This window comes from Lynx canadensis, chromosome D3, assembly GCF_007474595.2.
Source record: "Lynx canadensis isolate LIC74 chromosome D3, mLynCan4.pri.v2, whole genome shotgun sequence".
NCBI lineage: Eukaryota > Metazoa > Chordata > Mammalia > Carnivora > Felidae > Lynx > Lynx canadensis.
This window is the reverse complement of record NC_044314.2, coordinates 70,807,044-70,861,035: the sequence shown is the minus strand read 5'-3', so window position 1 is coordinate 70,861,035 and position 53,992 is coordinate 70,807,044. Positions and strand designations below refer to the sequence as shown.

Below are 53,992 nucleotides of genomic sequence, written 5' to 3'. Positions count from 1 at the left end.
ACCCAGGTACCCCAAGAGACTCTTAAATATGGAGAACAAACAGAGGGTTGCCAAAGGGGTTGTGAGATGGGGGATTGGGCTAAATGGGTAAGGGGCATTAAGGAATCTACTGAAATCATTGTTGCACTATGTGATAACTAATTTGAATATAAATTAAAAAAAAACAAAAACAAGAAACCCTAGTGCCATTGTTCCATGCTCCCATTTTACCGAGGTGGACACTGAGGCCCAGAGTGGGCAAAGGCCTTGGTCAAGGTCACAGAGCAAGTCAATACCAGAGCTGCAGGAGTTCTGAAAACAAGTCTGACTTCAGCTCTAACTATGTGGAGTTGGGGGACGCCCGGCGGAAACGCCCACCTGGGTGCTTGCAGAAGGAAGCGGTCTACGCGGTGGGGCGGGGCTTACTCACGCCCCGCCCCGTCGCCGGTTTCGGGGCGGGGGCTTCCTTCAATCTGCGCCGCTCCAACATGGCTCCGCGGCTGTGCAGCATCTCTGCGGCGACGCGACGGTTGATGGGGCGCCCGAAGCCCCGAGCAGGGGACCTTGCGGCTGCCGCGCGGTGAGAGCCGGGGCAGGGATGGGGGAGGGTTGCGCGCGCGCGGGGAGTGCTGGGGAGGGGACCAGGGTCTTGGTCAGAGGAATGGACAGACTCCGGCTTGGAATCTATATGGGTTAGAGGCGGGAGCAAGATCTAGGCCTAGGGAAGAGCTCTCAGCAAAGAATGGGGGAAATGGTAAAGGTAGGCGCAGGGTCTTTGTCCTAATGGATACCTGGCTCTGGGCACAGGATGAAAGATGGGGTGAATGAGAGGGACATGCCCTGGGCCCTGGAGAGTGGGAGCCGGGCAGAGGGCAGGAGTGGCTTCTTTTCTAGGCCTTTGAGATGATTGTGAAATAACACCTACTGGGGCCTTCTAGGAGAGGCAGCTCCTCCCTCGGAAGTTCTGGGGGGAAGAGATACGGATAGCAATAGGGGACCCCCAAGGGCCATGGCTGCACAGACCCTTTGCTCCCCAATCCTGAACAGTACAGGTGGGGCAAAGGAGGCCTGGGAAGGGATGGGAGTTGCCCAAGGTCACTCCCTCTGGTGTCCGGAGGTGGCATTGGGTCCGGACCTAGGTCTCCTGACAGTGCTCTTTGCACCACAACTGGTGGCCTCCTGAGAGAGGCAGTTCTCTCAGCCTGGGCTTTTGTTTGGGCCCTGCTCTGGACTGAGGCAGGGCTTGGCCTCCTTGAACAGCCCTGGGCGGCCCCTCCCTCCTGCGTCTCCAGCGGCCTGTACTTTCTCCATCCCCTCATCACCCTCTATACACACTTGCTTGTCTGCCCGACTAGCCTGTCATGTCATTTTTCTGTTAATCCAGCCCCTAGCACAGGGTTCAGGACAGTGTGTGCTCAAGAACATATTGCTACAGAAGTGAAGACACCTGTCTCCCCACCTGTGTGTGGAAAAGAAGCAGGGGGCCCTCCTCTCCAGCAGCCTAGGCTTGAAACTTCAGAGTTCTGTGAGACCTTGCCATGAGATCTTAGAGCACTGTGCACTGTGGCTCATGGGTCGTTGGGAAAGAGGAGCTGAGTGTGTTCCCCCCACCCTGTCCGCCCAATAATTGGGGAGAAAGCTAGTATCATGGAAAGAGCCTGGAGATTAGCGCCAGCATATCTAACTCAGCCTTTCTTAGTGGGGTGAGTCGTTTGGCCTCTTGAAGTCTCAGATTCCTCATCTGCAAAAGGGGTGATAAAATAGTCTGTATCTCATAGAGCTGTTGAGGGTGAAAAAGGCCGTGTATGTGAGGCTTCTAGCCCCTGGTAAACATGCAACAGATATTGCCCTTGTTCTAACAGTTTCTGCACGAACTCCTCATAATATCAGGGCTGAAATGGCCTTGGGGAGATCATCTTCTGTGAGCTCCTTGTTTTCCAGATGAGGAAATCGAGGCTGGGATTGGGACCTCACTTCCCCAGGGTACCAGAATCGGTAGGTGGTAGAGCCATTTGTGTGGCAAATATCCAGAGACCACAAAAGGAGCGTGGGACATAAGGCAGCCTGCTGCTCCTCACTTACTCACTTGACTTGGGCACTAGAACCTCTGTGAACCTCGGTTTCCTTCTCTGTAAAGTGGTGATGATGATCTGCTGGGCGTTTTTGCAGGCTTGCTGTGAAGGCTCTTGGCCTAATGCTTCCCACGTCGCTCAGGGACTGCTTTACAGTTACTTATGCATTTTAGATACCTGGGAACATCCCCTCCTGTTGACCTTTAGGCCACCCCATATCTCTCTGGAGTCACTAGAGGGACAGGTAGCAGCCTTTCTGACCTCCGAGATTTGGGGACTGCTGGGATGGAGATAAGAGTGTGGGCTTTAAAGTCAGATGGATGTGGGTTGGAATCCTCTCGGCCATTAACCATCCTTGAGCTTCATTTTTCTCAAATACGTGTCATGCAGATTAGCACATAGTAATTGCTCAATAAACAGCAGTTGTTACTACTGCTGTACCAGTAATCCTGTTAACAGAACTTTAGTTCTCTTATTTTTATTACTGTTATTATTATGCTTTATTTAAGTAAGCTCTACACTCAATATGGGGCACTTGAACTCACTATCCCAAGATCAAGAGTCACATGCTCTACTGACTGAGCCAGCCAGGTGCTCCAGAACTTCAGTTCTTTTATTTATTTATTTATTTATTTATTTATTTATTTATCTAATGTTTATTTTTGAGAGAGAGCATGTGCACGCAAGTGGGGGAGAGGCAGAGAGAGTGGGAGACAGAGGATCTGAATCAGGCTCTGCGCTGACAGCAGAGAGCCTTACATGAGGCTCGATCTCACAAACCGTGAGATCGTGACCTAAGCTGAAGTTGACCGCTTAACCGACTGAGTCACCCAGGCACCCCCAGAACTTCAGTTCTTTTAGCTCTTATGTATGTCTTCTAAACATACACTTCTGGAATAATCAAGCAGATACATGGTCCTTTCTAAAGTCAGCCAACTCAGGGGTGCCTGGGTGGCTCAGGCGGTTGAGTGTCCAACTTCGGCTCAGGTCATGATCTTGCGGTTCTGGAGTTCGAGCCATGCGTCAGGCTACGTGCTGACAGCTCAGAGCCTAGAGCCTGCCTCGGATTCTGTGTGTGTCTTTCTGTCCCTCCCCTGCTTGCATGTGTGCTCTCTCTCACTCTCTCTCTCTCAAAAATAAATAAACATTAATAAATTAAATAAATAAATAAATAAATAAATAAATAAAATCAGCCAACTCAAAACACAAGAGTGTTTCAGAGTGTGCATAGAGCTGAGAACATTCTGGAGCAATTTCATTTTGCAGGGTGTCGGATTGTTGATCACTATTGAGAGTGCAAATGTGATATCTACCGAAAAGTTCTCATCTGAGACAAATATTTGTTGAGCAACTCCCAAGCCAAAAGCACTGTGCTTTGTACCCTGGGGGGGATGGGAAGACATTAGTGGCTTCCAGTGTGGCTGGGGAGATAAGACATACTTCTATGAAAAGGATGAAAGGGCCCATGGAGAAATAAGAGGTGTTTTTATGGAAGGGGCTAAAACTGGTCCATCCGGACAGATCTTTCCTACAGAGTATACAAAGCTGCGTTGTGTTTTTCTAGGCCTAAGAGGCATTCTTAATATAGTTTAGATACCAAAATCTTTGGCATTTCTGAGATTACATTGGCGGGAGGGGAGGGGCCGGGGGGAAGGAAAGAAATTAGGACTGTTCTAGAGCACTGATCCTTAAAGTTGAGCAGTCCCCTGGTGGGCTTGTTAAAACCCAGATTGCTAGGCCCACCCCCAGAGTTTTTGCTGCTGTATGTCTAGGATGGGCCCTGAGAATTTCTCAGATGACATTATTAGTGGTGGGTTTCAGAACCACTGGGATAGGGAATCTTGGATCTGTGGAAAGCTTGGCAAAGTACATGAGAGCTAGAATTCCAAGTGGAGACATCCAGCCTTTGTTTTGTACACAGTGGGGAGCCACAGAAGACTTTAGAGCAGAACAATAGCATCATCCAAATGGTGCTTTACAAAGATGGATGGGCAAATTAGGAAAAGTGGGGAAAGAGTGGGAGCTGGGAGATGAGTTAGGAAGTTTGGTAGGAACAGTGATGTTAGTTGCACTATCTTGTCAGGCCCTTTCTCTAAAAGATCCATCCTGGGGCGCCTGGGTGGCGCAGTCGGTTGGGCGTCCGACTTCAGCCAGGTCGCGATCTCGCGGTCCGTGAGTTCGAGCCCCGCGTCGGGCTCTGGGCTGATGGCTCGGAGCCTGGAGCATGTTTCCGATTCTGTGTCTCCCTCTCTCTCTGCCCCTCCCCCGTTCATGCTCTGTCTCTCTCTGTCCCAAAAAATAAATAAATGTTGAAAAAAAAATAAAAGATCCATCCTAACGCCCCTATTTTACAGATGAGGAATATAAAGCTCAAAGAGATGAAGCTGAGCTGAGATTAGAACCTGGATTCATCCAGAACCTGTGCTCTTAAGCACTAATTCTGCTGGTGGTGGTGGGGAGGGAAAGGGACCCTGAGCCCTGCGTCCACACTCTGAACCACCCTTCCTTTAATTTATTTCCTTCCAACTTTCATCATCTTCAAGCGGCTCTGTCTTAGTGTCCCCTCACTCCTTCATTTGTTTCCCAGACACAGACTGAGCACGTGTCAGGTGCCCAGCACCATTCCAGGCAGTGGGAATACAAGGGACAGATAAGATCCCTGTCCATCTGGGGCTGCTTCTACTGGAGCAGACAACAAACAAGGCATATAATAAGGGGGAAAAAAGTATAATGTGATAGAAGGAGCTACAGAAACAGAGAGCAGGGTGAGAGGGGTCGGGGAGTTCAGGGGCAGGAGAATGTTATGATTTCACTGAGAAAATGAAATTTGAATTCTTGAAAATGTGAACCTATGGACACTGGCTTGGAGTTCAGACCCTGTCCTGGGATCTTGGACAGGTTCCATCTTGGGTTTTGCCTGAGAAAAGATCTTTAGAGATAGGTTGCTTTAGCCTGCTCATTTGACACATGGGAAAACTGAGGTCCATAGGCATAAAAGATGAGAGAGTTGTGGGAAGAGATGGGAGCCCATCAGAGCTCCTGGATTCCCCTGCCATTCCCCTGGAGTGAAGAGCATTCTAGCCCCCAGGCTCTGTCTCCAAGGGCTGACCTCCTGGCTGTTTATCTTGGTCAGTACTGATGTTAATAAATTACTCAAAGCCCAGTCCTGGAGCAAAGGTCTTGGTTGACAGTGAGTAGGAGCCATTGTTTTCCCTGCCACCACCCCTTCCAAGGGAAGCATCCCCTCTATATTCAAATCAAAGGTCGGATCTCTCTGCCAGTGGCTTTGTTGAAACACCTGGTTCTTCACAGTATCTGCCTGATGCTCCCCAAGTCAGTGCTCAAACTGGAGGTGGGAGCCAACTTTGGAGGAAAGAGTTCTGGGTTTCTTCTTGCCTCAGCTCTGCCCCTGATTTACCATATGACCTTGGGCAAGTTCCTTAACCCCTTGACTATTTTCACATCTCAAAAATGGGAACCCTGATAGTATCGACCCTATGTCAACATTACGTAGATGCAGCAGGATCGTGCTTCTGACAAGTTGATCACAGATCCCTGACACAGACGATGTCCTCAGCTAAAGTATCTATAGCGAAGCTATATTCTGGTCCCCAAATTTCATAGAACCACACTGCCCATCTGATGATAATTGTATTTTTTTTAATGTTTATTTATTTTGAGAGTGCACGCACAAGCGGGGGGGTGGGGCGCAGAGAGAGGGAGAGAGATCTGAATCGGGCTCCACTCTCAGCGCAGAACTGAACATGGGGCTCCATCTCACAACCATGAGATGAGATCATGACCTGAGCTGAAATCAAGAGTTGGGCACTCAACCAACTGAGCTACCCAGGCACCCTGATGATAATCATCTTTTTTGTTCTTTGTTAATGAAACAAATACATGCACAATGACAGAAAGCCTGTGAATTCAGAAACACTTTAAACAATTTTATTTTTTTAGCTTTCCAAAAAGCTTTAGTGAGTAAAGAAAAATGTAAGCATCTTCTCCCCTCTCCCAGGTAAGCAGTATTTGGTTTGGGACAAATCCTCATTCATCTTTCTCTGTGTTCATATAAATGGTTTACTACTTTAAGATGCTTTTTTAATTTCATCAGTCTCAGTGGCTGCTCCATATTTTGGAAAAAAATAATACTTTGATTTGCCAAGACATTTATTCTAGCCACAGAAAAAGATCGAAAAAGTACACTTGCTGGCACTTAAGGGCCAGGCTCTCTGGCTAGAAATCATCCAACATGAGAATTGCTTTTCAGGCCTGACTACAAGTTGTACCACTGCTATTAAGCAAAAAGATTTATAGCCTCTGGCCACCTAAAAAAAAAAAAAAAAAAAAAAAAAAGCCCGCCCTGCTGGGACCTTGTGTGGGAAGTATAGTTAGGGTATGGCAGGACCAGGTGGCAGGTCCCCTGCTCTGAACAGAGTACTACATTCCTTTGTTCATTTTTCAAGGCACCTTAGCCAAGCACACTGGGTGGATAATGTCAATTAAATGTTGCCTGGATGAATGAATGAGTCTTGCCTTGCAATGCCTTTTTTACCCTATCTGCTGTTATCTGCCAAATCAGCCCTGGAGATTCAGAGATTGGTCAGATCCCCTCCTCTGGAGGGTTTGCCCAGACTGCCAGAGGCTTGCTCACCTAGGCTCTCCCAGATACCTCTGGCTATAATTATGTTCCAAAGCCTGTTTTTTCCAGTGGACTGTGACTTCTTCAAGGACAAAGCTTATTTTTCTTTGGCTCTCCATTTATGGGGACTGGGAAGAGGCACAGGCCAAGTGTAGTGTGGGCACTGGGGAGCACAATGAGTGTAACCTTCTGTCAGAGGGGACAGAAATTGCCAAGAAAGCACTGAGTAAAAGAGCCTGGTATGTTCAGGGAGGAGCACATCTGGAGAGTGGAGTACACAGGTTGGAGGGAGGGGACAGCAAGGAAGGATGGTAAGATACATTGCACTGTCAGGTTTTGGACATCAGGCAAGGTGGTTTTAGGGTTGATCTTCTTGGCAAGAGGCTGCAGATGTGTGCCCCAAGGAACCTCTTGGAAAGGGAAAAGTGGAGGGAGGGAGGAGAGAGGTGGGAGGTGGGGCTCTTCCCCTGGCCTCCTGAGGCCTTGCAAAACTTTAAGAAGCAAAGTGGGTAGCCATGACCTCTGTAAAAGGGACCAGGTCTGCTCAGCTGACTCCAGTGACATTTTAAACTCTGGGTCTGTCACTGGATTCTTTGGCTCCATTCCTAGAAATATGGGTTCCTCAGGACATCTGAGGGATGGGGGAACAGGATATTGGAGCCGATGGAAAAGCCAGGGCTCCCCCCCCACCCCCCGCTTGTCCCCCTGAACTCCTCTGTCCTGCAGCTTCTATTCCAAGGACAATGAAGGTAGCTGGTTCCGCTCCCTCTTTGTGCACAAGGTGGATCCCCGGAAGGATGCCCACTCCACCCTGCTGTCCAAGAAGGAAACAAGCAACCTCTACAAGATCCAGTGTGAGTGGCTGCTGAGCCAGCCCGCCAGCCCTCCTGGGGCCTCTGGGGGCCCGAAAGGCTTCAGCTGGGACAGGAGAGGGGCTGGGACATCCTGAGCTATCCTGGGAGCCCTGGCCCTGTGGGATGTCCCCCCACCCCAGTTCCCCACAGACACACACACACCCTGCTTCACCTTCCATTTTCTGTCCTCTGTTGCAGTTCACAATGTGAAGCCTGAGTGTCTGGATGCCTACAACAGCCTGACGTGAGCATCCTCCTCCATCTGCTCATCCCTCCCTGCTTGGGTTGGAGACTCCATCCCAGCCCCGTTCTCCCTGCAGAGATCTAGGAGATGTAGATGTCAGAGCCAGAAGTCCTAAAGATGTATTGTCCAGCCTCTGCATCTTAGAGATGGGGACACTCAGGCTCAGCCCTGAGGGCCTGAGTTGGAACCCTTATCTCAGGGACCCTGGTGGCTGATGTGAGCCCTCCTCCCTCTCTCTGTCCCCCTCCCCTCCACCCCAGGGAAGCTGTGCTGCCCAAGCTGCACCTGGATGAGGACTACCCCTGCTCACTCGTGGGCAACTGGAACACATGGTACGGGGAGCAGGACCAGGCAGGTGAGGTGCCCACCTCCCCAGTGCTACTGCCGCCCAGCCTGGATCTCTGACACCTGTCATGCCTAGCCACCTTCCACACCCTCCACAGTGGCACCCAGAGGGATCTTTCATAATGCAGTCCTCCTCAGCTCACTCTACTGCTTAGACACCTGTTGTGGCTCCTGTCTGCCCTCAGGGTGGCCCACGCGGCTCTGTGAGCCCTTCTCTGCCACATCCTCTTTGCTTTGCTTCCTGTGCTCTCCCACTCAGGACTTCTTGCAGTTCTCCAGATTGACCATTTCACCCTCCACTTCCAGACTCTTGTTCCTGCTGTTTCTTCTGCTGGAAACATCCTTTTTCCCTTGCCCGCTTTACCTGGCTCACCCCTCTGCTCAACCTTTGTTTTGGTGTAGACCTCACGTCCTCCTAGAAGCCTTCCCTGATCCTCTCCACCTAAGCGGGGTCAGGCACCTCCCCTGACTTCCCTCTTCACAGCCCCAATCGTGTACCCCATATTGTGCTTGCATTTTCCCCATATAGGTGGTGAGTTCTGGGATGGAGGGGTCCCTGTCTGTCTTTACTACCGAATCCCCTTATGTAGCACATACTTATGGAATTCACAGAGGCTCTTGTCTGAACTGGTTCCTTATAGCCTCCCGGAGGTCCCCATAGCATGCACTATCCCTCCCCCAGAGACCCACCCTGCCCTTGGCACCAGCTGCTAGGCTGGCACACATAAATTTGACTCACAGCATCTCATTCACTCAAAGGGTCCCTGGTATTTAGACTGCACTGTCAGGGCAGTAGCCACTAACCACATGTAGCTATTTAAATTTAAATTAGTTAAAATTAGGGGCACCTGGGTGGCTCAGTTGGTTAAGTATCTGACTTCAGCTCGGGTCATGATCTCGCAGTTTGTGGGTTCAAGCCCCATGTCAGACTCTGTGCTGACAGCTCAGAGCCTGGAGCCTGCTTTAGATTCTGTGTCTGTGTCTCCGTCTCTCTCTGTCCCTCCCCCACTTGTGCCCCTTCCTTGGCTTGTGGATGCATCACCCCAGTCTCTGCCTCCGTTACCACATAGCATTCTCCCTGTGTACCTCCGTCTTCACATGGTGCCCTTTTTGTGTCTCTTTGTCTCTCAAAAATGAATAAACATTAAATTTTTTTTAATTAGTTAAAATTAAAGAAAAGGAAAAATTCAGTTCCTCAGTCACACTAGCCACCTTTCAAGTGTCCACTGATAGACCCATGTGGCTCGTGGCTACTGTGTTAGCACACCCATAAGACATTTCTATTGTAGCAAAAAGTCCTTTGGACATGCTGATTTAGACTCTGTATAGCACAGGGAGCTCTTCTGCAACAGTCCTGATAAAGGGTCTTCTAAGTGTCCCTTGAACACTCCTAGTAATGGGGAACTCACTCCGTAATAAGCAAACCTATCTCATCCTTCCACAGCCCTGATAATTGTATGTGTCTAAAAAAAAAAAAAAAATCAGTGTCTTACAGACAGATTCTCTTGATCATGTATTCTGTTTCTGTAACAGACATTGACACATTGCTAGGTGGATAAGAGAAGAACAAACTGTCTTGAGCTTTAGCCCCTACCATTTTCCCATATTAGGTACAACTTAATCAGCTCTAGCTATAGTCCTTGGATTCTCTTAATTATTTGATAGTTGGGAAATTAACTTTGAGGGATGGGTTCCTGAACTTTTAAAGCATGTCCTAAATTTTGTGTATCTTGAGGTGTCGTCCCTTGTGTAGAATCAGCTAGGGAGCAGAGACCCCCACCCCACCCCAAGCCATCCCCTAGAAGTAGGGCTCAAGAATCTACATTTTAATGGACGTAGAAGAACCGTTGATCTATCTCCTAGAGGGAGCACTGCAATTGTTAGAAAACTGACATTTCGTGGGCCTAGGATTCCTTTCCTGTAACTTTTCCCTATTGGTCCCCAGTATGATGTTTATCCCTCTTCTACTGGCAGCATTCCTGAGCTTGGTAGACTTCCATCCATATAGTATTTTTGCTGTTTCCCTTGGGAAAGAGGTCTTTAAACTCTCAGGTCAGACCATTTTGCAGATAGGAGAATCAAGGTATACAGATGGGGTCAGAAGGCAGGTAAGGGATAGGCTGGGGATGGGAAGGAACAAAAGTCTGTGTTTCCAAACCACTGGTCAGCCAACTGGCCTCAGCTCTAGTCTCCCTTTGGAGACCTTCCTCTCTCGACCTCAGCCATGCTCCCAAGGGTGACAAGACTGTTTCCTTTTTTCTCTTCCACCTTTATTATTGGAAGGTGTAGTAGTTTCCTACGGCTGCCATAACAAAGTGCCAACTACTAGGTGGCTTAAGACAACAAATTTATTCTCTCAAGTTCTGGAGCCCCGAGGTCTGAAATCTAGGTGTTGGCAGGGCCGCGCTCTCTTTAAAGGCTTTTCTTGCCTTTTCCACCTTCTGGTTTTTGCTGGAAATCCTTGGCTTTCCTTGGCTTGTAGATGCATCACCCCAGTCTCTGCCTCCGTTACCACATAGCATTCTCCCTGTGTACCTCTGTCTTCACATGGTGCCCTTTTTGTGTCTGTGTCCAAGTCTCCCTCTTCGTATGAGGACACCAGTCTTTGAATTTAGGTCCCACCAATATGACAGCATCTTAGCTTGATTAGATCTACAAAGACCCTATTTCCAAATAAGGTCCTATTCTGAGGTTCTGGGTAGGCATAAACATAAGGGGCAGGGGAATACTATTTGACCCAGCAGAGGGGCTATGATAGAAAATTCAAACAGTACACAAGTGTTTTCAATAAAAAGCAAGCCTCCCTCCTGCCCACAATACCTGGGCCTCAATTCTCTGCCTCAGGGGCATCTTCTGTCACAATCTCTTGGGTCTCCAATGAGAGATGGTATAAAGACCAGCATCTCTGGATATGTCTCCCCACCCCTAAACACATGTGCTAGCATACTGTGCATGCTGTTCTGTTCCTTGGTTTCTTTCTTTCTTTTTTTTTTTAATTCACTAAGAATGTTCCATCTCAGCCCATTAGGCCTACTCTCCCTTTTTGTCCATCCTGTCCCTCACAGGCCTGGTGTGCTGTTGCACCTTGGGTACAAGGACACACCTGATCCTCTTGTGCTATTTAAGGAAGATTGGGTGGAAACATTATTCCCATTTTCAAGATGAGGATGTCAAGGGCTGGAGGGGGGCGGTCAAAGGCCACCTGGCAGACCTGGAGTTCAAACCTAGGTCTCCTGGGCTTGTGTCTGGGGAAATCCCCTGTCTAGCACTGTCTCTTACCAGGGCAAAGGGAACTCAGCTGGAGACTGCCCCATCTCATACACACTTAGCCAGCCTTAGGGTAAGCAGGGCAGGGTCCCAGCAGCCCCCTGACCTGTACCTCCTATTTTCCTCACCCCCCAACAGTACACCTGTGGCGATTCTCAGGTGGCTACCCAGCCCTCATGGACTGCATGAACAAACTCAAAAACAACAAGGTATGTCGGCATCTGTTCCACAAACCTCTCTGGAATATTGGCTCTGGCTCAGCCCTGTGCTGGGGGCTGCTACCACTACCCCATGAGATACACCGCCAGGGTGGGGGGCTCTTCGTGGCTGCCATGCCCAGACTGCCACACCCACAGGAGTACCTGGAGTTCCGAAAGGAGCGGAGCCAGATGCTGCTGTCCAGGAGAAACCAGATGCTCCTTGAATTCAGCTTCTGGAATGAGCCACAGCCCAGAGCAGGCCCCAACATCTATGAGCTGAGGACATACAAACTCAAGGTGCCTCCTCCCAACCAGATCCCTGCCTGCCTCCCACCTTCCCTGCTGTGGTGGTGCTTTATAGATACACCAACGTGGGTGGGTCCTGTGCCCCAGCACCCAGACTGGGGCTTCTGGCCTCTCCCTCCCTATGGGTTCAGAATAGAGGTATGTATACACGTGTGCACACATGCACACCCAGGTGCAAGTCAGGACCCTTGAATGAGGCCAAGTGGCCCCTGGGGTTGGGGAGACATAACAGTTTCCCCCCTCTACCCAGCCATGACATTTGGAATCTGAGATGGGGCTCATTTCCACTCTTTCCCCTGGTTCTCTTTCAGCCAGGAACCATGATTGAGTGGGGGAACAACTGGTGAGTGGCAGTGCCTGGGGTTGGGGGGACCTTGCCTTCCTATCCTGCTTAGTTCCCTGGCATCCCACCTTTCCCAGGGCCATATGTCAGGGAACCCGGCATCCTCTGCTCCTTGTGGATCCAGGAGAAGGGTCCAACCAGGATGTGAACCCTCTTCTAGCAGAATACCCAGCCCACGGCTGTACCTCTGTCACCCCCTTCCCTGATCATCTCTGAGAACTGGGGGGGTCCTACCTCAGGCTCCTCCCTTGAGGTGTGGCTAAGAAATCAGCCTGGTGACACCTCATAGGGCCCTTTGCACTCGCCCTGGCCCCTGCTCCACACTCTTCTGCTGTCCCTAGGGCGCGGGCCATCAAGTACCGGCAAGAGAACCAGGAGGCAGTGGGCGGCTTCTTCTCGCAGATAGGCGAGCTCTACGTTGTGCACCATCTCTGGGGTAGGCTGGGAACCCTCCAAGGGCCCTCTGCTTGTCCCGTTTCTCCATTGTCACTCTATATAGACAACGCAAATATATTAGTGCCCTTTTGAGCTTATGTTCCAGCAGAGGGGGACACCCTCTGACATAAACTAACACAAAAACATCATTTTGGGTTATTACAAATAATGAAGACGCAGGGGAAAATGATGAAACAAACGGGAATGACTTGGATAGACAAAGAAGGCCTCTCTGAGGAGGTAAAATGTTAGCTCTGCTAAAGGATGAGAAGGAGCCAGCTTGTGAATTGCCAGGGAAAGGCATTCTAAGTAGAGGGAACAACATGTGCAAAGGCCCTGTGGTGGAGAAAACGCCTTCAGGGTTTTGAAGAGTGCAGAGGAGGCCAGTGTGGAGATAGGGATGGGTGTGAGGAGATGGGGACAGACCAGATCAGGCTGGGCCTTGCAGGTTGTGGAGACAAGTGGGATTTATTCTAAATGCAGTGGGAGGCTGCTGCAGCATTTTAAGCACATGACCTGATTTGTATTCCACTATGATTGCTCTGGTTGCCATGTGCTTTGCTGGAGAGAGTTTGTAGGGGAACAAGAAAGGCAGTGGGGCATCAGGAGATGGTTATACTCGTTCAGGCGGATGGGTTCAGGAGGATGGTGGCCTGGCCTAATGTGGTGGCAGCGAGGATGCTGAAAAGGCCACAGATTCATTAGTCTGGAAGTGAGGCCAGTGGGCTTTGTGGATGAATTGTCTGTGTGGGGTGAGGCAGGGAGAGAACTCCAGATTCCTGCTTCAGCAGCTAGCTATGTGTCTCTTACTGAGACCCTGGGAAGGCAGGTTGAGGGAGTCAAGAGTGTAATCTTGGCCCTTGGAAATGTTGCCTTTAAGGTGCTGTCACATCCAAGTGGAGACACAAGTGGGCACCAGATATATGGCTCTGGAGCCTGAGGGAGAGTTCTGGGCTGGAAATAGAAAGGTGGATGTTGTCAACAAATGTACAATTGGATGAGATCGTCAGAGCAGACAGTGTGTGGTAACAGTCTGAGGCACTGGGGAGAGACAGCAGGACAGGGTTTGGGGCAATGGGAAGAGGGCTCTGTGCTAGGTATAGAATCAGATCCTCTATGCCTACGGAATGAGCCAATGCCTTTCCTACAGCCTATAAAGACCTACAGTCTCGGGAGGAGACTCGAAATGCTGCCTGGAGGAAGAGGGGCTGGGACCAAAATGTCTACTACACAGGTGAGTGCTTCTGCTGGGGCATCAGCCTAGCCCTTGGAGGTCATCTGCCAAGAGTCCAATCTGAGGATAGAATCCCCTCTGCAAGGAAATTGAGCCTCACTTGATTACCTCTAGTGCTAGGAAGCTTTTAAGACAGTGAGTAGGTTTCGATCTTGGTGGCACACTCCATGTGATTTAGGCAGTGGGTCTAGGTGAGTGCCTCAGGGGACGAAAACACAGGTGGTCCCAATGCACTGTGGCCTCAGACATGGTTCTTCACACTGAGGGCTCATCTGTAAGATGGTGATGGTGCCTCCCTTGGAGGGCTGGATGGAAGATTCTAGGAGCTAATTTCTGGAAAGTGCTTCCAGACTGGCACAGAGGAAGTGCAAATTTTTTGAGCAAATTTTTTATTCTCCATGTTTGCTACCTTGCGGGGACCCCAGAGAACCACGTGAAGTCAGCAAGTGTTGATTGTGTGCCAGGGACTGCAGTGGGTGGCTGGCTGGGGGACACAGAATGAACAGAAGAAGCCTGTCCCTCCCCTTGAGCTTACAGTTAAGGATCCACAATTACCAGCTGGTGTGGGGGAGAATGCATCTCCTGAAGTAATTAGCAGGAGCCTCAGTCTTGAAAGTGTGGTGCTGAATGACAGTATCAGTATCTCCTGGAAGCTTGTTAAAAATGCCAAATCTCTGGGGCGCCTGGGTGGCGCAGTCGGTTAAGCGTCCGACTTCAGCCAGGTCATGATCTCGCGGTGCGTGAGTTCGAGCCCCGCGTCAGGCTCTGGGCTGATGGCTCAGAGCCTGGAGCCTGTTTCCGATTCTGTGTCTCCCTCTCTCTCTGCCCCTCCCCCGTTCATGCTCTGTCTCTCTCTGTCCCAAAAATAAATAAACGTTGAAAAAAAAAAAAAAATGCCAAATCTCAACCCCCACCCCCAGCTGCTGAATCAGAATCTGCACTTTAACAAGAACTGGAGGTAATTGGTAAAGTTTGAACAACTCTGAGCAAGAGGAGTCTAACCTCCTGGGTGACCTTGTGCTGACCTATGGACTGCAGCCTCCCCATCTATAAAATGAATCTGTTGAACCAAATCAGTGTTTTGCAAACGTTAGCCACTTGAGGACACCCTCATAGCTTTTATCCTCCTTGTATACTATGGCAATAATTATTTTCTTGATAATGAAAAAAAAATTTTTTTTAATGTTTATTTATTTCTGAGAGAGAGAAACACAGAGCATGAGCAGGGAAGGGGCAGAGAGAGAGAGGGAGATACAGGCTCCAGGCTCTGAGCTGTCAGCACAGCACAGAGCCTGACGTGGGACTCGAACCCACAAACCATGAGATCAAGACCTGAGCTGAAGTCAGACGCTTAACTGACTGAGCCACCCAGGTGCCCTTGATATTTTTCTTTAAATCCCCCTACTTCTACACCTCGCTTTTGTTCTAAGCAATATCTGCAAAATCACTTTTTGCTTATTCTCTCACCTATACAGGAACATAAATATATAATTATGAAACTTTAAGAATGTTGCATCTCACCACCACCCAAGTCCCCTCTTATCCCACAATTGGGTGCTCTCTGTTCTAGGAAGGCAGTGGGGCTTTCCCTGTCTCAGCATCCTAGGCCGCCTCCTCCTTTTTTTTTAATTTAATTTATTTTTTAATTTTTTTTATGTTTTTATTTATTTGAGAGACAGAGAGAGACAGAGCATGAGCAGGGGAGGAGCAGAGAGAGAGGGAGACACAGAATCCGAAGCAGGCTCCAGGCTCTGAGCTGTCAGCACAGAGCCCGACAAGGGGCTCAAACCCTCGGACTGTGAGATCGTGACCTGAGCTGAAGTCGGACGCCTAACTGACTGAACCACCCAGGCGCCCCCTCCTCCTCCTTCAAAGTCCAGTTTTGGGGGTTGGTTTGCCTCTGCCCCCTCTGTGACCTCTGTTTCTCTCTCCGCAGTCCCACTGGTGCGACACATGGAGTCTCGGATCATGATCCCTTTGAAGATCTCGCCTCTCCAGTGATGCTGCCGCTGCCTCTGCCTCCTTCCCCTTCTCCCTCAGGGCAGCCAATGGACAGAGGAGATCACAGTCCTGCTGTCTTGGTTTTCTTTTGGATGTGGGATGACTCTGGGGGTTTGTGCTCAGCTCAGACAAAGGGGAAGCTGAAGGATGACAGGGTTCTGAGGACTTGCAGCTCTGCCCAGGCCCTTCCCACCTTCCCTGCCCACCCCTTCCCCTGTGCTGGAAGCAGTTTTTAGTTTCTCTGATGAAAAACAGCAACCTTTTATGTATTCTCACATTGCCCCCTAACATTCCTCATCTCAAGGCCACCAGTCCCTAGTTATCACCATGGAAGCCCTCAGTTTAGCTTTACTTACACAAAAGGTAGTGTGTCCAGTGGTTAGAGTGGGGTGGGGAGGAAGGAAGTCAGACCAGGCCTCGTTGTCTGAAATTCCCTGGTCTCCACTGGGCCACCCACTTGCTGGATAGTCTGAGCCAAGTCCCTCTTGTCAGGGAAAAGCCTAAAACTGCCTCAAGAAGTAAAGGGGAAAACCCTAAAGTTAGCAAATTCAGCGTGAGATCCTACATATTCCATTGAGAAAGGCTGGGAAAAGGGATGGAGCTGGGACAGATCTGGGTCACAGAATGGAACATGAACTTAGAAGGTAGAACATAGAATTCAGACCTTGGATTTGAACTGCAGAATTTGGAATACAGAATCAGGAAGATAGAACAGAGGTTACAGAAGACCACCTGGGAAGGGGTTCCCAGTACAAGACAGAAAGAGGCTCATCTCTTTCTCCCTACATAATGAGATGGAGAACTTGACTGTGTAGCTCCAGCACTGCTGTGTAGGGAGAGTCTCCTCCCCTTTTTCACTCCTGCAGGCTAAGGAGAGGGCCAGGGCCTGTATTTCCCTCACCCTGCAATTCCTTTTCTCTCTTCATAGTCTATTAGCCCAACCCTCATTCTACTGGGCCACTGGGTATGTGGAGTGGGGTCAGGGACTTCAGTGATCCCCACACCTCATCAACCTCTAGGTAGCTTGATTCTGTATCCCTTTCAGGAAAACTTATGCTGGAGTCACTGATGGAACCAATTAAAAATTTACTATAAACCGTGGTGTGTGTGTGTGTGTGTGTGTGTGTGTGTGTGTGTGTGTGTGTGTTTCATCTGCAAGGAACTTTGGCAGGTGCTAGGGGCAGGGCCAGTTTCCTAGTTCCATCTGGCTGATTTATGCGCCCCCCCCCCCCAACTCTGTTACCTGAGCTATACTCAGGAAGGGCCTCTGCACACTCCCAAACCCCCATGGCAGAAGGGACAGCCCTTCATAACCAGGCACTCAGGACATTAGTGTTTCTACCTCTGGATGAGTAGGATTTACACCAAAAGCCCTTAACCCTGTCCTTAGAATTCATACCAGGGGCAGAAAACACTTGATACTGTCAAATGCTGCATGAGAGTTGTGACTGCCCTAGACAAACCAGGCCTAAAATGAGGAAACTGCTGATGCACCCTTGGGGAAAAAAGTGTCAGAGAATGAATGCCGTCCCTGGTTTGTAGCCCTCACTAGTATGGGATGTTTGGGTGAATGTGACAGTGGTTAAGAATCCAGGTCATGAAGGCATATCCGCAGTTTCAAATCTTGGCACTACCACGCTTTCGCGTTATCTTGGACCTACGACGAACTCATTCACTCAACTAGTCGGAAGCAGAGCGCGCACTAGTTGGGGGCCGTTGCTTTAGGCTCTGGGCAAAGAGTAAACAGGGCACCTAAGACTCTGCCCTTGCAGCATCAGTTTCCCGGTTTTGGAGGACAGCGTGAGGGTGTTGGTGACCCTTCCTAACAAACACCGGTCTCAAGGCCGCTTGCTTGCGCGGAGCCCAGGAGCTACTTCCGCCGGGAGCCGGCGGCCGGCCGGGGCCTCAGCGCTTCGCTTCCGGCCTCCGCGCCTCGCTTCCGGCAGACCGCTCTTTCCTTCCGTTTCTCTATGGTGCCTGGGAAGCCCCCTCTCCGCCGCCGGAAGTGGCTCACTGGCCGCGACAGGTTCGGGGCTGCACGCGGTGAGGACTGGAGCGGGACAGAGGGGCGGGGCGCTCCGGGACCGAGGTGCGGACTTCCCGGAGGGCGTCCCCAGGCTGGAGTCCGACCCGAGTTCTCCGTGTTCACTCTTCGGGGTCCCCCGCCGCTCGGCGCCGCGCGCTCAGTCTCTTCAGGTGAAAATGTTGGCAGCAGCAGCTTCGGGCCCCACTATGCAGCTCTAGGTGACGACGACGTTGTCGATGTCTATGGTGGTGGTGATAACAACTCACATTTATTGGGTGCTTACGTGTGCCTGGGTCTCTTTACTGTGTAGCCAAGTCAGGATTTCTCACATTTCAGCCTTTCGCGTCCCACCTTTTTGGGTTTTGCCCAATTTACCTTTAAGACTGTTTGCTAAGGTTTTTAATCGAGTCACTTTTTTTTTAATTTTTTTTTTTCAACGTTTATTTATTTTTGGGACAGAGAGAGACAGAGCATGAACGGGGGAGGGGCAGAGAGAGAGGGAGACACAGAATCGGAAACAGGCTCCAGGCTCTGAGCCATCAGCCCAGAGCCCGACGCGGGGCTCGAACTCACGGACCGCGAGATCGTGACCTGGCTGAAGTCGGACGCTTAACCGACTGCGCCACCCAGGCGCCCCAATCGAGTCACTTTTTACTTCGCAAAAGTAAATTGGTTTTAGGAGAAAATTTCGATGGTCTCCCATAAACGGAGACTTGGCAGTATGCAGAAAGTAATGATAAAAATTAATATAATTAACATGAAAACAGACTAATTCTGGCTAGATTGCATTGTCTAAAGCTCTGAGACAGAATCCTTTTGCTAAGAAAGGAACATTGATGTTCACAGATGCTAAAGACAAATTAGGAAAATGAGATGTTCTCCTTGAAGCAATCGGAAGTTTCTAAAAAGAATTGAAAGGGGATTGACCTCCTTAGATGTTCAACATTATTTCAGATCATCCATGTGCCATTTACAGTCCCACTGCTAGGTCATCTTCATCACCTTCCCCAGAGGAATGCCTCCTGTGTCAATGTCCACAACAACCCCTGAGGTAGGGACTGTTATTCTCATTTCCTCTGAGGAAACAGGCCCAGAGAACAGTGAAGTGACTTGTCTCAGGACTCCTAGCCGTTAAATAGAGTGGAGACTCCAACTCAGAGCTTCTCTGACTCACTACCATCAGCCATTGGCTCCTTCAGTAAATGCTGGTGGCAGATTTTTGGGGCCAAGGGAGATGGTGCTGCCCACCTCAAGGGGCTGTGGTGACAACCAGGAGAGGTAGCAGAGGGGGAGGATGCTTTGTGACCCTAGAGCCCCACAAAATGTAGATTCTATTCTTTTAAATTTTAGGGTCAACCAAAGAGTTGATGGCATTGCCAGCTGAGATGGTAGCGAGACACATTGGTGTTACAAGAATGTAGTTAAGAGCACTGATGTGGCGTCAGATGGAACCAACTTTAGCAAACTAGCCGTGTAACCTTGGGCAGCTCATTCGGCTTTCCGAGCCTCGGTGTTCTCATCTATAAAATGGTACTTGTTCTTACCTGAAAAGTTTGTTATAAGGATCAAATGAGTATTTATCTGTAAAGTGCTTAGATCAGGTCCAGCACACGGTGATCAATCGATAGTATTGGGAACAGGTATATATGCTAAGCTTCGGAGTTTAGTCAGTGATGTGGTTATGGCGCCTTTAATTTTTTTTTTTTAACGTTTATTTATTTTTGAGACACAGAGAGACAGAGCATGAATGGGGGAGGGTCAGAGAGAGAGGGAGACACAGAATGTGAAACAGGCTCCAGGCTCCGAGCTGTCAGCACAGAGCCCGACGTGGGGCTCGAACTCACAGACCGTAGATCGTGACCTGAGCCGAAGTCGGACGTTCAACCGACTGAGCCACCCAGGCACCCCAGTTACGGCGCCTTTAAAGGAGGTGAAGATGAATTCATTTTGGATAGGCTGAGGACCGATTCCCCTTTTTACACAGGATTAAACTGAAGCTTTGGAGGGTTGAGTGACCCTTTTTTTGAGTTACCAAGGTTGTTAGTGGCCAGCACTACTAGTTAGACTTAAGTATTCTGACTCCAGGAAAATCTCCAATTCCAACTCTGGAAAATTGCAAAAGTTTTCTCCTTTTAACAGGTCTCTATCTCCTCTTGACCTTATCAAACAACCATGTCATCAGAATCAAGCAAGAAACGGAAGCCCAAAGTGATCCGAAGTGATGGAGCTCCATCTGAAGGCAAGCGTAACCGTTCTGACACAGAACAGGTGAGATCAGCCAGTGCTGCCATGCTGCTGAGAAATTACAGCTTGTGGCGAATCACCTGGCTGTGGGTTTGCAGCAGCTGAGGGTCACAGTGATGGCCTCCCAGGTGGCCTCTGCTTGACCAGGTGCCTGGAATTCCCCTGGTTCTGCAAAACCTGAGTATTCACATTTGGTTTAGCTGCAGCATTCCAAGAACCAACCAGCCTATATCAGACATGAATAGTGCCTGAACAGACAATGCATTCTAGTATGGTGTGTGTCTCCCAAGTTTCCAGAGTCAGAAGAAGCCAGTATCTGCAGCATACCACCAGAAACTGGAGATGTGGCATTCCTGGTCAGCTACTGAGAAAGTACCAGAACAACATCTCCGCAGAATCTCTTCTGTGGCCTAAGAGCTCATGCTGTCAGCAGGTTCTTCCTTTTATTATTTCCCTGTCTTTAAATCTCTCAAGCTAATTTTTCTTAAAGATTATTTATTTATCTTGAGAGAGGGAGAGCACATGCCCACGTGTGTGAGTGGGGGAGAGGCAGAGAGAGAGGGGTAGGAGAGAAAATCCCAAGCAGGCTTTGCACTGTTAGCTCGGGGCTCAATCCCATGAACCAAGAGATCACGACCTGAGCCGAAATCAAGAGTTGGACGCTTAACTGACTGAGCCACCCGGGTGCTCCTGTCAAGCTAATTTGTGACCTAATTGTTTTGATTGGTTGGTTACTTTTTTTTTTTTAACTGGATTAGAGAAGCATAGGAGCTTGAATTTAAGTAGAAAACGATCTTTTTCTCAGATTTAGGAAATCTAGAGTAAGAAAAAACCTTATCCATTGTGTAGGCATTAATTCTTCTTTATTGAGATGCAATTGACATATAACATTAATTTAAAGTGTATAATGATTTGAAATCTGTGTATGTTGTAAAATGATCACTACAAAAGTCTACTTAACCGTATGTAGTTACAGGTTTTTTTTTCTTGTGGTAACTTTTAAGACCTATTATCTTAGCAACTTTCAAATATGCAATATAGTATCATTAGCTAACTCTCTTCAAGAGATGTGTTCCATTTACTCCAAAGGCTGGGTGACCAATTACGATATTTTAGTCTCTGCTAAAGCTTGATTTGACCATCTAAACACCCATCAGTAGGAATTTGGTTAAATGCATTCTGGTTCATCTATACAGTGGATTCTCACACAGCCATTTTGATGGATATTTAATTTATTGGGATGAGAAACTGCACTAAATAGCATGGACAGTGTGATTCCATTTTGTTTCAAAATAAAATTTGTGTTTATCCACAGTATTAAAAATAGTTGTTTCAGTTTGGAGGTGAGATTACAGGCAACTTTTCATTTTGTTTTTGATACTGCTCACTATATTCTGAGTCTCTGACACCAAGGATGCATTACTTTATAATTAGAAAAAAAGAGGGATTCTTTTCCATTTTGAGAAGAAGGAAAACATTTGATTTGAGGACCACATTTTTTTTTCTTAAGATTTTATTTTTAAGTAATCTCCACACCCAACATGGGGGCTCGAACTCACAGCTCTGATATCAAGAGTCTCATGCTCTACCAACTGAGCCAGCCAGGCGCACCTTGAGGACCAGATTTTTTTAGAGACATGATTTGGGGTTTCATTGTTACTGATTTCAGCCAAGTGTCCCTGGTCCCAACAGGGAGACTTTTATTCCCCACCCAAGGCATGTATCCGTGCTTCCACAGGAAGGTAAATACTACAGCGAGGAGGCTGAGGTGGACCTGCGGGACCCTGGCAGAGACTATGAGCTGTACAAGTACACGTGCCAGGAGTTGCAGAGGCTCATGGCTGAGATCCAGGACCTGAAGAGCCGAGGAGGCAAGGATGTGGTAAGGAGTAGCAGTGGTTTGGGGCAGACATGAACATGGTGGGTTTGCACGGATGGACTTGTTTTGCACCCACCAGAGCCCTTCCTGATCTTGGTCTTCTGGCCTAACCATGATCAGGTAGTTGGAGTCTGCGGGCTCCAGAGATGGTGCTTATTAATTTATTGAAACATTTCATCGCTCCCCAATCATCAATTAGAGTAACAAAAGTACAGGATAATTAATTTTTCTCCTAAGTGTAATTTGACAGTTCATCCAATTAATACTTATTACATGTCAGGCATTTTGTAGGTGTTGGGAAATGATGATATGTGTAAATTCCTTTGCTGTTGTAAGGATGGATAGGTACAGGTATGTTATAGAGACCAAAAATGAAATTGTTAGTATTAAATGAATGAACCAGACTTTGAGGCAAAGAAACTAAACAGTGTAACTAAAAACAAAACCCATGTATTGCCAAGAATCTCACTTATTTGTGCTTATCCTGGCCCAATATTGTTATGATTATTACATCATATTTTACTGTTGCCAAGCTTTATAGCTATAATTCTGGTATGTTCATTTAAGTTATTCTGTAAGGTTATTCATAGAGATCAAATTGTATGGCGGGATGCTGCTATTGTTAGGATCTCTGTAGACAATATGTAGGAACAGATATTAATTGGTTTTATTTTTTAATGTTTATTAAAGTTTATTTATTTTGAGAGAGAGAGTGGGGGAGGGCAAAGAGTGACAGGGAGAGAGAGAATCCCAAGCAGGCTGTACTCTGTCAGCAAAGAGCCCAACATGGGGCGTGAGATCATGATCTGAGCCAAGATCAAGAGACACTTAACTGACTAAGCCACCCAGGTGCCCTGGGACAGATATTAATTGTGCATTGGCTATACTTGCTCCATTTTCCATCGACAGTTCTCATCATTCTGAGCTCCTTCCAGTATCTGTTTTTGGCCCTGGGTGGGGATAGGTCAGCAGTGAGGGGCTGAAGGAAACTGAGCCATCACCTGTTGTCAAGGTCTTCACCAGTTTTCTTTGCCTGCAGGCAGTTGAGATAGAAGATCGGAGGATCCAGAGCTGTGTGCATTTCATGACTCTAAAGAAGCTTAATCGATTAGCCCATATCAGGTTGAAGAAAGGAAGAGATCAGACCCATGAGGTAGGAATTGAGAGGTTTAATCCTCCTCCTCCCTCTTCCCCATCCGCTTCTTAATCCCCTTTACCTCTTCCCTGAGTTTGCTGCTGCTCTGTTTGACCTGACTTGCCCCACTTACCTCTGACCTTGTCCTCCTTTCAGGCCAAGCAGAAAGTAGATGCCTATCACCTGCAGCTCCAGAACCTGTTGTATGAGGTGATGCACCTGCAGAAAGAGATCACCAAATGTCTGGAGTTTAAGTGAGTTTTGGAGAACAAACTTTGTCAAAATTGCCTACTGGTAACTACTTTCTCCTGCATAGCTCAGGGTTAGCTAGTCTCCTTAAAAAGAAATCAGATGAACTTAGAGACTGCAGGATCTGGGACAAAAGTGAATAGATCACTTTGGGAGAATTGGAAAGCAGTGTTTTCAAGCTGCACAAAGAACCTTAGAAGCTTGTCTGACTTTTTCAAGTTTTGAGCTCTGTACCTGGCCAAAACCAGTTGTCCATCTCCAGCAGCGGCCTTTATGTTACCAGTTTGATTCCTGGGCACCTTGCATGGGAGCAACTCCCTTCCAGTCAAATTCTTTTAACCTTTTGGCCCACTTTTCCTCTCTAAAGTTCCAGCCATTCATTTTTGCAACTGGATTTTATTCTTTGGAACCTGAACTTCTTGCCACTTAGTTGCTCTCAGGTGAACAAACTATAGTTTGTCAGTGTCCATTTTAAAATGTAATGCCTCTTGGCAAATCCAAGTTGAGAGATGAGAAGGAGGAAAGAGTAGACAGAGGAAGAAAAGAGAACGTATTCTTGTTTGGTCAGACCTATTTGTGCAAACTGAAAAGAGGCAGGTTTTATTGTAATAAACTTGTGATGAGAGGGGCACATCAGTCATTGGGTCTGGTGTATTTCTGATAGTTATGCTAATTTTTTAAAGTTATTTTTAAGGAGAGAGAGCTCACAAGCGAGCAGGGGAGAGGCAGAGAGAGGGAGAGACAGAATCCCAAGCAGGCTCTGTGCTGTCAGTGCAGAGCCCAACATGGAGCTCGAACTCACAAACCATGAGATCATGACCTGAGCTGAGACCAAGAGTTGGACACTTAACCTGCTAAGCCACCCAGGCACCCCAATAATTACACTGATTTTTGAGAGACATATTTATTTGCTTTATACATTCATCATGTAATGATAGTTAAATACTAATAGAGGCAAAATTCACATCAGGTTTTTCTCTGAGTTAATAGTATTGAGTCATTGTCAGTTTTGACTATGTACTATGCATAGATCAGATATTATTGGGGGAACCAGGGGAAGGTAAACTCTCAGTACTGTTTTTGAAACTTCTTATGTATCTTAAACTGCTTACAAATAAAAGATACTAAAAACAGAAGAATGGGATGCCCCAAGCTGTAACTGTCACTCAGATGAAAGCTGACAAATTCAGAATACAATAGAACTCTAGTCTCTGGAGAAGCAGGTGACCACCATTGGCCCTGGTCAGATAAGCCTGGGTTCAAATCCCAGCTCTGCCATTCACTAGCTATGTGACTTTAGGCAAGCTGCTCATCTGTAGGAGTCTCCATCTCATTTGAAACATGGAGATAGAAATCCCCATTTGATGGAGATGTCCTGAGAATTAGGTGAGGCTGTCATACAGTGGGTGTTTAATACCTGGTAGCTGCCATTATTACCATCATCTGTCCATGACCTGTGCACTATGTTAATGCAGGAAAGAGTATGAGATTTCTTTAGTATATGTGAATCACTAAACATAACAATTGAAGCCTCTAGATCGTTTTCACACCTGGTTATGCCATCCTGAATCTTCCCCATCCCTTGTTTATGTGATTAATGTTTTAAACTTAAGTGCAGACCCTTAGGGTTTTTTCTGTTAAACGTAATTTATTGGTTTCAACCTGTCAATGTAGGCCTAGACTGTAGTGTTTTTATTGACTTTTTCAGCTCTTAGCTGTCTTGCTAAGCTTGGAGATAATCTGTAAATTTGATAAGCATCCCTTCCAAGTCTTTAATTCATGGATAAAAAGGTTGAGCACCATGGATAAGGATCCTGTGGTATGTAATCATCTACTTCTCTTCAAAGTGAGATATTTACTAACGAGCATTTGCTGAGAAGACTTGATGGATTCCAGGTTCCTGGGTAGTTGTAGACCAGGGCTAAATGGGCATCTATGGAGGGAACTGTGGGCTTGCTTATTCCATGGTTTGGAGTCTTGAGAACAGCAACTTAACGTCTAGTATTTGCCTGCAGGTCGAAGCATGAAGAAATTGATCTGGTCAGTTTAGAGGAGTTTTATAAGGAGGCTCCTCCAGATATTAGCAAGGCTGAAGTCACCATGGGAGACCCTCACCAGCAAACCCTGGCACGTCTGGACTGGGAGCTGGAGCAGCGAAAAAGGTTGTGTTTCTCCCTTCCTGACCTTGTTAACCTGTGCAACACAGACCTTTACCCATGGGGACAATGCTTTGTCATGACCTACAGTCAGACAGTGCAGTTTTGTGGAACCAGCAGAATGATTTCTTAAGACCAAATCTCATTTTGTGATTCATTCACATCTGATAATTCAGACTTGACCAACTGCATCATAGGTGGGGTTGGAATTAATTAAGGCTGTTAATAGAAAATTGGAGTACCATTTTCTTTAAAATTTTAATACCTGAGACCTAAATATCTTTTGTACTGTTAAGTCCAGTTTTGTTTTTTGCTTGTTCCTCCTGCCTCTAAGACTACCCCTATGGTACTTTAAAATTGTGCAAGCATTATTTTAGAAGGTTATACAATATCTTGTATGTAGACAAATTATAATTTATATAGTTTTTTCTTTATTGGGTTAGACTTTTATCATTTTTTGCTATCATAAATTATGCTTTCAGGAACCCCTTTCTTTACACATAAAAATTTCCCAAACTAATAAAGGTCTTTTACTTATTAAAAAGAACATTTCTACTGTGTAACTTAATCTAGGTATTTTTAAGAATATAGCATTTTTTTTTTCATACTGGATTTTTCATGGCTGCATCCTTTTCATTATGGTGACTTTCTTCCTCTGTATTTGTACAAGAATTCTAGGGCGTTTGGTTGACACAGCTCTGTTTTCCATTGGAGGAATAGGTGTTTTATTTCCTTTTTTTTTTTTTCTTTTCTGTTATAGAATGTATTCAGTTTATGTTAATGAATTTAGTAAGCACTAAGTTTGACTCTTATGGAATCGGTGCCAGATTTTAGCAGATCGGGCTGGCCCATCACTCCTCTGTCCAGTACACTGCTTGCCTTGGGCATAGGTTAAACCATGAGTGTTGTATTCCTGTGGTCCATAATCCATCCCTACCCTGCCCCATTCAGTCCAGTCTGTGGACCTCATTTGGGTCCTATAGTTGCTAGATCCACATGTTTGTGAAAGTTTGGGGTCTAGACCCTAGAGGCAAGAAATGGAGCAGGAAATGACATAGGGATATCCCCTAGTGGTTAATGGGCAGAGCCTCTGGAGCCAGACAGGCATGGATTCAAAGCCCAGCTTTGTACTTACTCTTAGGTGAGTGACTTTGGGTAAATTCCCTACCTCCTTGAGCCTTTGTTTCCTTCTTTGGGGAAAAGAAGAGTCCCTATCTTCCAGGATTTTTATAAGATTAAATGCAATAATGCTTATAGTTCTCCAAGTGCCTGGCACATAGCAAGTACTAGGTAAACATTAGTTAATCATGACTGCTGTCATTAGGTGGCTTGTGACAGTGAGTAGATGTATCGGAAGATCTCTGAGCAGCTTCAAGTGACAGTGGTCTGTCCTCTCCCCATAGGCTGGCAGAGAAGTACCGAGAGTGCCTGTCCAACAAGGAGAAGATCCTCAAGGAGATTGAGGTGAAGAAGGAATACCTGAGCAGCCTCCAGCCTCGTCTCAATAGCATTATGCAGGTGAGGCTCTCCCCCACATACTCCCCTACCTTGGCCTTTTGCTTTGCCTTCAGCACCCAGCAAGACCTTGCTGACCTGAGGCCTCCAGCAGCCACATCTCCCTTTGGGTTTTGCCAGGTCTGTTACCCTAACAGATGTCAGAGCCCATTGCAAGGATGGTCTTGTCTCTAGTTTCTACCCAACCAGTGCAGTAAGGTTGTGTCCTGGGTGGAAGAGATGCTGCCAGGTGAGCTCAGGAACATGTACACACATTTATGTGAGATGTTTTCTTTTCACCCAGAGCTTCCTCCAGGTAAAATACTTTTGCAAACTCTAGGTTTAATTTACCCCAGAATAGTTTCCATCAGCCTCACAGTTTCCAGGCATGCTTAGATGTGGATGTCTGTTAGACTCCCTGACTGCACCTTGGGGGTAGATGTTTAGCAGAGGTACTCTCTCTGAAAAGAACTTTACTCCTATTTGAAAGCCATCAGGTACCTTAGGAGGATAAGTCCCCACTTTAGATTGTAACGTAAAATGTAATGTCTTTCTTTTTTTTTTTTTTTTTTTTATTAAAGTTTTTATTTTTATTTTTGAGACAGAGAGAGAGACAGAGTATGAACAGGGGAGGGTCAGAGAGAGGGAGACACAGAATCTGAAACAGGCTCCAGGCTCCGAGCTGTCAGCACAGAGCCCGACGCGGGGCTCGAACTCACGGACCGCGAGATCATGACCTGAGCCGAAGTCGGCCGCTTAACCGACTGAGCCACCCAGGCGCCCCTTTTTTTTTTTTTTTTTTTTTAATGTTACTTATTTTTGAGAGAGAGCACAGTGGGAGAGGAGCAGAGAGAGAGGGAGACACAGTATCAAAAGCAGGCTCCAGGCTCTGAGCTGTCAGCACAGAGCCCAACGCGGGGCTCGAACTCATGAGCCATGAGATCATGACCTGAGCCGAAGTTGGATGCTTAACTGACTGAGCTGCCCAGACGCCCCTGTTATGTCTTTCTATATAGGTGACCTGATTTTTGTTTGATCTGTGAAGCAGATTGCTCTAAATCCTTATAGTTTTTTTTAACTCTTTTTTTCTTAACTCTTTTTTTAAGTAAACTCTGCCCAACGTGGGGCTTGAATTCACAACCCCAAGATTAAGAGTTGCATGCTCTACAACTGAGTCAGTCAGGTGCCCCTGGGAGTTTTTGCTTTATAAACTAAAACACGACTGTTTAAAAAAAAAATTTTTTTTAATGTTTATTTTTTGAGAGAGCACAAGTAGGGAAGGAGCAGAAAGAGAGGGAGACACAGAATCCAAAGCAGGCTCCAGGCTCTGAGCTGTCAGCACAGAGTCCAGTGTGGGGCTCAGACCCACTAACTGTGAGATCGTGACCTCAGCTGAAGTCAGATGCTTAACCAACTGAGCCACCCCAGCGCCCCTAAAACACAACTGTTTAAAACAGTGTACATATATTACATTTAAAAACATAATTTTTACGGGGCGCCTGGGTGGCTCAGTCAGTTAAGCGTCCGACTTCGGCTCAGGTCATGATCTCACAGTTTGTGAGTTTGAGTCCTGCATCGGGCTCTGTGCTGACAGCTCAGAGCCCGGAGCCTGCTTCTGATTTTGTGTCTCCCTCTCTCTCTGCCCCTCCCCTGCTCATGCTCTGTCTCTGTCTCTCAAAAATAAATAAATGTAAAAAAAAAAAATTGTTTTTTAAACACAATTTTTACAAAAGAAAAGCATACAGTTCCTAAGTGTATAGCTCAGTGAATATTCTCTAGTGAACACATCTATGTAACCTGCACGCAAATCAAGAAAAAGAACATTACCAATTTTCCAAAAGATATTTTATTCCCCCTCTCAGTTACTATCTCCTCTCACCCTTCAGTAACTATTATCTTGATACCTAATGTCATAGGTTAGTTTGGCCTGTTTTTGAGTTTATACAAACAGAATTGTATATATACTCTTGTGTCTGACTTCTTTTGCTTAACATTATGTTTGTGAGATTCATCTGTACTGTTGTGAGCACCAGGAGTTCATTTATTTTCATTAATACTTAGTATTTGATTGTGGGTACTTCCAGTTTGGGGCTATTATGAATAATAATGTTATAAGCATTCTTTGTCGTTTGGTGTCTTACGTACATATTTCTGTTGAATATATACCCAGGAATGACATTGCTGGGTCGTAGAGTATGCTAGGCATATATTTAGCTTGGCAGACACTGAAACAGTTTTCTAATGTGATTGCACTGATGTACAAAATTCCCCCCAGCACCATGTGAAAGTTCTAACTGCTCCACATCCTCACCAGTGCTTGGTATTGTCAGCCTTCTTGATTTTAGCCATTCTGAAGGGTATTGCCTTTCTCTGGGGACCAGTGATGTTGAGCACAACCCCTTTTTATACTTCTTTGCTTTTGGATTACCTCATTTGCAAAAGGCTTATTCTAGTCTCCTGTTCATTTTTCTATTGGATTGCTTGGACTTCTTTATATATTCTGGAGATGAGTCTTTTGCATATATTTTTCCCATTTTATGACTCTTTTTCACTTTCATAATGGTATCTTTTAATGAGCAGATGTTCTTAAATTTTATATGATCTAATCAGTGTTTTCCTCTGTGGTTAGGATGTCCTGTTTAAAAATCTCTCTCTCTGTCCCAGGGTCATGGAGATATTCTCGCATTTTCTTATAGAAGCTCTATTGTTTATCTTTCACACTTAGAATCTAGGATACCTGGAAGGGAACATTGTACATAGTGTGATATAGGGTCAGTTTCATTTTTTTTTTCATGTGAGTATTCAGCTGGGTCATTTATTTTTTTTTTTTTTTTTTTTTTTTTTTTTTTTTTTTAAAAATTTTTTTTTTCAACGTTTTTATTTATTTTTGGGACAGAGAGAGACAGAGCATGAACGGGGGAGGGGCAGAGAGAGAGGGAGACACAGAATCGGAAACAGGCTCCAGGCTCTGAGCCATCAGCCCAGAGCCCGACGCGGGGCTCGAACCCACGGACCGTGAGATCGTGACCTGGCTGAAGTCGGACGCTTAACCGACTGCGCCACCCAGGCGCCCCAGCTGGGTCATTTATTGAAAAGGCCATGCTTTCCCCACTGTTCTCCAGTGCCACTTTTGTCATAAATCAAATGTCCATGTAGGTTTGTGTGTCCTCTATTTGTCTTTCCATGCACCAGTATCACACTGGCTTATTTACGGTAGCTTTGTCAGAAGCCTTGATGCCCAGGGGCGCCTGGGTGGCTCAGTCAGTTAAGCAGCCGACTTTGGCTCAGGTCATGATCTCACAATTTGTGGGTTCAAGTCCCTCATCGGGCTTTGTGCTGACAGCTCAGAGCCTGGAGCCTGCTTTGCATTCTGTGTCTCCCTCTCTTTCTCTGCCCCTCCCCCACTCATGCTCTGTCTCTGTCCTTCAAAAATAAATGTTAAAAGAACTTATTAAGAAAAAAAATAGTTTAAGAGAAGTCTGATGCCCAGTAGTGTGTGCTCTAGCTTAATTTTTCAGGATTGTCTTGGTTGTTCTTGGCCCTTTGCATTTAACATGTAAATTTTAGAATCAGCTAGTCTATTTTCACCTGCTGGGATATAGACTGGGGTTGCATTGAATCTGTAGATCAGTTTGGAGTGAACTGATTTCAGGGCAGTGTTGAGTCTTCCAGGCCATTAACGTGGCCTTTCATTTCTCAAGCCTTTGTGTAGAGGCTTACACACCTTTTACTTACTTATTCTTAGGTAATTTAAGTCTTCTTGATGCTCTTGGAAATGCTTCTTTTTTTTTCATTTTCATACTGTTTGTTGCTTGTGTAAATTGATTTTTTTGTATTGACCTCTTATCTACCTATTCTGTTAACTTATCATGTATTTTTAATAGGTAAAAAAAACTACTATAGTAACTCAGCAGCCACCTCTTCACATGTGGACTGCCTACAAAGGGAAAATAAAAATCCTTCTTTTGTTGCATGCAGGCTTCCCTCCCAGTGCAAGAGTACCTATTCATGCCGTTCGACCAGGCTCACAAGCAGTATGAGACAGCTAGACATCTGCCACCGCCTCTCTATGTCCTCTTTGTCCAGGCCACTGCGTATGGGCAGGCCTGTGGTGAGTATGGGGGCTGGGTGAGGAGGAGGGGCTGTGGGAGCAACAGCCGTGGCCGATTGAGTCATTTGGAAGCCCTGCCTGCTGAGGAAAGCTCCCTGGTCCTGCTCAGAAGTTCCCAGGTGACAGACGCTGCCTCCCCTCTGCACCGCCCAGCATGGCTGCTCTGACCAGCTGGCCTGAGGCTAGACTAACCTGGTGGGCATTTCAGAATGGATGGCTTTGAATCTTCAATGAGCCTGGCTGGTCGGCTAGTGGGTGTAGTGCCCTGGCAGCCTGCCTGCCTGGGCTCCCAGACACTCACCCCATCAAGGCATGCTTGGCAGGTGGATCAGCACTTCTTCTTCCGCTTCAGAGAGAGGACTTGGTGAACACAGGTCCCAGGCAGCTTTCCCAGACTTTCATGACACCCAAACAGGCTGCATGTCGTTAAAGTGAATTACCAAGTGGGAAGATGTGTCTGCTTTAAGCTTATGGGCGACCCTTTCCTCCATAGAGTTTTGAAAAGGTTTTGGAGACCTTACCTTTTGCCCTACTGCAGCTTTCACCCAGCACCTAAACTTTACTTCTTCACCCCACCGCATCAAACAGACCTGTACAGCATCAGTGCATGCCTATCCTCCCAGCCATGGGCACCGACACATTACTGTCTCTCTTCTTGTGTCTTCCTGGTCCTCCTGGTCCTCTCCTTCCCTTTTGTTCTCCTTCTTGTTTCCATCATCAGCTCATATGAAATCCTCCCAGCCCCCTAGACAGGGTGAGTAATTTTCTTTTCTTTTGTGTTTAAACCCAACCTGTTTCCTTTCCCATTTTACTATAGAATTTCAGAATTAAGCTACCCAAAAGAACAGTTTGGCATTTGCCAATGGTTGATGGGGGCATCTAGCTTGTTTGGGTGAGGTATGTTGGTTCATGCAGGGCTGTCAGAGAGCAGTGGCCGATCACCTGGAAGTATTATCTCAGCGGCCTTGCCAGGTAGAGGAAGTTTGTCATTCCTCTTTGGTGCAGTTGGGCAAGCCATTTCAGTCTCCTATGACTGTCTGTGACCCGTATACCGTTTTGGTTTTTTTTTTTAATGTTTGTTTATTTTTGACAGAGCGCCCATGCGCATGAGTTGGGGAGGGACAGAGAGAGAGGGAGACACAGAATCTGAAACAGGCTCCAGGCTCTGAGCTGTCAGCACAGAGCCCAATGCGGGGCTCGAACTCACAGACAGTGAGATCATGACCTGAGCCAAAGTTGGACACTCAACCAACTGAGCCACCCAGGTGTCCCCCTTATACCGTTTTGAATGGAGCAAGAGAGGTGGTGGCCTGTCTGACCTCCCAGTAGACCTACAAAGTTCCACAAAGGCAGGCCAGGTGTCACCTGGGGAAAGTGTCAGTCCTGGTGCATGGAACAGCCCTCTTATCTTCCTGTTTAAGACACCAAGCTCAAGTTGAATAGACCTAGTCTTGAATCCTAGCTTAGCTACTTCCTGGCTAATGTGTCTAACTTCTCCGAGCCTTGATTTTCTCATCTCGTGGCTATAGTAATAGTATGGTTCTCATAGAGTTGTTGTGAAGGTTAAACATTAATTTGAAAAACATAATGTTATGAGTACAATTGCAAGCATCAGCTCATTTGGTCTTTGCCACCCAGCCAGGCAGTTACCATTTGTCAAGACAGGATTTCTTTCATAGATGCAGAAAGTGGGGCTCAGAGCAGTGAAATAACTTTCTAGGTGTTTAGGAATTAGTGGGGCAGGGACTCAGATCTGGGACTAAACTGCAGGGTCCAAGCTCCTGTGCACTGTCCTGCCTCCCAGTTAAATGTGACAGTACCAGCCAGCTGCTTGGTGTAGTACAGAATAGAGAGTAAGCAAGCACTGAGATGAGAACCGTTGTTTCTGAGATGTGAACAGTTAGGGCGTCTGGATGAGAACCTTTAAGACAGTCGGCAGAGGAGTATCCCGTGGCTTTAGGCGCTAGGGTGAGATTACGCGTTGGGTGTAAGCCTGAAAAGGGAAGCGTTCACCATAGTGTCAGGTGGTGCTTGTCTAAAATTTGCACTTTGGATTCTTTGTTTTCAGTAAATGATGGGAAAAAGCTTTAAGTTTCCCACCTTGTTCCTCCTCATGTGGAGAAAGGGCTTTTGCCTTTCCACCCCCAGTCAGTTAGGAGTTGTGACAAAGGCAGAAGAAATGCAGCCCCAGAGTTAGCCTGTTGTGTAGCTTAGCTCCTTCCCTCAGCAGCTGTCCTACAAAGTTTTTTCTTGCTCACAGATAAGACGTTGTCTGTGGCGATCGAAGGCAGTGTGGATGAAGCCAAGGCTCTATTTAAGCCTCCTGAAGACTCCCAAGGTAATGTGGTCGGGATCCTTCCCCACGTCTTCCATAGCTGGGTCCAGGGGCACCAGGTCAACACCTCAGGACAGTGCTGGTCCTTTGGAAATTATCTGTACTCGTTCTGAGTAGCAGGGAGCTTGACTTTAATGTCTTAATGCTCAAGGGTAGACGGGGTAAAGCATTGGTTGTGGATTTTGGTCCTGCCACTCACTAGCTCACTGATCCTGGGAGAGTTCTTTAACATTTCTTTCTTTTTTTTTTTTAATGTTTATTTATTTTTGAGACAGAGACAGAGCACGAGCAGGGGAGGGGCAGAGAGAGGGAGACACACAATCTGAAGCAGGCTCCAGGCTCTGAGCTATCAGCACAGAGCCCGACATGGGGCCCGAACCCATGAACTGTGAGATCATGACCTGAGCCGAAGTCAGACACTTAACCAACTGAGCCACCCAGGAGCCCCCTCTTTAGCCTTTCTGAGCCTCAGTTTACTTACTTGTCAAAACAGGATAGTAATACCTCATGTAAAATTATTGTGTCGATTAAATGAGGTCATACATGCAAAGTTCTTAGCATCATTCTTGGCACATAGCAACCCCTCAAGTTGTATGAACTGCTACTGCTGTTGCTATTTATATTACTGTTACTACCACCACTACCAACAACGGGGGTGGGGCTTGTGGTCCATAGGATTGCATTAAAAAGCACCTTCAAAAATAGAGGCAGTTGGATTATGAGGCATTCCTCCTTTTTTTCTCGCATCACCATGTTTTCTATACTGAATCAGCAGCAGCAAATTAGTTTATCGTGTATTCTAAAGAAACCCATTTACAAATGACAGAGTCTCAGCCCCTTTAAGCCCCATGGGTTGAGGCACTTTAGGAGCATCGGGAAGCTCCTTACCTCCAGATGCTTTCTCTCTGTGGTTGCAGATGATGAGAGCGACTCCGATGCTGAAGAGGAGCAGACCACGGTGAGAGCCATTTGCCCTCCTGAGTGTGTCAAACAGCTGCACTGGGGCCTGCTAGTTGGCAGGTGCCATCTTCCCTAGAAGCAGAAGAAAGAGGTGGGAAAGAAAGAGCTGCTGGGGTCTGGCAGCTGGATAGCTGAAGCAGCAGGTTCCAGCCAGCGGGGCTGAGGCCCTGGCCAGTAGGGAGAAGGAAGGGGCAAATTCGTATGACCAGTGCTCATCTGATTTGATCTTTCCTTTGTCCAGAAACGCCGGCGACCCACACTGGGAGTTCAGTTGGATGACAAGCGCAAGGAGATGCTGAAGAGGCACCCGCTATCTGTCATGCTGGACCTGAAGTGCAAAGGTCTGGTTCCCTTTGTTCTGGAGGATCCATAGCATTTGAGGCTTTTGCTAGCTGCACAAGGTTCAGCAAGGCAAAGTCCTGTTTGACCAAGAAAAGATTCTGGTTTCATATTTCTTTGTTTTTCATCATTGTTTTGCATGGAGTTTGATTTTTTTTCTCTAAGTCATAAGCATAACAACAGAGACGAAACTAGACACATAAGGGATGCTTGATAAAATTATACCAATTTCTGAATTGACTAAGTCAGATACACAGAACAAGTCACAAGAGTGTGCAGGATTCGAGTACTATGACCAGTGTGCTTAATCTCATACACATAAGTAGAAGTTTGTGTCCTGCAGAGAATGATTTGAAACTGGTTTTGTATGGATAAAGCAATATACACAGTATAAGAGCTAACTGTCACATGTAAGTTTCCCTCTCACCTGAGACTCCAGTCCTCGGTCTTACCTCCAAGGTCTTACCTCTTGGTGACAGATTTCTTACGTATTTTCTAGAACTGTTCTATGTATTTAGAAGCTTTTATGCAAGTGTATTTTTATCCCCTTCTCCTTTTAGTTTTTACACAAATGGAAACATACTCTACACACTTCACCTTTTTTTTAAAACTTGTTATTTTGAGATAATTTTAGACTCAGAAGAGTTGCCGTAATAATAGACTTCTCATGCTCTTCACTCAACTTCCCATAATGTCAGCGTCTTAAGCATAGTACAGTGATCAAAACCAATGTTAATTTTATTGGTACAATTAACTAAACCACAGAATTTATGCAGATTTCCTTGTTTTTTCCACTAATGTCCTTTGTCTATTTTAGGATCCAGTCCAGGATCTCACATGACATTTAGTTGCCATGCCTCTTAGTCTCCTGCAGCCAGGACAGTCTTCTCCTCCTCAGTCTTCACTTATCTTTCGTGATCTTGACATCTTTGAAGACCAGGTTTATTTACTATGTGGAAAAACTCAATTTGGCTTTGTCTGTGTTTTCTCCTTATCAGACTGAGCTTATGGGTTTGAGGGAGGAATACCATAGACATGGGTTCATCATCCCATCATATCAGGGGTACATGGTGTCACTGGTACTAACCTGGATCCACTTGGTGATCACTTGATTGCTCCCTTTCGATATTTTACTTTTTAGAAACAGCTAAGTCCAGCCCACACTCAAGGGGAGGGAAATGAATCTCCCCCTCTTGGAGAGAGGAGTTGCAAAGAATTTGTAGACATTTTTTATTCAATATAAAATTGCCATTGAGTTTCTGTTTTTACAGTAAAAGCTCTTAAAAGCCTCGCTTTTACAGTTCCATAATACTGTAGACTCTGCTCTCATGTTCAACTTGTACATGGTCTTCTTTTCATCCTCCCCCTCCAGATGACAGTGTGCTTCACCTGACCTTCTACTACCTCATGAACCTCAACATCATGACGGTAAAGGCCAAAGTGACAACCGCCACGGAGCTGATCACCCCCATCAGTGCAGGGTACTGGGCAGGCGCTGTGGAGAGTGGGGCATGGGGGTGGGTGTGAGGAGAGCCTCTCTGCGGGCTGCTTTTGGTTCCTCGCGCACACTGGCTCTGAGGAGGTGCACTGCTCCGTTGACTTCTGTTGTCATGTCCACGTCTGGAAGTCCTGGCACCTCACTGGTATTTAGAAAGCACTTGCTGACTTAAGTTGGTCCTCTTACTACACAGCAGATGATAAAATGACTACAATGTATGGAAAATTGAGTAGGCAGGGCAGAGCAGCAGCTTGTTCTGACAAGTGGAAAGGTGTGAATGTAGAAATGGAATTTGGCAGACATGATGAGGTTGACAAATTTAGGCCTTCATTTACTCTTTCCCAAGGTGCTGGGACTTTTGCTTCATAGCCCAGCTCAATCCCAGGTTGTCCTTACCTGGCAGCAGGAAGAGGTTTTGAGGAGGGTGAGTGGAGGCACGGTAATGATGGCCACAGGTTCGGCATCCCCAGGAAGCGCCTGGCTGTGGCAGTCTTGTTCCACAGCTAGGAGTGGGAAGAAAGGAAAAGGGCCAAGAGGGCCTGAAATAGCCTCACAGGAGCACTACCCTGGCCTGGTACTCCTGCACACTTGAGTCTTTGGGTTGGCTATACAGAGACCACTGAGGGAGACACACAAGTCTGGTGCCTGGTGGGGTGGGGCTCTTCCCATGGCTGTCTGGTGTCCCTGTGTTCTCTACCCTACACTTACAGTCCATGCCCCCTTCAGGCCACAGCCTTGGTCCCTGGACTCAAGAGTTATTTGATCACGCTAGGGCACTCTGGATGAAATTGACCCTATTCTCACCTGACCCCAGCAGAGGGAGCCCAGGGCTTGCTTCTTCAGAGTGCCCGGTTACACTGCCTGGCCAGAGCTCTCAGTCTAGCAGCTTGCGGGCCCTGGCCATGGTGGAGTTCCTTGTCACCAGCATTCTGCCAGCTCACCTCTCAGATGCCAAACCTACTAAGAAGAGGGCTGCCAGCTGGCCTCAGTGCATACTTAACTCCAGCTTCTCCCTAAGCTTTGCACATGCAAGTACTGGGGACAGTACTGCTGAGTGGATACCAGCTGGGCTCAGAGCTCCAGTGTTTCCCGGGTCTGCCACTTATACCTGTGTGTGCACCTTTAGCCAAGTTGCCTGGCTTCTGAGGCTGGTTCCTCACTCTGGTCATGAATTGTAATATACACTTCCAGGGTGTTTATGAAGGATCAGGTCTAGTGCTTAGCATAGGTGAAGCACTTGGTAATGACAGCTGGTAATGTCACACTTGGTAATGTGTTTATCATCATGAATTTGCTTAACTCTTCACAATAACTTTACAAGGGGAGGAAACTACGACTATCATCGATAGATGGTCCGTGGCCCCAAAAGAGGGAGGGGATGCAAAAGGAAGCACCACCCTGAAACCAGGATTGTATCTTTATGGGCCTTCAGGTGTTGTCTAGCTCATCCCCCTATTTTTCAGATGGAGAAACAGGTCCAGGAGGCATCTGACCAGTTGTGGAAGCTCTGGGCCTAGAGTTCCAAACTGCCAGCTCAGAGGCCTTTGCTTAAGTACAGGCTGCTTTGGCCCCTGGAGATACCAGGCTGGTGTATGGTTCTATTTATTCATCTACTATAACACAAGGATACTTTTTTTTCTCCCTGATGTAATCACAGTCTCACACTAATTCCTTAATATCATTCAATATCCATTCAGAGTTCAAATTTCACTGATTTTCTCTTAGTGTTTTTTGTTAGTTGTTTTTATAGTTTGGGTTTTGAATCTGGATCTTTATAAGGTCCACATGTTGCAATTGGGTGAAGCTTCTCTCAAGCATCTTTTCATCTGAATGTCCCTGCCATCTGTTTGTCAAAGAGAATGGGTTGTTTGTAGGTTTCCCCAGTCTGGATTTTGATGATTGCATCCTTGCATTAGAATTTAGTGAGTTACTACCTTCCTGGGTATTTCATGTTAATTATAGTTAGGTTTAGAGGCTTGGTGAGATTCCACTTTGATTTTTTTGCAGGAGGGATGAGGGAGCAGGATGGTATAAATGTTGAGTGCTTCCATCAGGAGGCACAGGCTGTCTCTATTTTTGTGGCGTTAGCAGCACTGATGACTGTTGCCAGGATCTATTAATTCGTTAGGAAATTGATGTTCTTCATACAAACATTTTAACATTTAACCAGCCGTGCTGAATTTTCTTCAAGAAATTATTTTACAGAATTATCTCCATTAGGACATTTTGACTCACTACTAATCAGTTTTTCATTAAGTCATTAAACTATTTTTAATGATTTTCCACTTTTACTTACCAAATTCTTAATCCCTTTTTACCTATTATTATTTTACAACAAAGATTTGACTGAGTAGTTTTTTGTTTTGGTGTTGTGTTTTTATGACTGTATATAATCTCTCCTTTTATGTCCATTATCTTCACCAAATTCGGTTGTCCTGAACCACATATTACCGATGCACATTTTCAAGATTTGATTCTTTCATTAGGTTTTGTTAATTAGAAACCGTTATTGTGGAGTTTTAGCTGTTCTGTTTATTTTTGTTGACTCCTGATTCATTCTATTTATTAGTAATAGTCACTAAATAATATTGGCCAAACGACTGACAATTCTTATTTCTAGCCAGTTCTCCATGAAAGGCAGTGAGGTGGGGCAGAGAGACTCTGGGAGAGACAGGAAACCAGGAAGAGTCAAAGCTGCCACCGCCCCACTGCTAAATTCTTAAAGTCATGCCTGGGCTCTGAGCAGTAAGATTAGCCCATTCTGCCTGAGTTGCTCCTGATGCCAGACCTGGAAAGATGAAGGAGAACCCCTGCTGGTTGAGAGAAAGACAGCCTTGTCCTTTGTGATCAGATTACTCCATTATCCTCTTCCTCTCCCCTCTCCATCCCTTCTCCACTTGTCAGCGTTTAATTACAGGCTGTGCCCTAACCATTCCAGATGGGTGGCGGTGATGCTGTCTCTCTGCTTCTAGCCCTGGGTCACCTTGTGTCCAGCGCATGTGATAATGTCTTTTCCTCGGAACATAAAGGGGACCTTTTCTGTGAGTGGCATGAGATTTGGTCAAAGTGAGATAGACACACCATTAAAGCTGTTTACTTGCTCTTTGGGGGTAGAAAGGAATCTCTTCTGCTGTTATGAAAATTGTGATTATTTTATCTCCAGTGTCACAGAGCTTTGCTCCCCTGAAGGTAAGGCCTTGGTCACCATAATACCTCTCTTAAAGGGATAGGGTTTTCAAAAAATTTAGTGTGTAGGAGTACTACTGTCTTTGATCAGACAGTGCAAATCCCTACTCCAGCACTTATTAGTAGTGTGATCTTAGACAAGCCATATCTTTCAAAGCCTGAATTTCTTCTCTGTAAAATGGAAATGGTCATACCTCATAGAGTGTGAGATCTGGTGACCTCAAGTATAAAGAGTTATGGTCTGTCCTCCCTCCACTGTCCCGGCCCACAGGAAGCATTCAGTAAATGGGTGGCATTACTATCCCCAGATGCCCAAGTCTGCCTCAAGGCAAGGCATTGGCCAGTGTTTTCACTGTGGTCTTATCCCTTTTCCAGTGACTTGCTGTCTCCTGACTCAGTCCTGAGCTGTTTGTATCCAGGGGATCATGGAAAGAAGACTCCGAATCCAGCCAATCAGTATCAGTTTGATAAAGTTGGGTGAGTCAGCAGTGTTTCCTCCTTTCCCAGTCTCTTTGCTTTGGAGTTTCTCTGGCAGCTCAAGCCCAGCATTAAAGACCTGTTAGGGTCAGAGGCCTATCAGGGGGCAAGGGAGACCCTGGAGCTTGAGGGAGTGCTATGTCAAAAGAAGGGAACACAAGGGGCAAATGAAGGTCATGGAATAGTGAGGAAGGGTGGAAGGATCAAACTTGGAGGACATGATAAGAACACATGAGAGGATAACATGGTTTAACATTCAATTCTCTGAGGATTAAAAACCTGAAAAATATTTTATAAATTGGTGGACTGGTGAAGAAATCAAAGGCATTGACTTTATATTGAGACTTGAGACTTGCTTATGAGCTGGGGGGGAGAGAAAAGGGAACATGGGAGAGGTGAAATTCACAGTAGGAAGGTGATGAAGTTTAGAGACTTTGCTGGCAGCCGGGCTGTGAGTGTGGCCTAGCCTGTGAGACCATCCATTTCAGGGACATGGGAGGAAGGCTGTGTCCTGGGACCACTGCAGAAAGGACTTATAAAATCATTTTATGCTGTGTTCTTTTCTGCAGCATCCTGACTTTGAGAGACTACGTACTTGACCTAGGTCACCCCTATTTGTGGGTACAGAAGCTAGGTGGCCTCCACTTCCCCAAAGAGCAGCCCCAGGTGTGTACACTGTGGATCCAGTCTCCTTGGCTAAGGATCTCTACTTCCTCACCCCCTAGACAGACTCCAGAAAGGCTTTGGATGGCCTTTGAGGGCTTTGAAGTATCAGAATGCTTTTCCTTGGGGCTATGGTCTGTCCTCCCTCCACTCAGGATACTAAAAATGTCTGAGGCCCACAAATGTGTAGGTACCTTTGGTTCTCCCTGAGCCTGGTAGCCCTCGAGATGAAAGTAACTTGAGTCCTTGCTCTGGGTGCTACATGACTCCAGGCTCCACTGCCCCTCAGTCTGGTGTACAAAGGTACCAAAAATGAGGCATCACCAGAACCCCAAGGGATCTGGCATCTGGCACCTTAGCAGAAACCTTCCTTTCTCAGGAGCTGGCCAGGCCTCTTGAGATTCCAGCATCCTGTATTCCTACTGGAACTCAGCATCTGGCCTGTCACAGCAGGTGAACCCTGCCATTCCCATAAGGTGCCCACCTCAGGGTGTGTGTGGTCCTGGCTGCCATTGGCAAGGAGGGCCTAGGAGAGGCAATGCCTGGAGACAACAAGGACAGGGGGCACTCAGGGTGCTTCTCGCTGTCGTCTACAGCACACGGTGATTGCTGACCACTCGCTGAGCGCCAGCCACATGGAGACCACCATGAAACTGCTGAAGACCAGGGTTCAATCCCGCCTGGCCCTCCACAAACAGTTTGCATCCCTGGGTAAGCTGATGTGTGGCTGTGGCTTAAGGCCTATTTGGACAACACAAGGACAAAGATGACTTAGTCCTTCACTCAGGTTTCTTAAATCTTGATGACACTGCCTGGCTCTTGCTGAGCAGAGGTGTTGGCAGGACCTCTGGGGAGAGCTACAGGTCCATCCAGGCAGGGATCTTAGCTCCCCTCAGGACTATCAGGGCTGTCCCAGCTCACAAAAGAGACCCAAAGCCTCCTGGGTGGTCCAGGTTAGTGGACTGGTCAGGAACAACTTACTATAGGTTAGCGCATGTCAGATTTGGGTGTACATTCCAACAGATATTTAGTAGAAATCCATTCATGCTTTGTAGAGCTTACATTTAGCTTATTTGATACAGCTATCCAGGGATCCACCCCCTCATACCTCCCTTGAGACCCACTGAGCTAACATCCTCCAGGGTGAGGATGAATCCCAGTGTTATTCATAAGCTCCCAGGTGATTCTGAGCCATTGAGCTAACGAGCCATTGACCAAGGTGGTGGCCATATCGGTGTTCCTTTTCGTTTACTCATTCAGTAAATACTTGTTGAGGACTTACCATGTATAAGGCACTTGAGGGGAAGTGAGGGTTGAGATCTTTCTGACTGAAAAGAATCACTGTCAGGAAAGGCATTAGGTTTCCAGGACCCATCTGGAGTCGTTACCCATCTGGGGCAGTTCTTGTATTCCACATGGACCCTGATCCCTGCAGGGCAGCATTGTTTGTGGGTTTCTTCCCCATCACCATTGCTAAAGTTGTTTTGTCTCAAGGTTGGATGATTGTCATCCTAGACAGCATTTACTGTGTTGGCATATTTGTGGATTGAAACACCAGCAGGAATTTGCCCTGGAGCAGTTCTCTAACTCTTCTCCCTTAGAGAAACTGACACAGAACACTTCAGTCATTTTCTCCATCAAGGTCAGCTGTGAGAAAACAGCCCTCTTGGCTATTTGATCTAATTAACAGTCACTGCTGCAGAGGCACCATCACTGGTTCTGGCTGCCAGGGGGTTTTTGTTTTGCTGGCCATCATTTGCATTAAAGATAAAGCACCATGAATGCTGGTGCTAGGTCCAGCCACAAGCACATAGCAGGGGTGAAGGTCAGGTTGGTGTGCCTGGATTCCTAGCACATGTTGTTGACCAGGGCACCTACTGAATGCTTCATGTATCTGGAGAGCTGGCAGGGCCACCTGAGCCCTCCAAATGATCCTAGTTACCCAGCTGTGGCATCTGATTTCTACCTGTAATACCACCTGACTTGCTCTCTTTTAGAACATGGCATTGTACCAGTTACCAGTGATTGCCAGTACCTCTTTCCTGCAAAGGTTGTCTCCCGCCTGGTCAAGTGGGTGACAATTGCCCATGAGGATTACATGGTAAGTGAAGGAGTGACACGTCACCCTTGGTGTCCCAAAGACCCATATCATCTTTCAGCTCCTGCCCTTCCCCTAGAAGGGCAAGGGATTTGACTGGAGGATCCAGGAATTCCCTCCTCTGTGGTGACTTTTAGGAGCTGCATTTCACCAAGGACATTGTGGAGGCGGGACTGGCTGAGGACACCAATCTTTACTACATGGCACTCGTGGAAAGGGGCACAGGTAATTGCTCTTCTGATCACAGTGGTAGGCCGGGGAGCTAATAAGAATAAAACATTCCTGAAGGTTGCCCAAAGAAAGCAAAAGATCCTAGAATCTTGCTGGGGTGACTTAGCAAATAGTAGTAATGATTGTAAGAGCCACCATTCAGTGAGGACTTATTCTATAACACAGCCACATACGTGTTTTATCTCATTTAATCCTCATGACTGGGAGTGGTAATGCAAGTACCCCCTGCTTTCCTAAAATTTGCATTCCACCACTTTGCTTTTGCACAAAACCTACATTAGTGCTGTTTTTGCTAACTGAAAGAAAGGAGGATGTTCACCTTTGCAAGAAAAACCATTACTGTACTAATGTAGGTCTTGTGTAAAAGTAAAGTGGCATTAATGCTCGAAAAGTTAAGTGGGCAATGCTCCTCTCCTTATGCCATTTTGACTTACGGAAGGTTTCATAGGAACACTGTACTTTTGGATAGCAGGGGAAACCCGTATTCCCATTTTATAGGTGAGGAAATTGAGGCTTTGTCACAAATGCGATCTGAGCCTGAGCACTTAGCCCTTTGCTTTACTGTTCTCTAAAAGCAGATACCTGTTCTTCCTCCTCTTCACAGAAGGGCCAACAAACCACTCTCAGTTTGTGAAGTGCAGGGTAGTAGGACCTTCCTCCCTGTCTGCTGTTCTGTACTCACTTTGGAGGCATCAAAAGCTGTGATTCCTCACGGCTGTCCTGGAGTCTAATTTGCCACGGCTTTCTGTGGAGCCACCTGGGTGCTGCCTGTGGAGCTGTTTTCTAGCTCCTGCCTCGGCAAACCTGCCGCTGCCCACGGAATCTGACCCCTGGGGCTCAGTGCTGTAGCTGCAGAGCTCAGAGGGTTGGTTGTCTGTGGGTCTAAGTGCGAGAAATACAAGGAAAGGTTGCACTCTGTGTTATTAGAGTTTCTCTACCTTGGTTTCTTGCCTTTTGTATGTTTTAAAAATATCCTGAGTAAATTAAGTATTTTAGATACTATTGAGGTCCCCAGGGCACTTCATGCTTTCATTCTCTCCCTCAACAATTGGTGACTCCTATTTGGAATTTGTACATTTGCTTCCCATCCTTTTCACTTTCAAAAATCACTTTTGTCTCATCCCTAAATAACACAGAATACTGTTTTGAAAAGGCACAAATATGTAGTCCAAGAAATTTATAAAGCCCCAAGAGGGGGAAGTCACTAGAAGACATCACTCTGCTTCCTGGTTGACCAGATGAAAGCTTATGTAGGTAGTAAGTGTTCTAGATCCATAACAGAGTGAATGTGATAACTAAAATTTTCATAAGATGCATTGCAGAATTTGAAAATTTAAGAGTGAAATTTAAATAAGTGCACAGCAATTACAGAAAAATATTTTCTCCGTAGGATGATGTTCACTTTTACCACCAATGCGCTGTGTATGTGTGTGTGTGTGTGTGTGTGTGTGTGTGTATACGTATACGTATACATATACATATACATACGTATACACATACACACTCACATATATGCATATACACATATACACACAGAGATACATGAATAATCCTTTATTTTACAACAGATCAGTTTGAAAATTTTACATAGTATGGGTTAAAAACAAAACTTAACTGAATAGAGATAAATCCAGAAATATATGCTAACTGTTAGGACAGAAGCAATACAGCAGAGAAAGGACTCACTTTTTAATAAATGTGGTCGCAGCTGTCAGGGAAGAATTGTCTTAACCTCCACTCTCTTGTCCTCTGTTATTTGAATTACTGGTGTGTCATAGTTCTTTTTCCCCCCCATAAATAATGAGAAAGGAATGGCATACCTAGCGCATTCGTGGTAAAAGTGAATGTCATCCTATGGAGAAAAGCAAAGGCTGCCGACAGAGAAAAAATGAATATGTTAAAAAATACAACTGTTTCCTGTAAGGACTATGAACACAGCTTTGATATCAGATAGTTGTAGTTGAACTCAGCACTGCTGCTTTGCAACTGTTTGATCTTAAGGAAGTGTCTATGAGAGCCTCAGTTTCTTTATAGGTAAAATGGAGATGATAATAACGGTACCCATCTCATACAATCATTGGTAGGTTGAAATAAACCTGAAGTAAAATGTATATAAAGGGCTTAGCACAGTACTTGGAATACAGTAAGTACTCCGTAAATGTTGGGTATTAAAAAGTTTCACATAACAAAATACATAAAAAGAAAAGAAACAATAGAGAAAATATGTTGATGTAACAGCTAATACACAATATTGTTAGAAAAAAACAGTAAGCCTTCATGTGGGAAAATCCTTAACTTGTGGGCAAAGAAAGAAATGCCAGTTAAACTTCTGTCAAAGGAGCAAATATAACACTTGGGCAGACCCAGTGTGGACCAGACCCTGGAGAGTCCACACACCTCTGCATCCTTAGAGGGACCAGAGTCACAGGACTTCACATTCTGCAGCCTGGCAATTCTACTTCAGAGATTATAGAACAAAAACAAAAGACCAGAATGTTCTGTGCAGTACTCGGATTAATGTAAGACAAAGATCCAATGGGGAGGGTCCCGTGGCTGGCAAGCTGGGTCTCAGAACTGATTTTTCCTCCTTCCCCCTCCCTTCCCAGCCAAACTCCAAGCTGCTGTGGTGCTGAACCCTGGCTACTCCTCCATCCCACCCATTTTCCAGCTGTGTCTGAACTGGAAAGGAGAGAAAACCAATAGCAACGATGACAACATTCGGGTAAGGCTCTGATGGGGGATAACGGGAGGAGTGGGGAGAGCCTCCTTGGTGAGATGGGAGGTGGCAGAACCTACTGCAGCTGAAAGCTTGCCCACTGGCGTGATCCTAGGGACAGAGGGACCTGCCAGGATTTGTAGAATTTGCTGGAGTCTGTGTGGTATAGTAGAAGAAAAAGCCTAGACCCATCTTAACAACTTACCTAGTTTGGGGTCACCCCATTTTAAAATGGAGATAATATAAATACTTGCTTTGAAAAGTAGTTGTCTTGGGCTTCTGTAGAATTGTGAATAAACTCGGGAGCACAGACATGGTGGGATGAGATGGTGTATAAGATCATTGCAGCTATTAATTATTAATTTATTCTGTTGATTTGATGCTGTAGTGGTCTTCTGGCCGTGGATCATGCTTTTAACCCTAATACTTTCTGACTTAGATCTTATCTTGAGATTTCTTCTTTACATGCCTCCATCTTTTTGGCTGTGCACGTATTGGGCGGGAAAAGTTATGGGTCAGAATCAGGAAGACCCTGTTGTCCTGAGGACAAGCCCGTCTTGCCTGAGATGGTGTGACCCAGCTCCTGCAGAGACCCGTCTGTGGTTCTTGTGGAGCTGCCAGACCCACTCAGTCTGAAGGTAGTACTAGGTTCGTGCTCTCCACTCCTTAGGCCATGGAGAGCGAGGTCAACGTGTGCTACAAGGAGCTCTGTGGCCCCCGACCCAGCCATCAGCTCTTGCCAACCAGCTGCGCGCCTATGTGTGCTGCTGGACGTCTACCTGGAGACGGAGAGCCACGACGACAGCGTGGAGGGGCCCAAGGAATTTCCCCAGGAGAAGATGTGTCTGCGGCTTTTCAGGTGAGGGGAGGGGTGGGAGCGCTGGGGCTCTGGGTGCCTTCAGCCCTGCCTCTCTCAGGGATTTGGGGCAGAGATCAAAGCCTGGCATGGAGGGCGTGTGTGTTCCCAGGTGTGCTTGTCTGTGTTCACAGTGGAAATTAAAATTCCATAGCTGGATTTTCTGGAGAGAGCTTGCTCCCTCCTTCCTGAAACTTTCCCTGCAGCCCACTTCTACCATCCTGGCCCAGTTGTTCTTCACGAGCACCCCCTGAAGGTGGGCCACCCACTAAGTGAGCAGCACCAGACCACAGACCAAGAAGATGTAGCTGAACTTCCTGTGCTTTTTCTGGAAAACAACAGGGTTTGCTTTTCTCTGTCCAAATAAGCTTTTTAAACTACATATAGCCCCAGCAGTCCCAGGGTATGCCCTACTCTTCCTGGGGTGCTCACAAGTCTGCCACAACCACAGCTTTAGGCAGTGGGGTATCGTGGAAGGAACCAGCTCTGAAATACCATAAACATAAGTGCAAATCTCTGCTTTGTTCCTCACCAGCTGTGTGACCTTGGCAGAGTCACTTTAGCTCTGGGCCTATTTCCTAAAGGCTGAAGTGGAAGTATACAGTCTGGCTCATGAGGAATTAGAGATAAATTATGTCAGCTATGAGAATGATTCCTGGCACAGACGGGGGCTCACAAAATGCTGTTAGGTCCTGGACATCTTGGTGTTTAGCCTGTCTGTGCTCATGGCACTTCTAGCCAATGTTCCATTTCACTTTTGTCAGGTCCTTTCTCTCCCTTCCATCCCCCTAACTCATGTTCTTGTTCTTAAAAGAGTCAGTTTCAAAACTCCAGAGTCCACACTATTCAGGTATCCTCTCCCTTTTGAGCAAGCAGCTGGGGAGAAATGGTGTCTGGGAGAGGGGAAGGGCACATTCCCCCCTATTCCCTGTCGGTCTAAAAGTGCCTTAACTGCCCGTCACCTTCTCTCAGATAGCCAGTGCCAGCCCCTGGAAGCTGTGCCAGCATCCTCCCGCCTCCATCTGGCACTTCCACCTGGCCTGGTTCTTCATGTTACCTGGTAATAACCAGTTCCAGCCCCCCAAGTGGCTGCTGGGAGGCGGAGCAGTGACTAGGTGTTGGTGGCTTCTAGGACTTGCTCTCCCTGGTGGGTCTGTGTGAGAACTCAGTTCTTCCCACCTTCTCAGTCTGCTGTAACACATTTTCAGGGTGGAAGCTCTCACACGGTCGGTGTTTATTTTCTATTATCTAATGGTTCCCAAAGGATCTGTTTCCTGAAGTGCTTTTGTGTCACCCAGGCTGAGCTCCTGTGTCAGGGCACGCTGGGAAGGTACTCCTTTGGCTACTCAGATCCAATTAACTCCATGATTGGTGAGATGTGAGTTTCTTGGCCTGGAGTCCAGCTGACCACTGGGTTCAGGCCAAGGGGCTGGGCTGCAAAGCGCTGGCCTGGCAGCAGGGGCCCGAGGTCTGGTCCTGCCTGTGGCTGGCTACTTTCAGCCTGTGGGTTCTCCATTAGCCACATGCCTAGACTCATCCAGGTGACTCTGTGCCCCTCTGGTGTTGGGAGGTATCTGTCATTGTGGTTATGAGCAAGGGCTTCAGGGCCAGAAAGATGTAGGTTCAAGTAGCAGCTCCTTCCTGTGTGGGGAGGTCTACATGTAACCCCGTGAGCTTCAGGTTCCTCATTGGTAAAACAGCATCTCAGGTATTGGTGATACCTGATTGATGATTGAGATACCAACCTCAGGTATTGTTGGGAGGATGAAATTAAACCAGATGTAGCTTGTAAAGTGCCGAATATGATGTACGCAGAGTAAGCCCTCACGTAAATAAGTGGTTGCATTAGTGTTGGAATAAAAATCTTCTTTCTCCTCATCTCTACCATCACATAGACACACACCCCTCCTTCAGACCGGGATCCGGGATCCTTTCTAGTTACCAGTGAATATCAGTCATAGGCAGACAAACAAAAGAGGCCCTGTAGCTGGACATCACTCACTGGAGTTGTGCAGCTTGGGGGCCCTGTGTGTTTGGCCTGGGGGCCCAGGATTATAGCCAAAGCACCTTAGCTTTGTAGCACTGGGGGCTTTGGCCATGGCTGTCAGTCGGCCTCTGGCCAGTAGGCTTTGGTGTCAGACCTGGTTTTGAATTTGGGCTGTGTACTTTCTGACCATAAAATCTCAGGCATTTTACCTTCCCGAGCCTGTTTCTTCATCTGTAAAACCTATAAAATGGTGGAAACAGCACCGGAGAGTATTGAGTATAAAGCACATAGCTCTTTGCAGGCACTTAGTGCAGATTCTTTTCACTCCCAGACTCCTGCCTACATGGGACTCTCCTTGCAAAGGAGGATTTAAGGTTTCTCCTTTATTTTTCTTATTACAGAAATAAAATACGTTCTTGTTAACATGCAGACAATAACAAGTAGTTCTGTAAAAATACTAAAAAGTGAGGGTACCCAAGCCCTGTGCCTGTTGTCAGTGTGGGTCCTTCCAGGTTTGTGTTCATGCATTTGCAGGCATTTATGTTTTACAGTCTGTGTTTCTCACAGTGTTCCTTTTCCCCCCAACAGCTGCATAGTTTTCCCTTGCGTGGATGAATTATAATTTATTTTTTCAGCCCAGAGGGTATGGTGTTAACTGATCTCCCATCTCCTGTTTCTCTAGGGGTCCCAGCAGGATGAAACCATTTAAATATAACCACCCTCAAGGATTCTTCAGCCATCGCTGACCTCCCACTCAGCCTGCTGTTTTCTCCCTAGGCCCTAAGTGCTGTGCCTCTGCTTTCTGTTCTGGCCCACACGTGGCTCTTGATATTCTCCAAAGACAGATTTTTTTTATTTCTAGCCTATTAAAGTGTCACTTGACCAAGTAGACTTTGTCTTGTGGTTCCCTGGGATGGAGGGAGGCAGGTTTGCAGTCTGGAAGGGCAGTTGGGGGCCATGGCATGGTGTGAAAGAGCTTTCACACCTACGCTTTCCCTAGGTGGCCAAGAAAGCAGAGTGCAGAAGATTCTGGTTCTATCAAAGCATGCTGCCCTCTTGTCCCCACTCACCTTTCTTGTTCCCTGCTTTGGACAATTATCTTGTTTGTTCCCCAGGTCCCTGCTCTTAGGAGGTGGCTGGGGAAGGCCAAGTCAGCATACGACAAAAAGCAAAAGCTCTTTTCTCCCTCCACTAACTTTGTCAGTGCCTCCAATAGCCATCTCATCCGTTGCATGTTATAACATGTGAAAGTATAGCACACATAGAAGACCAATACAAGGAATAATTGTACATATTGCCAGATTTCCTGAAGTTGATGAAGATGGTGTTGGGGAGCCTCATGCAGAGCTATCATCTAGTGAGGCTCTGGCAGAGTGAGACCGGGTGACATCTGAGGAGAATATTCATGATGCTGACATGATAGGTGCCTCAAGAATAACAGCTTGGACTCTCAAAGAATTAAGAGAAGTCCTAGGGAAAATAGGTAAAACCCTCTTAAATGTTTGCAAAGCGATCTCTTTTATAATTCTATAAAAATCAAAGTGAAGGATGGCATGAAGTGTTCTGGATAGTTTGTCAGGAAAATTATTCCCCATTCCCTCAAAAAAATCCATATTCAATTCATATTTAAGAAATAAGATAGAAAGATGGAGCTAAGAATTATCACATACTTGGGGCACCTGGCTGGCTCATTTTGGAAGAGCATGCAGCTCTTGATCTCGTCATGAGTTCAAGCCCCACGTTGGGCATAGAGATTACTAAAGAAATAAACTAAAAAAAAAAAAAAAAAATTATATACTTGCAAGTGTAATCTATAAAGCTTTTCAACTGCAAGATGAGTATCTACTCTTGTAGCAACTTTTAATATACATCAATTTTATTTTTGTGACAGTCCCAGTCATGAGGCTTTTTTCTTGGGTCTCCTGGGTGGCTCAGTCGGTTGAGAGTCCAACTTGATCTCTGCTTGGGTCGTGATCCCAGGGTCGTGGGATCAAGCCCTACGTCGGCTCCACACTGAGCTTGGGGCCTGATTGGGCTTCTCTCTCTCTCGCCCTCTCTGCCCCTTTCCCTGCTTGTGCCTTCTCTCTCTCTGTCTCTGTCTCTGTCTCCTCTCTAAAAAATAAATTTTTTAAAAAGTGGCTTTTTTCTCCCAGAACATACTTTGAACTTTGTTCCCTATCATGCATCTATTCACTCGGTGGACTAAATATCCTTGGTTAACATGGGTCTCTGGTATAAAAGCTGTTTCCTCCTGTCTTGGCTGATCACAGAGCATCCCAGTAATAAGGATTTCCTGAGAAAGAACCAGGAGACTCCTGGCCTTCCCAGGGCCCTTCATTTTACAGAAGGAGGCCTGAGCCCTTGAAGAAAGGAGAATGTCCTCTCTGGTGGCTAAATGACCACCACCACCTGTGCCTCTCCTTTCCCTCAGCCTGCATCATTCTTTTGAATTCAAAGGTAGATACTCTTCTGCCCAGAGGCCCTCAAACGTAAGTGTGTGTGAGTCCCCCATCCCCAGAGGGCGTTAGAAAAACAGATTCCCATGCCTCCCGCTAATATTCGGACTCTGTTGACCTAAGATGGGCCCAGGAAGTGTATTTTTAACAAACTCCCCAGGTGCACGTTGCCCTAGTCTCTTTTTGGAAGTAGCTGTACTTCCTTCCCGTCCCTCATTTTTCTTGGTGACTCCTCATATAATGTAGGAAGGCCCGATTTTCTGCAATCAGCTCCCCCTCTTCTGTCTTCCGTACCGTGGGCAGCAGAGTGAACCTCCCTCCGTGTGCTGCTTTCTCTCCACATAGTGAGATCTCCTTGTCATTTCCCTGACCTACTTGCCTGGACCCTGTCCCTGCCGGCATCCCCTTGGTCTGGACACCTTCAGGCCCTGCATCTCACCGCCTGTGCTGAATAAGATTGAAATGGGGCCTAAAAATAGTTCCTTTAATGGCCCCTGCATTGCAGCCTCCACTGTTCTTGGCTGGAAGGCAGCCAAACTGACTCAGCACAAAAGCTGGTCTCCAGTAGCTGGGACAAGGTTGCAAAGAATGTGAGCACAGGGGAAAGGCTCTACTTCCCTGGGGCGGATGTCAGAACCTGTCGCCCTCCAGAAGAGATTTTCCCTCTTCAAAGGAGCTGGCTGAACAAAAGAATCCTTTGGCTGTAAGGAGAAGTATTTTAAAGCTAGTGACAAGCTCAGGACAGTCCAGCCCCTTTGAGCTACTTGACACCGTATGTGCTTCCAGTCAGCAGTTAGGGGAAGGGCTGGCTTGGAAGGACCTCAAATCTTCCACCCAACCAGAATTGTCCTTGGCCTTTCCTGGAGCACCTCCAGGACAGCAGTCCCTCTCTGTCATCCTCCCATACCTGGGACTCAGCCTAGGTTCCTTACCTTTTATTTATTTTTAGTTTTTTAAAAAGTAATCTTATCTCTTGTGCCCAACATGGGGCTCAAATTCACGACTCCAGGATCAAGAGTCACATGCTCTACCGACAGCCAGCCAGGTGCCCCTCCTGTCTTTTTATTTTTATTTTTTAATTATTTTAAAGGTTGGTTTATCTTGAGAGAGAGGGGAGACAGAGGATCCAAAGCCAGCTCGTGCTGACAGCAGCAAGCCCAATGCGGGGCTCAAGCCTCACAAACTGTGAGATCATGACCTGAGCTGAAGTTGGACGCTCAATAGACTGAGCCCCTAGGTGCCCCCATCTCCTTGCCTCTTTAAGCTACCATCCACGTTCTGATTTCTTTGTATATCTTAATCTCGCCATTATTTTCTTCTCAGCTTGCTCTCTCTGTTTTCTCTACAATAAAATCCAAGACCCTTTTTATTTTAAGGGTGTTCTTGCTGATCACTGTGGGGAAATGGCTAAAAACCCTATCCATGGGCTGCCAGACTGCCAAAGGAACTTTCTCCCTGTCTCTAGCCCCAACTCTGTCCTTTCCCTGGCGTGCAGCAGTCTTGTCTGTTGAGACAGTTGTGCTAGTCACAATTTTACATTCACTGTCCCATTTAATTACAACAGGACACCAAGAATACACATTCTCTTCATTTTTACAGTTGAGGAAAGTGAGGCTCAGAGCATAAAATGAGGTGTTCAACCCGGAGGCCTTCTTGAGCTGAGCACCCAGGGTGAGATCTCAGCAGGTCTAACTACCGTGAAGGCTTTCCTTTTCTTTTTTGTCTTTTTAAAGTATTTATTTATTTACTTAGGGAGAGAGCGTGAGAGAGAAAGCACACAAGCAGGAGAAGGGGGGAGAGAGAGAATCCCAAGTAGGCTCTGCACTGCCAGCATAGACCCCCACACGGGGCTCAACCTCACAAACCGTGAGATCATGACCTGAGCCAAAATTAAGTCAGACGCTTAGCCAACTGAGCTACCCAGGCGCCCCAGAGCTTTCCTTTTCATAAGAGTACCTATAGGCTCAGCATAGTTTCATGCTGGCACTTTTTGCTGGGCCGTGTGTTCATTTCAGCAACACAAGTACACCAAGAGCACTATGGTGGTCAAGAGTTACAGCTTAGTGTCCGGCTGACCCATCAGGTCCTTGTTCCACCCTTGAGCAACAGTTTGACCTTGGGCAGGTTGCTTGACTCTAAGTTTTGGGGTCCCCATCTGCAACTGGGAGTGGTTGTAGGGATTAAGTATCAACTTTCTCAGCACCGTGCCCAACACCTAGCATTGCTCAGCAAAGGGGAGAGATTCCTGTCCTTGCCTTCCAGATTTCAGCCCCAGAGAAGGGGTCTCTTTCTTTTTTTTTTTAATGTTTTTATTTATTTTTGAGAGAGAGATGGAGACAGCGAGCAGGGGAGGGGCAGAAAGACAGGGAGACAGGATCTGAAGCAGGCTCTGCTCTGACAGCAGAGAGCCTGATGCGGGGCCCCAACTCTCAAACTGTGAGATCATGACCGGAGCTTAACCAGAGGTTAAGTCAGATACTTAACAGACTGAGCCACCCAGGCGCCCTGAGAAGGGGCCTCTTGAGTAAGGAAGGCCTCTCCTGCCTGATATGCCATTCCCCTGCAGACGGTTCCCAGGTTCTGGAAGCCCAGCTCTCTCTGGTCCTGTCACTCCTGGCCCCCAGCACTTCCACCTGTGGCAGCTAAACTGGGCTCTGCCCTCAGGTGGAGGAGCCAAGCTCTCATTACCTGTCACTAGGCCAACCACAGCCCATTAGCCTCACATCTGCTCCCTGCTGTCTGTGGGCCTGTGTCCTGGTTCCCACCAGAGGGTCACCTCAACTTCCTGGGCTCTTGCCACACCCTCTCCTCACGTGGCTTTCTCACTACTTCCACAGATGACCTAAACCGGGAAAGGAAACTCCAGCACTACCCAGTGGGGCTGGCGGGGGACCCTCAGAGTACATTTGTGCAATGAGTGAATCGATGGCATCCCAAAATATTTCAAAGGTGGGCCCAGTCTAACAAGTTGAAA

General features: G+C 46.7%; 2 protein-coding genes across 3 annotated transcripts; both read left to right on the top strand.

Annotated features, from left to right (window-relative positions):
- The first annotated feature begins 446 nt into the window (after window positions 1-446).
- On the top strand, window positions 447-17,023 carry NIPSNAP1 (nipsnap homolog 1). Of its 2 annotated transcripts, XM_030336809.1 has the most exons (10): window positions 447-559; window positions 7,420-7,547; window positions 7,746-7,791; window positions 8,052-8,146; window positions 11,542-11,612; window positions 11,760-11,900; window positions 12,221-12,252; window positions 12,594-12,688; window positions 13,838-13,921; window positions 15,858-17,023. In XM_030336809.1, the coding sequence occupies exons 1-10, from the start codon at window positions 468-470 to the stop codon at window positions 15,920-15,922; spliced, it is 849 nt and encodes a 282-aa protein (XP_030192669.1). In that variant the 5' UTR covers window positions 447-467; the 3' UTR covers window positions 15,923-17,023. The 2 variants fall into 2 exon arrangements, with proteins under 2 accessions (XP_030192669.1, XP_030192670.1); XM_030336810.1 differs by lacking the exons at window positions 12,221-12,252; window positions 12,594-12,688.
- Window positions 17,024-17,971: 948 nt separating this feature from the next.
- THOC5 (THO complex 5) lies at window positions 17,972-49,453 on the top strand. The gene is given in 21 exon segments (XM_030336475.1): window positions 17,972-18,118; window positions 20,088-20,216; window positions 21,931-22,074; window positions 23,111-23,224; window positions 23,363-23,460; window positions 25,471-25,617; window positions 27,015-27,129; window positions 31,084-31,216; window positions 33,477-33,554; window positions 34,469-34,509; window positions 34,753-34,852; window positions 36,223-36,331; window positions 39,910-40,011; window positions 40,581-40,677; window positions 41,271-41,385; window positions 42,672-42,775; window positions 42,910-42,997; window positions 45,610-45,725; window positions 46,390-46,466; window positions 46,468-46,578; window positions 49,245-49,453. Coding segments are annotated over 20 exon segments (2,049 nt in total). The 5' UTR covers window positions 17,972-18,118; window positions 20,088-20,120; the 3' UTR covers window positions 49,309-49,453.
- The last annotated feature ends 4,539 nt before the right edge of the window (window positions 49,454-53,992 follow it).

What these genes read in the sequence shown, in the direction of transcription:
- NIPSNAP1 (XM_030336809.1), top strand. Translation starts at nt 468, where the DNA reads ATGGCTCCGCGGCTGTGCAGCATCTCTGCGGCGACGCGACGGTTGATG. An exon ending in ACAAACTCAAAAACAACAAG is followed by an intron (nt 11,613 to 11,759) that starts GTATGTCGGCAT and finishes CCACACCCACAG; the next exon opens with GAGTACCTGGAGTTCCGAAA. An exon ending in ATTGAGTGGGGGAACAACTG is followed by an intron (nt 12,253 to 12,593) that starts GTGAGTGGCAGT and finishes TGCTGTCCCTAG; the next exon opens with GGCGCGGGCCATCAAGTACC.